Source organism: Centrocercus urophasianus, unplaced genomic scaffold, assembly GCF_019232065.1.
Source record: "Centrocercus urophasianus isolate 14NV4802_14NV808 unplaced genomic scaffold, USGS_Curo_1.0 seq_17, whole genome shotgun sequence".
Lineage (NCBI taxonomy): Eukaryota > Metazoa > Chordata > Aves > Galliformes > Phasianidae > Centrocercus > Centrocercus urophasianus.
Genome location: NW_024884722.1, coordinates 1,019,088 through 1,089,821, shown reverse-complemented (window position 1 = coordinate 1,089,821; position 70,734 = coordinate 1,019,088). Strand labels below are relative to the sequence as shown.

Below are 70,734 nucleotides of genomic sequence, written 5' to 3'. Positions count from 1 at the left end.
TAAACTGAAACTGAAACAGAAGTACAATTCACAGGGGAAGCACTACTACAGGTTTAATGTATTCCCATTAGGAATCATGAAAGTCTTTCAGGGTCTGATGTGTTTATTGCTCAAGTTGTGCAGTGCTGGGATGGCTGAGGGCACCGGTGTGATGGCCATGCTGTAGCGTGCAGCTGTTTGATTAGCAGGTGCTGAAGCAGCAAGCACTGCTTTGCTTTGACAAGCTCTGGGTTGAGAATGTCAGTGCTGATTTTTGGGCAGCTTCAGTGTGTTCTTGAGCATTTCTGGTGGCTGCAGCACTGATTTCTGTGGCAGGACGTGGCACTGCGCAGCAAGGATCCACTGCGTGAGGATGCAAGCAATGGCAAAAAGCCCATCCTGTGGTGTGAGAGGCTGCTTCCTCATGCACACTTTATGACACCAAACATTTATTTCAATATATCCATTACTTGGGATCTCTTTCTGAAGAATGAGCTGTGATTGACTCTCACCCTACATACAGTGGCTGTGGATATCAGCAGTGTGAGCACTCTGCCTTGGCTTTAAGATGCAACTACAGGTGTACCTGCTGGGACTCTCAAATCTTCCAATTCCTAAGGAGCTCTGCCTTGATTCTTCTTAATTTCTATTTGTTATCCTTCCATGCAGGAGGATCTGTGTGGAGTGGTGGTGGTTACCTTTGAACCAAGACATGGGAAAAGAGCAAAACACCTGAAAGCAATGGGTCAGTGACTGAGCTGAGCATGGAAGGAGGAGCAGGACAGGTCGAAGTGGGCAGCACTGACAGCACCACAGCAGGTACAGCCACCTGGGCCTGGTGCAGCACTGACCCTCCCGCTGCCACCCTTTGCCTGAGCTGAGTTTAATTGTTGTCTTGCACTGAAAATTTGTCACAGAGTCTGCAGAGGAAATACTTCAGTAATTGCCCGTATTAAATGGATCATTGACCTTCAACAGTGGAACTGTTGAGGCAACTGTCCATTTATCTGGAAAATTACCACATGGCAGGATTGCTTTAGGCATTTGTGCTTAGTCTCCTCCAGCAAGTGCCCGAGTGCTGTTGGCTGCAGGACCACAGAGCTCTGTGCTGGGTTGCTGCTGCAATGCAGTGTGTAGGCACAGGACTGCCTGCTTCCACCCCAGGGTGGTCTCCTGGCTGCATTTAATGAGGACATGAGTGATGAAAGGCGACAGAATGACAGGAACCAGCAGTGGCTTTGATCATCAGAGTTAAGCTCCAGCTTGGGTATGTGTGTCAGAGATACAGGTAGATGGGACAATGAGGAAAGCAACTGGAAGTGCATCACCACTGCATCAGTGACTTGAAAGCTCACATTCCGTGCTGGCAATGCTCAGAGCCCATGTGAGCGTGGCCCTGCTTGCCTTGGTGGCAGCTCTCAGCATTCTGCATGTGGTTTTGATATAGGAAATATCACCAGCATGGCTGTCAAGTGCTAAAGCTTGAGGTTCTCATCAGCACCGTCCCCTCATGCAGCAGTGAGGTGGCTGTGATGTGATCACTGGGTGGGTTTTGGACTATGTGAATGAGTTTGTGGGAGGAAAATGTGAGACCTGTCTATAGCTTGCTCAGATAAATGCACCTGTGTAACTTTACTTAAAGAGCTTCAGGTACAGAGGGGAATGAAACCAAACCCTTATCAGTGACTGTTTCATAAAGCCATGGCAAGTTTGCTAAAAGACATCACACTCAGTTGTAAATGAAAACCTATTATTTCCAAACACAGCTAGAGCTCTGTGAGTCAGCGTTAACCAGGCAAAACAAAGGGTAAAACTAAATGCTCATTAACTTCAGTTACGTTTGCCTTGACATTCACATACCTGTGAGGGTTAAGGTAAATAAAAAAGAAAACCAGACCACGTTTGGTGACAGGTGCCACGTGCTGTAGGTGCTCACAGGGCAGTGCATCGTTCTGCTCTGCACTGACATACTGATTGAGGGGAATATCCCTTAAATCAGCTGCCTTAAAAATGAAGTTTTGCTGGACCTTCCTCAAGCAGTGATGGTGATGTGATACTTAGAGCACTCTACCTTTGTAATGCATTAAGGTAAGTGCAGACTGCTGCTTCATTGAGAATCCTGCACAGCCTCAAGGCAGTTACCAGTACCCACTGCCCACCTGGGCTTCTCATTTTGTTTATCCTGCTGCTCCCAGCACCCACTAATGACCTCTCTCCACTACCTCTGAACTCTTTTGCTCCTATAGATATTTGTATCTCTGCTTGTATCATTTGCTTGTTTTGCTTTTTCTTCCTGGAGCATTTGGTTGTTTCCATTTTTTGTTTCCACTTTTATTCCCTTCCTGACTGAAATTTTATCCTGAAACTCAAATGTGTACCTCAGAACCCTTTGGTTGAAGATAAACTGCTCTGGAGGAATGCAGTGAGACCTCTCCTCGTTGTTGAGCAGCTCCTTGTGCCATCACTGTGCACTCCTGGCTGCACAGAGGCTCTTTTGGGTGAGGGCGTGGGGATTTGGGGTGTGCAACTGCAGACTCTCAAGCACAGCACAGGAACTCTCAAGATCTCATTCATAATCCCACACTTAAGCTTTGTGCTCGGTTTCCATCAAGGATTCATCTCTGCCTGTAGGAAATCTGTTCTTTAAAAGCTGAGTAGGAAGTTTCCAGTGAGTTGTTAACATTTAGTTGGAAATCAAGGTGTGTATTGGTCCAAGAAATAGGTTTGTGGCCAAAAAGAAGGCGATGAGATATGGGCAAACCTGCTGTTCCCAGGTTTGCATGGAGCTGTCCTGGCCATGACCTGACTTGTGTCTGATTCTGAGACCCACACAGGGATGTGTGGCTGTCATTCCCACTGTGCCCCATGGCTGCTGGGCTGTGGTTGGTAACACCTGAGGGAGCTGCCAAGCAGATTGTACTCTTAAGGACACCTATATTTGAGAATCCATGGAGCCCTGCAGTTTATATACACCACGCCATCTCTAAATACTTGCATTTTGGTCTGTGGCTGTATGTACAGAACGTGGTGAGAGCAGGATCAAGCCACTCTTTGTTCTATTGGTGAGAGGAGTTTTAATGGGCTTCATTTTCACTACATAAGCCACTCTGTGATCTTCCTTATGCATTTGCTTCCCCTTCATCTTGCTGTGTGAGTGACAGCTGCTTTGCACGAGCATTACCTGTCAAAACAGTATTTAGCTGGAATACCTTCTAGAACCAGTTTGTGTTATTATCAGAAGTAAAAATGCAGCGATAATTGAATCTCTTCATATTCCCCATGTAATGCAAGGAGTAAGATGTATTCACGCCAATGGGGAAAACACATCTGGATTCCCTCTCTGCCCCAAGACCGTGTGCTCTCCCTTACCCTGCAAGGGCTTTGATTCACTGTACCTTAGAGGGAGATGAAATTTGCAGCGCATGCATATCATCTAAGGAAAACAATAGCATACACACTCTTTTTTGCTATAGGATTCACATTAAATAAATATATAGCGAGCTGCGGTGTCACAACAAGTAGATGTACAATTACAAAGACAAAATACCCCAAGGAAATCAACACAAGGCTTATTAATATCCAGGCCTGCAGAAGACAACTGTCAGACAATTGGTCAACAAGGTACATGGTATCTGTTAGATACTGACTAACCCATTATGATCTTTATGAAGTGTCCTTTTGGGGGTCTAGATCTTCAAATATGAGTTGGAAGACCCTTTTCTTTTATTAGTTGCTAAGCTCTTTATACTTTTACCATATTGCGGCAGGTTAGAAGTCTGAGCTTTATTGTCTTATGTTATTGAAAATCCAGATTCCCGCTGCCTTCTCCCTCAGGTCAAGATTTGTCTGAGAATACATTCTCATTTCTCCATGTACAAAGGCTGTCTGGAGAGAGGCAGAAAAAGATTATGACTGTAATATACTTAAATCCAATTTATTTGCCTGACTAGAAACTTCCACACTTCACAATTGCTTCCTACCGAAGGTTTTGTATTTAATTCTTTCATGGCAGCGAGGAGTGATCTCAGGTACAGCCGGCTGCACACCTGAGCTGGATGGAGCACAGCAGAGGAGACAATGAAAATAGCAAATGCACATGCTTAGTTTCCATGTTTACAGTCTATTTCTGCTTCAGAATAATGAAATTGAGATGGATCTTTAATGCCAGCCACGCTTGGGGTATTCACACCCCCTGTGAGCAATAGGAGCCTGGGGCCGTGCAGCCATGGCCATGCATGGGGACTGCCCGCCTTCCTTGGGGCAGTGGGTGACGCTGCTGTGGGCACAGCCCTATAGCACTGCAGCCATCCCAAACTCAGTGGAAAGGGGTGTGGGACAGATTTCCTGCAGCCTCTCCATGGGCACCAGTGGCACCGAGTGCTTTGTGCTATGGCCAGGCAGGGGGTGAATGGGCACCGCTGCCATCTGATCAAAGAGCTCCTCAGCACTGAGATCCTTCATAGAAAGCAAAACGTATTGACAGGTGGGGAGCCTTGGAGGGGCTGCAGGGCCTGTAAAGCTGTTATCCCCAGCAAACGCCAAAGCTGAGGACGTGCTTTTGCGAAGAACCTGGGCACCAATTTGTTTGCTTCTGAACTTCTGCAGTGTGTAACCTTCAGGTGCACATGGGTGCTGTCTGTGAGAGCTGCAGCTGCCCACCTCCCAGCTGGAATCGTACAGTTCTTCTCCTGTGTGTCTGCAGCACTGTCCTTTAGCTGGGGCCCAGTGCATCCACAGAGCTGAATGTTCTCATTTTCCTTTCAGCCTTTTGGAACAAATTTCCCCTTTCCCACTTCTTCACCCAGTGGGGCTCTGAAATCGTAACAGTTAATGCTGGAAAAGACTCCTGAAGTCACCTAAGCCCATCCCTGCTGTCAAGGCCGGATTACTCGAGCACGTATGGAAATTAATGGGGAGAGGAGGTGCAGGAATGAAGAACTGACCCACTCTAAAGCTAAAACTGGTGGAGAAAGTGGAGATTGTTTGGAATAGGTGTTGTAGGTGAGGTGGCTTTGCCTTGGTGAGAGTCATGCTAAAAGTTGGATCAGAAGTTTGTTCCAGTTTTAGCTGTTATTTCAGTCATGCTTGCTTCATTTAAAACCCTTTTCTTTTTCCTCTTTTGCTAAAGCTGATCTCACAGCAACAAGGAGTAATCTGAAAGGCTTAAAATATTCAGTATTTACTGCCTATTTCAATCACTAAGCAGCTGTAATTGCATGTGAAACATCTTTGGTGGCTTCTTTGCCTGTTAAACAATGCGTTCTTCCTACGTTTCTAATTACCAGCAGGAAAAATAGGAGGAATTTGTTTCCCAGCTTCCTGCATGACACACAGACAGCTGGAGCTGTGGGGTCTGCAGGGCATTCCTGGGAGAGGGCAGAAGTGCTGAGGGCAATCAGACAACAGGGAGCTGCAGTAGAATGGGGCCGTGCCCAGGCACAGTGTGCAGCACTGGGCAGCCCCACGTGGCTCTCTGCTGCTGGTTCTGCTTGCCCATCTTGGGGACGTGGGTTTTGTCACCTCTGTACAACACGGGTGCTCGGGGCACCTCGTGGCTCTGTGCATCCTCAAGAGGAGCATCAGCCCTGTGCCCATCGCTCGGGTTGGAGAGGCTCCTCCAAAGGAAGAGGGATATCAGCTATAATTTGTGTAGAATGCATTACTTATGGCCATGTAGCTTAAGGATGTGCTTGAACCTAATTAGGGAGCACTAATTGGCAGCCCTCGGTACGCCCTGGCTGTGTGCACATTGCCTCTGCCCCGAAGGGCTCACAGCTCAGGGTCTGTGCTCTGTGGCTCCCCGTGGCTTGAGCCACTCCCTGGGAATCTCAGGATCAGAACATGAAAGATGGGCAAAAGCAGTCCCGAGGGGATGGCTTTCTCATCTGTGACACAGATGGGTTATTGATGACATTCTCTTCTCTTATTTAACTGCCTGAGATGATCTGAGAGAGATGGTGCGGATTGATTTAAATCAGTGAGTCAAGTAACTGCTTTTAATCATGGCTTAAATCACAAAGTGGGGAAGTGGGGAGCCTGGGCAAAAGACATGGGCAGCAATTGATTTTTGGCATTTGCTTTGTGTTTGTACTTCTTTAGTTTTCAAACAAAGGTTGGTTCTTTCTGGTAAGGTAGTGGAGCCAAAATTACCCTGCTAACAAATCCAGCGATATATATATATATTTTTTTGCATGGTACCTTCTTGTGTATTTTGAGAATAAACTTCTATTCATGTATTTATATTTAAAAATGCACCTATCTGCTTCCCAACAGCTGGGTGCAGAGCGGTGTTTCTTCTCAAGGGCAGTGCTTGGTATGCAGCCATTCCCACCCAAAGGCCCTGGATTGTCCAGACCAGAGCACAGGGCAGTGCTGGGGAAGGTCACTGGCTGTGCCTGCATGCACCAGGGCTGTGTTATGCACAGCTCTATGGGTCAGGGTGGCAGCAGTCAGCAGCTATGGGCCAAGCCTTCCCCCAGCTCCCCGTGGTTTATGGATCAGTAGATACTAGCCTTTTGCATACGGATATTGGGCTGAGCAAGAGAAAGTAGTGCTATTCTCTCTCTATACTAATTTTCTCCATTTCAGTAGTGAGGCTGAACCCTTTTGTGTTCCCAGCTGATCCCAAATCATAACGACTTGGCACAGCAGATTTCCAGTGCATTGAAGAGAAGCACACAAATTATAGAAACGTGGAGTCTGGAAATGAGTTCTAAGATCACCAAGTCCATACCCCAACCCATCCCCACCATGCCCCCTAAGTTCAGCCACATGTTGCGCTACTGGGGGCTCTGCGCCAGCAGCACTCACTGGTTTTACACAGGATTGGTCACTGGTTGAGCCCAACTGCTGCAGCTGGTGGGTAAATGTTGCAGTTTTCCTCTCAATACAATGGAACATGACATCTTCCTGGAGCCATGCATAGATCCATAGAACAGCCTGGGTTGCAAAGGGGCACAATGCTCATCCAGCTCCAACCCCTGCTGTGTGCAGGTCACCAACCAGCAGCCCAGGCTGCTCAGAGCCACATCCAGCCTGGCCTTGAATGCCTGCAGGGATGGGGCATCCACAGCCTCCTTGGGCAACCTGTGCCAGTGCCTCACCACCCTCTGCATGAAAAACTTCCTCCTCATATCCAACCTAAACTTCCCTGTCTGAGTTCAAAACCATTCCCCTTGTCCTATCACCATCCACCCTCACAAACAGCCGTCCCCTCTCCTATTTACACGCTCCCTTCAAGTATTGGAAGGAATGCATGCTGGAGGATGGATGCAGCACAGTGCTGTGGGAGCCTTGGGGTGGTTGGGAACTAGGTGTGCTTATGCCCAGACCCTCCAAAGAACAGAATTCAGCCCTTAATGCTCTTTTGATGTATCTCTTTGTGTGCCAAGAAGGTTTAATTTCTGAACTTTAAACAGTTTGTGGGTTAGTTTATTGGAGTGCTGGGCTGTTAAGCTGTATACTCGCAGGGTCCGAGCAGGGCGTTTGGAAACGTTGGTGAATGTTATTTGTGACGTTAAACAAAGTCAAGAACTTCAGACATCTGGTGTTCACCACAGAAGGAGGCAATCAAAGCAAAGACATATTTGTAATCATACTCAGTAGTCTTTTTATGGGAACTAATTACTAAAATAATCTAAAGATGTGGATCAGATTCTTAATGAAAATCATAGCCAGCAAGCTACTGTAATGTACATCCCTACCTTTCATAAAGCAGAAGGGAAACTGTATAATGTGCTGAATAGCCCTGGGCTTGTGTGGTGCCAGAATCCATACTCTGAAATCTGTTGTCTCAGCGGATTGAGCTCTAAGGGAAGTATTAGCAGACCTACTGCTGGTTGGGCTGGAGATGGTAATATTGAACTCCGTTCTTTCTGTCAGATTTTGCTATTTTGCAGTGGAGAAACTCAGTGTGAGTTATTAATGAGTTCCTTTTAATATGAGCATTTATGTGCAATGCAGCTGGACAACATCCCACATGAAGTAGATAGCCTCCAGCACTGGTTTTCTCATGTTGAAGGACGTGGTGCAGTGAGAACTGTTGGTGATGGGTGGACAGCTGGACTGGATGATCTTGTAGGTCTTCTCCAGCCTTCGTGATTCTATGATTCTGTGTTAACATGGGAACAGAGGGAAGCCAAAGTTGGGTGGCTACAGCATTGTATTGCAGGTGTTTGAAACATCCCAAGCATACCCCAGAAAGTCAATGGCCCTTTTCAGGCCCTGTGCAGCCTAATCCAGTGGGATGCAGCACTGCCTATGGCAGGGGGTTGGAACTAAAAGAACATCAGAGTCTCTTCCAACCGAAGACATTCTGTGGTTCTATGAGGACAGGTGGAGCACAAGGCCGGCTCTGGCTGTGCTGTGATGCTTATGTCAGGCTGGGAGCTGTGCTCACCTAAAGGCCCTGCACCCAGCTGCCTTGATGTGAGCAAAGCATTCGGGGGCAGCACACACTGATGCAGGAGTGGGATGTTCTGCTTTCTGCTGTTACTTTTCTCTTCTGAAAGCCACGTCGAGCCTCAGCCCTGTCACTTGTGTCCGCTTGCACAGCTGCTGCTGACTTCAAAGGAAGTCCTGCTGGCAAAACAGCTACAGAATTGTGTCAGTAGTTTATTTGCTCCCAAGATGGTGTCTGTTCAGAGAATTAATGAAGTTAGAATATTAAAATTCTGTTTACATAAAGCTAAGAGTACTCTTAAAACACTCCATTATCTTGTAAATGATCCAAAGTTTGTAACACTTACAGATGTGAATTGAGCAGCATGCAGGAGGCAAGTCCTTTCCAGTAAGGCAGCCTGGTCTGTAATCCCACTTACTTTCTTGTTTATTCATACTGGTGTTGAATCATAGAATGGCCTGGCTTGCAAAGGAGCACAATGCTCATCCAGCTCCAACCCCCTGCTGTGTGCAGGTCACCAACCAGCAGCCCAGGCTGCTCAGAGCCACATCCAGCCTGGCCTTGAATGCCTGCAGGGATGGGGCATCCACAGCCTCCTTGGGCAGCCTGTGCCAGTGCCTCACCACCCTTTGGCTGAAAAACTTCCTCCTCATATCCAACCTCAACCTGTCATCTGCTCTTTAAAACCTGTAAGTCCATGAGGCTTGGCTTTGCTGTTCATGCCCTTCTGAGACAAAGCAGATATGGCACATGGGGCTGTGGCACAGAGGGTTGTGGGCAGTGGGCATGGAGGGATGGGTTGGGGTTGGGCACGGGGACCTTGTAGGGATTCTCTAACCTCAAAGATTCTGGGATTCTAAAGCTAAACGTATCCTGTGCTTGAGTCTGCCCAGACTGAGACTGGTGAACTCCAAATGGATCACTTTGCTTTGTATTCATTACTCATAAATTCTATAAGACTTGAGCTGTTTGCTGTTCCCTTTGTGTTCAGATGTGTGCTATGCAGCATCTACTATGGGTTCTGAATTATTGAAGACTCAGTGATAGCAAAGCCCAGACATTTGCTGTTTTCAACATACAATCATGGAAAATATTGATTCTGCTCCACTCTAATACCATATCTATGATGGTATCCAGAGTGACTGCTATTAATACAGTGCATCATTTTGCTCATTTTGAAACAAGCATCTCTTACACATCAGAATAGTGTTTAAAGCAAATTCTCCCTTCCCAAGTTTTCCCAGCCCACAGTACTTCTGTCAGACAACAACTCATGTCTGCATGGTGCTGAGCAGGCACTGAGATGCAGGGCACCCACTGCAGAGAATGACATCTTTTGCCTCATGTATCTCAACAGCAGCAAGAAGGACCCCACATTCCCAGTCCTGCTGGCCAGCATCGATACTGAGCTGCCTGATGGTTTTTTGACACGTAAAGTGATTTCATTTAACAAATAAAAATTAAAAAAAAAAAGGACTGAAAAGTCATAGCCACTTTCCTGAAGTACCAGTGTTAGACTCCAGTCCAGGGAAGTGATTTACTGCACAATAAAGAGGGACTGAGAACACATCAGGATTCAAAGATCTGCATCCTGGAGTCAAGTGTCAGCAAAGGTGTGAAAATGCCAAATAGAGGCAACCCTGGCAGCTATGAGTAGGCAGAGAATGTGGAGTGTTGCTTACTAACTCATCTAAATTATCTCATACCTTTGCTAAATAAAACATTTCTGCTTTCCTTGTCTTTCAAACCACTTTAAATGTTGCTCTTCTGCACTGTTTTCTTCCTTAGCATTTGCTCAGCAGGCAACCCAGGACAGGGGATGGGCTCTGAGCACCTGATGAGCTGTGGGTGTCCTTGCTCACTGCAGGGGGTGGCACCAGGTGGCCTTTACAGGTCCCTTCCAACTCGAACCATTCCATGGCGATTCTGTGATGATGCAGGTGCAGCTGTGCATGCGTTGCTGCCCTGCCTGGGCAGGAAACTCTTTGAAAAGGTACGTAATGGCAGGACAAGGGGAAATGATTTTAAGTTGAAGGAGGGAAGATTTATGCTGGATGTCGGGGGGAAGCTCTTTGCTATGAGAGTGGTGAGGTGCTGGAGCAGCTGCCCAGAGAGGCTGTGATGCCCCGTCCATCCCTGGAGGTGTTCAAGGCCAGATTGGATGGGGCCCTGGGCAGCCTGGGCTGGCATGAAATGTGGAGGTTGGTGGCCCTGCCTGCAGCAAAGGGTTGGATCTTGATGATCCTTGAGGTCCCTTCCAAGCCATTCTATGACTCTATGATATGATTCCGTGATAGCAAGCAGGGCAAGTGGAGACTGGGAATGCAAAGAAGCATTTGGATGCCCCCTGTGCAGGTGCCTATGTTAATGCAATGAAGAGTTAAATATTAATAGCAGGATTTCACCTTGGAGGTGACCAGAAGCCCAGGGCTATGGGGAAGGGGAGGCACAGTGAGCTGTGTGCTGCTGCTTCACTGCTCAGCGGCTGCTCCCTGCAGTCTCTCATACCTCATAGTGACTCACAGGCACTCACAACCTGCAGTGCTGTGCTGCTGCCCTGAGGCTGGGTCCCCATGTGGGGCGGCTGCATCCCAGCATAGGAACTCTGCTCCATCCCACCTTGTGGGCACACAGGTGAGGAAACGCCTCCTGGCTTCTGCAGGCCTTCCTGGAACTTCACAGGCCTCTCACTGTGCAATTACAGGAGGGTTTTAGTCTGATTATACATGAAAAACTCCTCTCTGTAAAGAAATTCAAAGATCAGAGGCGTTTTCCTTCCAGTATTGCTCTGCAATTGGAACACTCCTGCTGCTTGGTACAAAACATTCCTGCAAGGCTCTACCAAACCCTTACTTTATATTTCCATTGTTAGGTTTTATTTCCACCCTTTCTCTGTTTAAACATTAAATTTGAGCAGTTCAGTTCTACCCATTTTTTCACTGAAATCCAGCACAGAAGTTTTAATTGCAGCCGGAGCAGAGTGCACAGTCACAAAGCCACAGCGATGGAGAGCCTTAGCAGGACTGCAGGCTTCAAAACCGAACACAAATAAATGACATTTTTGTCCTTCAGACCTGGGGAAACGCGAATGCAAATTCTATAGTCTTATTTTTTTCCTGATCCCCGCTATTCTCTAATCTTATCAAATGTATATTCCTGTATTCCAAGTCAGTCTGATCGAGCAGCTTGCTGTAAACAAGCAGCATTAGATTCTGCCGAGCGCATTTCCCTCACAAATCCAATTTCCCAATCTCTCGCTGGTGCCGCTTTAGCCGTTCCTCAGTACATAAAGTGCTCCCTGCACACTGCATTGGCCGTGCTTTACAGCAACGTGCAGCACAAGGCCGTCGCGCTGCGTGCTGCCTCTCTTTGGCAGCCATTCTCAACGCGCCCTGCTTTTGCCGTGTCCCTGTTTTCCCCATCCGAGAGAGGTGATGCTCTCAAGCACCTGCAAGAGAGGAGACTGCTCAGCACTGGCCCAGCACCCAGCACCTGCCCAGCCACAGCATGCCCAATCCCACTGCTTGGCTGTGAAAGGAGGTGCCTCGAGGTTCATAAATCTGTATGCAGCGCTATGGGTTCTCTAACAGCAATTCGTTTTAATTACGTGAGACATAAAAAGACCACCTACAGATGAGACAATACAGCCGTAAGATTCTCAAGGTTACTTTGGGGAATACTTCATAACTGAAGTATGTTTTCCCCGAGGAATTACGCTACCATTTGATTTAATTTTTAATTTTTACATTTTAATCAAAAATAGATCAAATGGCGGCGTTCCCTCCTGGGAAACATACATCAGATGCGAAGCAGTCCATGTTCCTTTTAAATATGTAAAGCTGCCATTTATGTATAACTCATGAATGACACCCTGTGTTGCAAGCAAATATCATGTGGTGATTTCTATATTGTTTCAGTAACAAGGCTGTAATCACACACAAATATCGCCGTGCCCCATCCTACCAAGCAGATGGCATTCAAAGGGGGGACTTCAGAAGCTCGCACGCTTCACTCCAAGAGCCAACAAAGAGCCACTGCATGGTGAGTGCGTGGGCACTGGCACAGCTGTGGCACTGCATGGAGCTGCCTGCTTGCAATCCTAAGGGCTGCTCCTTGGAAAGTCCCGCTCGGATGCACAGCGTGTTGTAGCACAGGAAGGGGCGTGGATGTGGTTTAGTGGGGGAAAAACTGATGGTAGGTAGATGGATGTCTTGAAGGCCTCGTGCAGCCTTGGTGTTTGCATGAATGGAGAGCAGTGCTTTCTGATCTGATTGCAGTGTGTCATAGTGTCATAGTGATGGAATGGTAAATCCGTCTTCTGAAGCTGGAAGCAGGACCTGTAATTTGACAGCAGGTGAGGTTCAGATAAATTAACATCTGTTGGATCTGCATGGGATTCTTCCCGTTGTTTTTCTGTTGAAAAAGAAAGCAAGAGGTCCCATGTTTTTTCTTGCTTGTTCCAATGTGGTTGCCTTGAATCACAGAATCATAGGATGGCCTGGGTTGAAAAGGACCACAACGATCATCTCATTTCAACCCCCTGCGATGTGCAGGGCTGCCAACCACCAGACCAGGCTGCCCAGAGCCACATCCAGCCTGGATGGGAGTTTGATGTGTGAGAGAATCTGGAGGTGTAACTCTTAATTTTATAATTACTGATGGCAATCAAAGCCAAATAGCATTCTTACTGTGTGACTTTTGCCTGCCAGTACAGGCTGCCACACTGAGCTCTCAGGAACCACCGTGTGATGATCTCAGGGGAGATGCCACAGTTTGAATACATATACAGCTTCCCCAATTAACTTTGACACGAACACCATTCATTCTAAATATCATTTTCAATGTATGTGTTGCATACATTTGTGTCTGTCCTAGTCCTGTGCAGACTGCCTGCAAGCTCCACACATACTAAACCAAAAGCTTTGGTTTCTTCCTCTTTGATGATGAAATCAATGTGTAGTTACCAGCAAACAAACAATTAAGTGAACGCTGAAGTCTAAAGCAACTGAACTCAGTGCATAAATTTTACATAGCAAGGATAACAAGTTTATTGTTTTCATCAATAATACATTCACCCTATCAACTTCACATTTGCTCTTGCACTTTCTTACGAGGCTTAATTCTCTCATCTTAAATGTTCCATCTGCTTATCTTTATACAAAATGTATCTACAGCCAAATCGTGTTCTTCTCCAGGCTGCTGAAGCCGTTTTCCTCTCAGTGCATGTAGACATTGGTGACAAAAATTAGGCAAAAAAGCAAAGGAGTTCTGCACTGTCCTCCCCTTTCTTACAGTGTCAGAGCTCCTGGTCACAGCTGTTACCTTCCCAGGAGTGTTGGGCTGTGCCGTGTGGCCAAGGTTACACTTTGGGCAGTCTCCAGACTGAAGCCAGGGAGGGTCAGGTTGGTATCACAGCAATGTCTGCTCCAGAGAGCGGCCAGGCGCTGGCACAGCTGCCCAGGGTGGGCAGTGCCCATCCATGGAGGCGTTCAGAGCTGCAGGGATGTGGCACTGAGGGACGTGGGCTGTGGGCATGGTGGGGTTGGGCTGGGGGCTCTCAGAGCTGCAGCAGTGCCCGGCGTGCAGCAGTGGCTGAGGGATTTGCTTTGGAACCACGCAGCTATGGAGCAGAGTGATAATCTACATAAAGCAATGAGATCCAAGGAGGGCAGAGCTTAGATTCACAAGGCAGCGTGACACCTCCATTTCTAGCTAGAGCTGCAGGAACGCAGGTCTGATGCGAAGGTGCTCCAATTAGGTGAGGAAAAGCAAACTCTGGAAAGGCAGGTGGAGACGAGTTGAGAAATGGGCACTTTTAACTCTCCATTAAGCCGAAGCTGCAGAGAGGAATTATGCTGTTTCAAAGTTTCTGTGTATCATTCATGTTTTTGGGCAGTGAGGGGAAGAACCAGGTGGGCTATGTTGTACAAATGAAGCTACATAGTATATAAACCCCAAAGCCTTTTATTTACCTTCGTGCCTCAGTGCCTGCAGAACACAGTTCAATTATCAACGGCAGAACAAAACCAGACAGTTCGTACTGTAGCCAAAGGTGGATTTAATGCTTCTGCTTTTGCAACAACTTATAAAATACAAAGTTAAAAATACTATATCATTTTCATCTGAATTAAAAACTGATTGTATGCTTTACTATATACACCTAAATAAAGTATATTTTAGGTTATTTTGTGTACAAACCACAGCATTAAGAAAGATAAAGAATCGTATTTATCAGTCAACCAAAATGGCATAGTTGTACAAGGTGAAGAAAAGTCCTACAAAAATAGTGCTGAGGTTCTGCTGCAGGTCTGACACCCATCTGCTATAAAGGAACATCCACCATCCCCAGGTGCACGGCCCTCAGCTGCACCTGATGCAGCACTCTGTGATTCTGGCTGAGCAAATCTTGAGGCAGATTACAGATAGAGCACATCTACTGAATCAAACAGCAAGTCTCCACTGTGCTGGACTATTTCAGCTGCAACTCATTTGTGTCATGGCTGATGTATAAATGCATCTGGCCTGTTAAGAGGCATGGGGCAAGCAGTCACATCCTTCCTAAGGATTCACTGTGAAGTTTGTGAAGAAGGAGGTTTCTTGTTTGTTTATGTTTTAACCCCAGACCAACTCAAGGACTACCAAAAAGGAGGGAGCTGCTATCAAAACTAGACAGAGTCTCTGCTAATCAAGCAGGAGCAAACGCACATCTGAACTGCAGTCTCACTGGAAATGCTTCTCAAACAGTGATGATGCCAACGTTTACTTAAGAAGAAAACTCAGGTATGACGCTCTCCTGATGCCCAATATGCTTTGGTATTAACAAATACGATGGCAAAAGTACTGCTTCAAACCATCAGTGTGTCAGTAATTGTGATCTGCGATGTTCGAGACTGAGCTGTGAGATCAAAAAGGGTTTCCCAGAACAAAACATGTTATCAAAAACCTGTTGTAAGAAGTGTTCCCATTCAATGCCTGTCCTTTTCTCAGCCTTTCCCCACCTGCTGTTGGGCACACAGATGCCGGCTGCTCCCAGCCCATCCAGCCCTCTTATGGCCACAGAACTGCTCTGACATACCCTGCATCGCGTTCCTGGGGAATGCAAAAGGCTGTAGTTGAACAAAGACCCAACCTGGGACAATTCTACTCCTGTTTCTACAGCATTTAGATCTTTGAAGTATACACACGAGTAACAGAACTACTGATCAATTAGATCTGAGATAAAACACAGCATTACATTTTGAACAGCACAAAGAAGGTTCCCATGTCCACACTGCAGGTTAAAAATAGCACAACGTTCTGTTTTCTTGAGCTGTAGAGATGCAGTAATCTGCAAGGACAGAGCTGAGAGTCACCGTGGACAGTGCCATAAAATACCTGCACAGGGCACAGTAACGATGAGAAGACTGATACGAGAAAATTACATTAAAATCGAACAGAGTATGACTTCATGGGGGCTCTGTAATGCAGCCAGGAGGAACTATGAGCAATCCTGTGAGTTATGCATGGTGGCACCTTACAAAAACCAAGTAATGGTTACTCTGAAAGGAGAAGGATTGGAAAGAGCGTGATAGGAGCCACAAGGATTGTGAAGAGTTCTCATTCTGACTGTATTCTGTTGACTAAAATACGCTCAGGTTTTTAGCTAACAGAAGAAATCTATGCACTGTTATCTATTTAAATGGAAAATCATCCTCTGAGTCTGACGGTTCATAGTGTATTGCCTGCGCATTAAAAGCAATATGGTGCTTCTTTGGTGCAATATATTCTAGCAGAAAACTTTGTGAACAAGTCCAAGTGCCATTTCTCTTCTTAAGACACCTTACATTTTGACTGCATACTGTTCTGCTAACAGCTGCTTTCCAGCATTGACACCCAACAGGTTCTGAGTCATTTTGCACTGACTAAACTTTTAGATACCTTTCAGCCTTCTACACTCAAAGTAACTATCTCAGTCTTTACAGCACAGAAACTGAAGCTCAGCCATCTTTTCTCTTGGCTGACATGGCTGAAAAACAATTGGAAAATCTTGTAAAAATGAACTGCCCACAAAATACAGCCTAGCTACCCAGTGACAAATATGCAGTTGCAGAGAAAACAATGTGTTTAGAAACCACTTTACTTTACTCTTCTGCACTCTATTATCAGGATATTGGGAATTCGCTCATGCACTACTATCATTTCAACTGAGCATATGTTCCTTTCCAGCTTGGATAGATACTATTGCTTGTATCAAGCTGTACTGGGAGCTGGAGAGCTCAAGATGAGTTTATAACCTTCAAGGTAACACAACCATTGTGATTCTCAGTGATCTGATCTCTGAGCAGCCTATATCATTGAAGGAAGCTGGGGGGTGTTTGAAACAACTGGCAGAACTACATGGGAACTGCTGAGTCACAGCCTGAACCTCTGATTGATCACCTGAGGCGAGCCATGAGCCAGCCAGAGGAGCACAGGTGAAGGCAATTCAGCTGTGCTGCCAGAAGCCAGGCTGCACCCCTCCTAGACCTATTGAAGAGCTGGCTACCAGTGGGGAAGGATCTCTGCTGGAGATCCCCTCTTCGGGTGCTTTCTATAGGTGAGCCTAGCGTATGGGTAAGCCTTCCATTTATTCTCTCCTATTATCCTAGTCTACTTTGCCTAACTCTCTTGTTCTTTTTGTGATTATAACATCTTAGTATCCATTGATTATACATCTTAATATCCATTGATTATACAACTACAGAATCACAGGGGTCAGGGGAACCTCTGGAGATCATCCAGCCCAATCCCACTTTGCAATGACCCGTTTCCAAGGGATGTAAAATTTGTGTGGGATTGGAGGACATCTATTCTTTCCTAACTAACCTTTCTGGGTGTCAGTTTAGTGCAGCTCTACTTAATAAACTTATCTCCCCACCTGTCGCTTAACCAAATTCAGTAATTATATGATATTCATCTACTTGGGAAGAGTATCTTGTTAATAAAAGCCAACTCAGTGCTCACACTACGGCTGCAGCTCCACACACAGTATGGGAAGTGTTCTAGGACTGCGATAAGACTTCTCTAAGAATTTTACATTGCGATAAACACCACTGGGATAGTGATCTTTAAAGACCTGTTAGTAGACTTCTGCTACTTCAGATTCTATACTGAGTACTGCCCTCAGAACAGGAGAGGCTGGAAGCTGTTCTGCCTGCCTTGCTGCTGGTGGGCTGAACCCTGCCCAAAGGCTGCACGGGAACAGGGGACACTTCTGACAGTGGAGATTGCTTTCTTCCTGAGCCTTGGCAGGTCGCAGAAATTTCCATCTAATGCAGAGGGTAAGCATGCTGCTATTCTGTTCTGAACAGCAGCCAGTTCCATTCCAGAGCAGCCACTGAAGTGTCACATCCAAATAACACAACTTGGATACCTTCAGAGTTTAAAACCTGCAGGTGTTTAAAAATTACACAGCATTGCAGACTGCCCAAATGCTGATTAAATTATTTGTGGCAAGCCAATAAGATCAAGCTGGGTAACAAGCTGAAACAGACTTGTTCTAGTATCACAACAGTTGGAAAGAAGGAATCCCAGAGCATCAGATGGTATCTTCAGCAATTTGAGAGGACTGTGTAGATCTGAAGCACCGCTCGCCTTTGCATCATAATGTTGTTCAAATAACACTGATTTTTTTTTTCTTTCAAGTAGTTATCTGTCACATTCACAAACTGTGCCTATTGTAAATCAAGTAAGAGTTTGGCATGTAGGAAAGATACCTGAAATGGATGCATATTCTGGATTTTAGAACAAAATAAGTTTCAGTAGGCTTTTTACTGGCCTTTGCATAGCTGTCAAGCTGATCAGCTCTCTATCTAGAACTGAAGAGTCCTCCCTTTCTGCCCGCTTCTATACAATTGAGGCAGAAGTGCAGGCCCACTACCAATGTGAACACAACGACAACCTTCATGAACATCAGAGAAAGTGCCTAAGTGAGACAGTGAAATACCCTGTATCAGCACAGCCTTTGGTCCAGGGCCAGGTGAAGACTGGGCCAAAGGCCGAATCAGCTTAACTGCTCCAAAAAGTTAAATGAGAAACATGTTTTTTCATACATATGAGATACCTTAAGTACAAAAGCATTTTTTCAAGTGTAAAAACGGTGGCATCAAACGGCGTTATGGAGGAGTGACACACAGAGCAGCATGCTGAACATCTGCCACGAGTGAACGTACTCCAGCTGTACGCTGCTCACAGGTGCATTTCTAGACCCCAGCAAGGGAAGCAGTGCTGCTTGTCTGCTGTCTGTCCATCTCTAGCAGCCCAGGATGTGACTGAAGTGTCCCTGAAATGACAAGATGGTATGTGACAAGATGATCAAAACCTGAAGCTTTTTCTCAGTATCCATTTTCAAATGTGACTGTAAAAGAAACAGACAGTTGTGCTGACAGCACCTCAAATGCTCCAAGCTTTCCCAAACAACTCGTGGACAAAGGTTAAAAACAGCTGCAACTTCAGTACTGCTCTCATCTCAAACTGTGGCTTGATGCACTTCTGCTGTCCCTTCTGAAACGTGTGGCAGTGATCATGCCTACAAAAACAAGCTTCAATGTTAAGAGAGCAAGTCAAGAAGTGATATTCCCTTTGAATACACTATGAAAATCATGGCATATTGTGTAGAAACAAAGACTTACATGCTTTCAGGAAAGCTGGTGTGAATGAGGTTCCTCATGCAAAGTACAATGCTGAGAAGACTATGCAAGACGAATCACCTCAGTCCTGTATGCCTGTATTCTGTTTGTCTTACTCCAGTGTGAGCTCTTATGCTTTTGAATTTCCCTCCCATCAGTAGCATACAGTTTCTCTAACATTATTACTATGAATAAGCATTGCAACATTATTTATTTTGCTACCTGGAGGCTCTTCCCTTAGGGACATTTCAGCTGTTCTGAAGGACTTCCATGATGCATATTCATTGTGACAAGCTCATTTTCCCAAGGTGAAATTTTAATTCTGAAGAAAATTATCAGCTTACTACACATTTTATGCTCAATGTAGGCTTTTTATTATTTTAAGAATGAACATATTACTAATATAAGTCCTACTAAATTTATCCAAGTGTAACCGTGTTACCCACCACGTCATGGCTGCAAATCACTGATGATCTGAAGGAAACACAACTGACAGATCTGTACAGTCAGTTCACCCACAGTTAGAGGAGTTGTGGATAAATTGTGCTGTAGATGCAAGGACACCCACATGAGCCAGATTCTATCAGGGTGGCTTTATGAGCTCAGCACAGCATGCATTCAGATGCACTACAACACAATCCCAGTTGCTCTAGCCCTGTCTTTGTGCCTGGCATTATGTCTAAACTAACAAACCCTGCTGACTGAAAGCCAGAGTCAAAAAGAATCCCTCCCCTCTGCAAAAGCACACCGTGGTGTGCAACCATGGGTGCAAAAGCAGTCACACATTTCTTTCATCCAGATTGTTCCAGGCCCATGACTCAAATAATGGAGAACTGAATATATACACTAACTTGATTATTCCATCACCAAACACTGCACCTTGCTCCTTGAACTCTGATTGGTATTTGACACCACGCAACAGACGTCGATCAACTTTGGCACTGCTACAGGGAACATCAGGGAAAGCAGAATCTGAGTCAGTCACATTTTAGATCAGCCAGCTTTGAGCAAAGCAGCTTCTATTTCAACTCATGGTATGAGTCTAATTCAGCAAGAAGTCTAGCAAGTAGCTATCCAAGGGCTCCAGATGTTTATGACACCAACTTGAGTCACTATATTGACAGCACAGGACAGTTAAATGGGAGATTCCAGCTCTTCATTACACCCAAATAAATGAATGCTTGTTGAAAAGGTGAATTACATATCCTAAGGCATCTGGGTTCCTAATTATGATTTGAAGATCGTTACACAGTAAATGCCTTCCCAGCTCCCATAGGCTTAACAGACTTCTGAAACTTTGGTTGGTCAAGGAGGGCAGATTGAGGTTGGATGTCAGGGGGAAGCTCTTTGCTATGAGAGTGGTGAGGTGCTGGAGCAGCTGCCCAGAGAGGCTGTGATGCCCCGTCCATCCCTGGAGGTGTTCAAGGCCAGGTTGGATGGGGCCCTGGGCAGCCTGGGCTGCTGTGAAATGTGGAGGTTGGTGGCCCTGCCTGTGGCAGGGGGAGTTGGAGCTTCATGATCCTTGAGGTCCCTTCCAACCCTGGCCGTTCTGTGGATCTATGAAAATCTGCACAACTGAAACTGGAGGAGCACCATAACGTCCTTCAGTGTTCTCAGCCGTTCTCTCTTGAGGTTTGGCCTTTAATGAATAGTAAAACAGAAAGTGCTTAAGATAACCATCACCTTTATGTGGGAGATTGCAGCACTACCACTGCAGTGTTCTTCCATACTATGCTGTGCCAAATCCCAGCTGTTGATTACAGCCTACACAAATAAAAAAGCTGTTTTTACCCAGCTTACTTTCCATATTGATGTGGCCCAGAAGACAGCAATACTCAGCTGTCCAAAGACTTGCACTGCTATTCTGAAATGTCAGGCTGCCTGAGCTGAACTTTGCTGGCTACTTGTTCCTTAGCCAACTTGTTTAAAGCTGGGTCTAGTATAAGTGTAGTGCAGTGTAAGATGGTGTGCTGTATATCTGCTCTTTGGAAAGGAACTATCGAGTTAGAGGAAACAGTAAGAAACAGAATGGGAATCCTGAGTATTTTGTTATGATTCCGTAAATCAAAGAAGACATAATAACAAGGTAGAGGAAGTTGTATGTTACTGTTTGCTTCAGTTACTTCCTAAACTCTGCTTTTTAGTGTGAATGTGAAAAATGTGTTTGCAGTCTCCATATTTTCCAACTGCTGCTGAAAACATATTAGTTTGTGCTCTGCTGGCATACCTCCGAAATGCTAAATCAATCTGCCTTCTTTTATTTACATGCTTTATTCCTGAGAAATGTAATTGTGGTTTTTATTAACTTTGTGTTTTATGGATCTAATACTTAAGAACAAGTCTATCTTTTATGCCACAGAACGAAGGTTAATATACTTACAGATTCTCCAGCAATGCATCTTGGGCAAGGCTGGGCAGTACCTCTGCTTCCTTGGTTTTCAAAAATCTAATTAATAAAAACATGTACAGAACCATAAAAAAAAAGAACAAAAAAAACAATTACTTGCAGTTTTATTACAAAACTGGCTTTAAATGCCCTCTAATAAATAGATATGTTGGCGGTGTAAACATACCATAGAGTTTTGCTTTGTCTTTGTAGCCCAAGGACCACAGCCAGAGGAGACTTTCTGTTTAGAATCCAGCTCCATAGCACAGTCAATGAGGTGAGCATCAACTTCATTTGGAATGGCTTCTAAGGGCTTGCACACTCGCTTCTAAAAGAATAAAAAGGAATATATGCGTGTCTTTAGAAGGCATAGGCCGTTGGGTACAAGCCTGCAGGATTTGCTTATGACTGACAGGGATCTTATATTCACTGGGATGAACAGTCAGTGCAGCGAGTTAGTAAATGCAGCCTGCAAGCACGGGGCCAGAGCACAAACACTGCATGGAGCACCGTGCCTGGCGCTGGGTGAGCAGGGACGTGTGCGGATCTCACTAAACGTCTCTGAGCCTCAGTTTCAGAACGTGGGGAGAGAAGGCCGGTGGGAAAAGAGGATACGTCACCCTCCATTAGCATCTAATTTCAGATGGGGCTTATCAAAGGAGCGGATCATGGGAAGTTCTTAGAAACGGCTAATTAAACCACGGAAACGGAAGGAAAACCCCGCAGCCAAGTCAGACAGCTATGAAGACATCTTTTGTAATGATTTATTTGTGTCTTTTTCTGCAAACTGTCCCCTTCTTACAGCTTTCCTCTGCTACCCAAACAATCAAGGCTTCCTGCTTCTCACCTGAACTGTTACCTGGTGTTGAAGGACTTCTGGATTTCCTGCAAATCGCTCCAACTCTGGAGCATGGGCTGTGCTAAGTGGGGATGCCTTTCCCACAGTTCTTGGCATCCCAGTGCAAGATTGGAGGTCTGCTGAGATAATGCCTCAGTGTGCAAAGCGTGTCATGAACCCAGAAGGGTGAGGGGCAGCTGTGGGGCAGCTGTGGGGCAGGCACCAATCGGGATCCCTAAGAAGGGAACTGCCCTTGGCCTGTGACTGCTCTTTGACACTAAGATGCTCTTTGAAACTGTAGCAGCACATTAATAATAATGAGAAATATCAGAACTGATGCAGACATTTCAGGGCCTGGCTCTGACCGAATCCCAAGGAGGTGCACATGCTTTTGAAACAACTTTCTGAACAAAGTTTGTTTTTAAGGAGCAACAACATTCCATCTCACTTAGGATCTCACAGGTGGGAGAGGCATTGCCACTGACAGACTACAGAAGCACGGAAACTAAATGAAAATGTGAATACATTATGTAAAAATAAAATGGATCAATACAACAGGAACCTCGGTGGAAAACAGTTGAAAGGAGCACGCTATCAAGGAATACAGGATATTTGGACGGGAAGTAAATCAAAAAGTGAAATATGTATTGTACTAAGAAAGTGAATAATGTAATAATAAAAAGTCTGAGGAGGTCCTCCAAAGGCAGATTGCCTTCCACTGGGAAAATGCTCTCCTCCCTTTGTTGCAGCAGAACTTGTCCTTTATTAAAAGCTAGAGCATGGTGCTACAGCAGCAGAGCCGGCACGGTGTGTGAGATGAAGGAACAGAGCAACAAATGACTCACTGCCATGTACCAGAGGAAATTTGGCTCATTAAAAATAAACTCAAAGCATTGTTTTGGGGGAGTTCAAGACATCTAGCACCAGTGACAGGAATTCAGCACACAGAGCAGCTGGCTGACAATCCTATCACAGTGATGCCAAGACGATCTGTGGGAACTGCTGGCAGAGCTGGCTGCAGGGAAGGGTTCACTCCTGGAATTCTCTCTTTGGAAAGAAACAATCGATACATCAATCCTGCCTGTGAACGGAACGCATTTAGCACAGGGCTCAAAGTGCCTGTGATGAGTAAGGATCAATGAGGGAGCCAGTCAAAAGGCAACCACGCACTGCGTCAAAATGACTAATTTTGTTAGGGAGAGACTGTGGTACATCTCCAGCTTGAAACGTAGTTGGAGACAAGCACCAGCAATTCACAGCGTGTCCCAGAACAGGCAGAAAACAGGGCTGCTCGCAGAGCAGATGTTCTGTCACTCTCTCTCCCAGCTGGCAAGTCCTGGGAAAACACGTGTGTTTGCTGAAAGGATGAAGGCCTCGCAGCGAGGCTGCTTCTTATGAAAAGTGAAACCAAGGTTGCAGAACGCGGCTGGGAGGGCTGTCCCGAGTGGGGAGGGTCCCCAGGGATCGCGACTCAGAGCGCCGCGCTCCACGCAGCGCCGCCTCCAAAGGCCTCCGCGTCCAAACACCGCAAACGCGCCAGCACGGAGCTCCATCCCGCAGGACGTCCCTGAAACGCGTGCAGATCGCCGCGCCGACGTGCAAAGATCAACCACGCGTCCCTCCGTACGACGCACAGCGGGAGCAGAAGAAGCAGCGGGGAATCTTTGCCATCGACAACAGCCTTCAGAACGACCTCTAGGCCGGGGCTCAAAACCCCGAAGGGCCGAACCCTTCCTCGTCGCCGCCAGAGGGCTCTGAGCCCGCCGCGTCCGCCCGGGGCCGCCATCCCCCGCCCGACCCCCGGCACTCACACGCTCCGGTTCTCCCGGCTCCGGCTCCCGCAGCCCCCGCCGCCCCCGAGCCATCGCCTCCATGGCGGCGGGGCGGCACACGCGGCTCGGGAAGCTCCCGAGCCCCGCCTGGACCCGCTGCCGCTCCGGGCACTGCCGACCTCCCGCACGGGGCGGGGCCGGGGACGGAGGGCAGCGTGCCCGGGCTTGGGGCGGTGAGCGGAGCTGCCCCGGGGGAGGTCGCTGAGCCGCCGTAGCTCGGAGTATTGCGGAAGGAGCAGAGCGCAGCAAGTTTTATCTGCTGTTATTTCTGCACGTCCTGAGCAATAACGGCGCTGTCGGGCTCCTCCCTACGTCGGGGTGACGGGGATGTGCGGGAGTGCAGCGCGGTGCTATGGGGAGTTGGGATGGGTCAGGCTGGAGAAGGAGGGAGCATGTAAACAGGAGGGGGAACGGCTGCTTAAGAGGATGGATAGTGGTAGGATAAGGGGAATGGTTTTAAACTGAGACAGGGGAGGTTGAGGTTGGATATAAGGAGGAAGTTTTTCAGCCAGAGGGTGGTGAGGCACTGGCACAGGTTGCCCAAGGAGGCTGTGGATGCCCCATCCCTGCAGGCATTCAAGGCCAGGCTGGATGTGGCTCTGGGCAGCCTGGGCTGCTGGTTGGTGACCTGCACACAGCAGGGGGTTGGAACTGGATGAGCACTGTGCTCCTTTGCAAGCCAGGCCGTTCTGTGTTTCTGTGATTCTATGATATGATTCTCCTGCACCAGCTATCTCCCACCAAAAGGGAGAAAACAAAATGCATGGGAGGAAGTGTGACCTAGCAGAATCCAACAGAGCTCGTCACTCCCTGTTGCTGCATGTCACAGATAATATTTGAGTCTTCCTTTTAGTTTTTTGGGTTTTTTTTTGTGGGTCTTGAGACCAGCACAGGCTTAACTCCTCTGTCGGGAACATCTAATACTCCGCTTGTCTGTTCTGCTCTGCTAAATCAAGCTATTTGCATTGTCAAGCTATCCCTGGCATTCCTTCCAGTGCTTATTCTGCACTAGGGATCCAGTTGTACTTACACAGTATGCTCTGTCACATTCTTTGAGCCTGCGGGTGCACCACAAAAAATTAATCCACAGATTCTTTTTTTGTTGTTGTTGTTTTTAATTTGGCAATTGACATGCCTGATAGGAAAAAAAAAAAAAAATAATAACCCTAAATCTGGGTAATCCAGTTTGCACAACATCTGAAGCATAACTCATTGCTGAGTTTGAACCAAGCCCAAATCCATTCACATCAAATCAGATTTATTTAATTATTTCAAACCACCTTCCAATTCCACCCCCAAGAGCCTGTTTATGTTCCTTGCCAGTAGAGCCAGTGCTGCAGACTGGCTTCCCATTTTACATTCACGTTCTTAGAACAATAGGATACACTACAGTCAAACAAGCATTTTGTGACACAGCCATCTAACTCTGCTAGAGTACAGCAGGTGAAAGGTTGGGAAATGTCAGCTGCATAGCCCCTTCCCACTGCTGTTACACCAAGAGCTGCCACATCTTAAGGCAAATTTCTGTCTTATTTAAATCACAGAATCAAAGAACGGCCTGGGTTGCAAAGGACCACAGTGATCATCTCATTTCAACTCCCCTGCTGTGTGCAGGTTGCCAACCAGCAGCCCAGGCTGCCCAGAGCCACATCCAGCCTGGCCTTGAATGCCTGCAGGGATGGGGCATCCACAACCTGAACCTATCTGAGAATACTTGCTCTTTATTTCATAGTGTTCACGCTACAAAATCTCTTAATCTCTCAAATCTACACAGTCTCTGATTCTGTGATTCTTCTAGACCAATTTTTTTAATCATGTCATGCATCTGGGAGTGCAAATATAGAATCACAGGATCACAAAATTGCCCAGCTTAGAAAAGACCCTCAAGATCATCAAACCCAACCACAACCTAACTATGCTCCCCTAACTCTAACAGCCCTCCACTAAATCACGTCCCTGAGCACCACATTCAAATGGTTTTTAAACACATCCAGGGACGGTGACTCAACCACTTCCCTGGGCAGCCTCTTCCAGTGCTTAACAACCCTTTCTGTAAAGAAGTTTTTCCTGATATCCATCCTAAACTTACCTTGCTGCAACTTAAGGCCACGTGATGTCGGGTCGTATTTTTGCTTATCATTATTTTTTTCAGACTCTATTATGAGATCCAATCTTACCACTTTCAGTGTCCTGTGCCTGGCTCCTATTTTATTTAATTTTACTTTACAGTGCACACACACCAATAAAGGCTATTTCTATACAGAAACACAGCTTATATATATTCTGAATACATCTCAGGGACTCTGAAATAAGATGATTAGCACATGTAAAGCCATTCTTTTGCAAACTAACATTCTCAGGCGGGGCCAGCAACGTGAGCAGCACCATCTCTCTCCTTTTTGTGCCTCCCAGACTTGCACATCTCTTCTGTTAACCAAGTCCTTTGCAACTGGAGGTGAGCAGTAGATCAACTGGGCACTGTGGGAGCCCTGCCAGATTAATTTGGCCTGCTGCCTGTTGTTCAATCTGGAGTCGTTGAAGCCCTGGGTTTCCCTGGGACCGTGCTGCCAAATACTCCATATGGGATGCCCAGAAATATAGCCTCGTGTTAGGGAGATTTAGGTCTCCGGCGTCTCAATGGGGCCATACATTTGTAACTGCAATCCTTGTTTCTACCTTCCAAATGAACCTTGAAAATGCCTCGCCAACCTTATTAAGGAGCGAGGCTTTAAATTATCTGACGTGGCTGTGGTTGATACAGGCTACAGAGGAAGTCGTTCATTTTGAAGGACCACGTTTCTTATCCATTTCTTCCTGGCAATGTGGCCCATGATGAGGACAGCACAGGCAGCTTTGCGAGCATCTTTTTAACAGCATCGGGATAAAGGTGTATGAGACTTTTCAGTGACCCCAACCTCAGGACCACTTCATAAGCAAAGACCACTTATAGACATTGATCATTTCCACATTTAGGCACACCGCCGGCTGAAAGCGCAGCTTCGGCTTTAAAGCCTCTCAGAGGGAGGCAGCGCTCAGCTCCGCCCCGCGGCTCTGACTGACGGCTCTGACTGACGGCCGCCCTTCCCGCCACCGCCTTCTCAGCCTCACGGCGCATGCGCAGAGGGGCGGGCAGCACCTGCGCGAGAGGCGCGGCCCTGTCTGCGCCTGCGCGGCCGTCGCTCCCACGTGACCCCGCTCCGCTCCTCCTTCCTGCGGCGAGGCCATGGCGGCGGGGGAGGTGGTGACGGCGGGATCCGCAGAGGATTTCCAGCGGCTGCTGCAGCAGAAGGAGCGGTGAGGCCCAGCTGGGCTGCGGGGCGGCGTTCTGCCGGCTGAGGGAGCGGGAGGCTTGGCGGATAGGGAGGGTGGAACGGCGGGTGCTGAGGTGCGACCCCGGAGGCGGGGAGAGACGTGAGGCCTCGATAGGCCTCGGGCTGGGCGTGCTGGCAGGGTGCTGTGTGAGCCATCCTTCTTAAGTGTGTGTCCGGGTGGGGGCTGCGAGAAAGGATGGGACGGGCACTTCTTCGGGGTCTGTTGTGGTAGGACGTGGGGAAATGGTTTAAAGTGTAAAGGGGGGATGTTTAGGATGGGTGTAAGGAAAAAGCCTCGCTTGTGGGAGGTGAAATGCAGAAGCTGTGCTCTGTCATGGAGTGGCACAAAGGTGCTGGAGGAGCTGGTGGCCAGGGCAGGCAGCACAGCTGCTCCCAAGCTCGCCTTTCAGCTTGCAGGGCTGGTAGGATGTATCCTATTATGTATCCTATTGTACTGCTACCAAGGTTTCCTAGAATTGCTTTGGAAAAGGAGGTCTTTGAAGTCAGTGGTTCTGCATGTGAGTTGCTCTTAGCTCTGTATGCGGAGTATGTGCTCAGGTGACATGGCTTCTGTTCCTGTACCAGTGTTGTGCTCATGCAAGGCCATGGAAATTTGGAGTGAGCTTCCATTGTTTGGTGGTGGAAGATACAAAATGACTTCTTGTGTCCAGGTAGATTAACAATAGTGCATATTTGTCTTCTTTACCTCCTGTTATCTGGGGTATTTGACTTAGGGAAAGCAAGTTGAAACCAGCAGAGTTGTGAATGAAATGCAAATATGTTGTCACACTCATCAGAGCCTGCAGGGTTAAGCTTGTGAGAAGTAGCACGTGGTACCTGATTTGATGGGGTGTCTGTTCATGCAGCTGACTAATGTTTAAATGCTGTGCTTGATTAATACCAAACAGTGGATGGGAAGCTGCGTGTGAGCCAGCACTGTGCCCTCCCGGCCCAGGAAGCCAATTATGTCCTGGGCAGCATCAAAAGAAGAGTGATCAGTAGTTCAGGGAGGTGATCCTACCCTTCTGCTGTGTGCTGGTGGGGCCTCACATGGAGCTCTGTGTCCATATGTGGAGCTGTGATGCAGCTGTGGGTGTCCCTGTGCATTGCAGGGGATCAGACCAGGTGGCCTTTGGAGGTTCCTGCCAACTCAAACCACTCAGTGGCAGTTCTGAATTAGAAGACCTAGGTGCTCATCTTTCATACAGTGTGTTGGCTTTGGCAGGGAGGAGCTGCAGTCTGACAGTGGGAAAGACAAAAAGGGCTTTGGGAGCCTTCCTGAATGGCAGGTTTGGTGATGTTCTTCACTTGTTCTGGGGAGTCAGAGGTGTGGTGGCAGTTGTAACATCTTTAATTCATAACCTGTCTGTGTCTAAGTGGATTTGGTGTGGTGTGTTAATAGAAGTTGCTTTGGCAATGACATTTCTATGCCATTTAGCTGCTGAGTTATCAGCAGCCTTTGAACATGGAAGGAGAGAAAACTGAAGAAATTGCTGGTGTGGGATAATGAAATTACCAGCCTCAGGTTCTTAATGACAGCTTAAAGAAACATTGAGAAGCTTTGATTATTTTAGGAGGAAGTTTTTCCCCCAGAGGGTGGTGAGGCACTGGCACAGGTTGCCCAAGGAGGCTGTGGATGCCCCATCCCTGCAGGCATTCAAGGCCAGGCTGGATGTGGCTCTGGGCAGCCTGGGCTGCTGGTTGGTGACCTGCACACAGCAGGGGGTTGGAGCTGGATGAGCACTGTGGTCCTTTTCAACCCAGGCCAATCTAGGATTATTGGAGGAAGAGTCTTGATGAGCAACTTTTAATTCTTTCTGGAATTTCCCTTCTGCAAAGGGGCTGAATGGGGATGTGGAAGGAATTCCACTCTCACACACACACACACACACACACACACACACACACACACACACTTCTATGCGTGTACACAGGCTGAAATGAAAGTATTTTCAGGAGCAAATTCAACATTTTGAAGTTATTCTCAGCAGCCAAAAAAAAAAAAAGAAAAAAAAAGAAAAAAAACAAACAAACAAACAACAAACCCACAAAACAAAACCCACAAAACAAAACCCACCAGTAGTTCTTCATTCACCCCAGAACTTAGGTCAGTTTTCTCTTTAATAGTTTTAATTATTTGACGTGTACTTTTTTTTGGCTCTTCACTGAGTCGATAGTACTGACAGTTATATTCCTCTGTTTGATTTGAAATATTTGGCTTTTTTTTGTTACTGCTAAGAAACCACAAACCCAAACTTTTGTGAACGACGTAATGTGGTGATGGAGTGATGGTTGGACTTAGTGATCAGTCATAGAATTTTTTTTTTTTTAATCATATCATGTCTGGATGATATCAGAAGTTATATATCAATGTACTTTTTACATTTAGATGATCAAAATGAAATTGAGAGTTAATGATGTCACTGTATGTTAAAATATTCACTTAAATTATGAAGCAGGAAAGCAAAAGTTTCTTAAAGGAAGTACGAAGTGATACAGGAAGAGAAGCTTCTGGAGAAGCTATCAGTATTTGTTACCATCCTCTTTTTCTTGATAGTGGTAATTTCTTACAGAATATCCTGGTTGGACCTAGGAAATGCTTTGTTCAGAACTACTGATGTGCTTCATTAACTCTTGATTTTCTTCCTTGCTTACTATTGTGAATTACTCCTGCATTTTTTTTCAAGCTTTGTTTATGAAGCCCTGGCACTGAGAGGGCAGTGTAATTCAATACAGAATGAATTTATCAGCAAAAGAAAGCTGCCTGCAGTGTGTGCTGTGCAGTTTAGGCTCCGTTGGCTCAGTTCTCACCAAAGTGTGGCTGTAGAGGTTTTGGAGGAACTCTGCTCTGCGGAGAGAGAACTGCTGCACGAGCTGCCTGTGCTGTCCCTTGCTGTCCCCTGCTGCTGCTTTTGCTCTCTAGGCAGACTCCATCCAAAAGAACGTTACAAGTTTCCATGCTGAAACAGAGTTTCAGAATTAATGAGTTTCAGAATTACCTTTGAGCAGTGACACGTGATCTGAGTGTTTTTTTTTTTCTTTTTTAGAGAAGGAACCTCTGTCAAATCCCGTTTATAAGTAAAGAGTAAGTCATTAAAACGAGCCTTTACTGGGATTTCAGTGCTGGAAATCAGTTGTGGGAGGTGGAATGCAGAAGCTGTGCTCTGTCATGGAGTGGCACAAAGGTGCTGGAGGAGCTGGTGGCCAGGGCAGGCAGCACAGCTGCTCCCAAGCTCGCCTTTCAGCTTGCAGGGCTGGTGGGATGTATCCTATTATGTATCCTATCGTACTGCTACCAAGGTTTCCTAGAATTGCTTTGGAAAAGGAGGTCTTTGAAGTCAGTGGTTCTGCATGTGAGTTGCTCTTAGCTCTGTATTTGGAGTATGTGCTCAGGTGACATGGCTTCTGTTTCTGTACCAGTGTTGTGCTGCATGCAAGGCCATGGAAATTTGGAGTGAGCTTCCATTGTTTGGTGGTGGAAGATACAAAATGGCTTGTAGGGCATCAATCTGCCGATTCTTGTGTCCAGGTAGATTAACAGTAGTACGTTTGTCTTCTTTATCTCCTGTTATCTGGGGTATTTGACTTAGGGAAAGCGAGTTGAAACCTGCAGAGTTGAGAATGAAATGCAAATATGTTGTCACAGTCATCAGAGCCTGAAGGGGAGCTACAGGAAAGAAGAGGACAGACTCTTTGTCAGGGTCTGTGGTGATAGAACAAGGGGCAATGGCTTCAAGCTCAGAGAGGGCAGATTTAGGTTTGATACAAGGGAAAAGTCTTTTACAGGGAGGGCAGTGAGGCACTGGAACAGGCTGCCTGGAGATGTGGTGGATGCTCCATCTCTGGAGACTTTCAAGGTCAGGCTGGATCAGGCCTTGGTGTCCTGATTCACTGCAGGGGAGTTGGACTGGATGGCCCTCAGAGGTCTCTTCCGACTCTAAGGATTCTGTGATTCAAGAAAACCTTGGAGAAGAATAAGAAGTTGAAGAAATAAATGGCATTTCAGCATAAGAATTTTTAGCGAAGTCCCAGTTGACTTTAATAAAAGTAGTCATTTTTCTCTGATGGGAAATCAAAGAGGCAGCACAGCAGTGGCACTGCGAGGAGAGGGCTATGGTGAAGGTGCTGAGCTGGGGCTCAGGGCTGAGGGGTGATGTGCATGGTTGGAGGTGCAGGGTAGAGGGGTGGTGTGCCTGGCTGGAGCTGTGGGGAAGTTGCAGCTCTAGGATGGATTCTGAGTGCTTGGCCTTCGTGTGTTTCAGGAGCAGCTTCCTGTAGCTTCACTCCATCTCCAGTCTTGCTGCTCGTTCTTTTTCCTGTCTGACATTCCTATAGCATGATTCTTTCCCATCAAAGTACACGACTAGTGGTTGGCAGCCCTGCACACAGCAGAGAGTTGACACTAGATGATCATGGTGCTCCTTTTTCAACCCAGGCCTTTCTGTGACTCTGACATTTTTTCTTTCTACTGTGTTGCCTTAACAGAAGTGTTAGGTGTTGGTCTGTTCCCTGAGGAAGCAGTGAAGTTATTCTCTCTGTAAGTCATAGAAAAATGTTCCCAGTTTCACTTACTCAGTTTTCTTCCCAGGAAGACGTGGGTTTGTGTAAGTGTGTCTGTGAATGAAGCCTGTATAGCGCATAATTGTTACTTAAAAGTAAATGCTGTTATTTTTTTTTTCCTTTTAATAGAGCACTTGTAGTTGTCCACTTCTGGGCACCATGGGCTCCCCAGTGTGCACAGATGAATGAGGTTATGGCCACTCTAGCGAAGGAACACACGCAGGTTACGTTTGTGCAGGTAAGTCCTCAAGGCCGGGCAGCCAAGGGTGTTGGGAACAGAGGAGAGCTGCTGTTTGATGTGTGAGTGGCATGTCACAGAGAGTGAGTGCAGCTGGCTTTGAAGATCTGCTTTGACTTGTTTGAAAACAGAGTTGAATATATGAAAAAGACGCATCAAAAAATGTGTGGGATAAAAGTTTTAAGTTCTTCTTTCCAAACTGGATACTCTATAGACAGCACCTTCATTTATCTTAGTACTTAAAGGAGGAAAAAAAAAAAGTAAGTTTACTAAAATACGATGAAGAGATGTCTTCTGTTAGCTGCTTATCTAACAAATAAGCTTTTAAGTTTGTGCCTGCAGCTTCTCAGTCCTTCCCTTCTGTGTACAGTGTGTTTATTTTTCATCTGTGGATTTCAGGTTAATTTAGAAACAGTGTCCTTTTAAACATGCTATAGATTTTGTTTGTTCTAATGATAATAGTTAGCCATGTAGATCTACAATTTGTATAGATACTTTTCTTAGTTTTCTGTGTGGTGCTTCAGAAGAAAAGAACAGCAGTCTTCTTAATGTTTAAAGGAGAGATAGTTCATGTTTCTGCAACACTGTCACTCTGATATGAGGATAGTGTTAGCACCAAGTGGTTGAGACATCAATGAGCTGCTGTATGTTTGTGACATCTTCTGCACATCCTAGAGAAGCAATGTGGAAGGGAAAACGAATGAACTTCAACAGCGTGCTGTTTATTTTAAAACAACTTTTTCTTGTTAATGAAATGCTTGTATGATTATGGAGGCAGGGAGTAATGGAACAGCCAGCTCTGTGCAATTTCTGTGTTCCAGAGTAGCCAGGATTGGACTTTTCCCAGGCAGGAGCCTGTTAGCTCAGCAGATGGTTCAGGATGGCTGACCAAGAGCAGGGCAGTGCCCTGCCAGTCAGAACCCAGGGTGTTCTAGAGTAGAGCAAGTCATGAGGAAATGATCTTCAGAACTGACAGTAATTGCTGAAATGTTTTCAGATGTAATTCCTCAGTTTAGTTGCTGCCTATCCTCATTCTAAGATCCTTGCCTTGGTTAAGTTGTTTTGTATTAAGAAACTGTTAGAAAAAGTCTTTTGAGAAGAGATACCAAGATGAGCAAGTTATTGAAATGTGAAATCTGTGTGTGTGTGACTCGAGCAGAGTGGAAAACAAATAGCTGGGTAAGTAGGCAACTTTACTGAAAAAGAAAATTACAGTTATGGATGTGGCTTTTAATCATGTGCCACTTAAAAGACAAAAGCTAATTAGAATATTTACAGTTTTCAGCTCACAGTTCTGTGTTACTGCATTGAGTTGCTTCTGTGTTGAGGAAGTTCCTTGAGAGCCTGCTGAGCTAGTGAACCAAAATGTGTTGTAATGCTCAAATGCTGAGATGTTTGCTGCCTTCAGTTGCAATAACTGGCAGGTCTCACTCTAAAACAGCTCAGTGAGGACAGATGTGTGGGCAGCTGTGAGCTGTTTGCTTGTGCTTGTTCCTGAATTGTCACTGTATGGATTGTGGAATAACACTGAAAGGCTTTTTCTTCTAGGTGCTGGATCACAGGTTTCTCCTTGAAAAATATCTAGCAACACTTGTTTTCTTTACCATTAACTCTGCAGTTGCTGTAGAGCAAGTGTCTTACACAGTCCTGTACTGTAAAACTTGTCACTCCAGTAAGCTTTTAGCCCATGCATAGCAAATCATCAATTTAAGTCAATTAAAAGGTATGTTTGTACAGTGAATTGCTACCTTGTGTAATTTCAAGGCATGTTTCTGAAGGCTGAATAAAATCAGAACCAATAATCTGAGCAAGCTTTGCACTCAGTGCTCAGTAGCATCGTAGGAGTTAAAAACAAAATTTAGCAGGCATCAGGAGCTTATTGAAGAAACGCTCCTTTTTGCTTCGTAATTTGCAGAAGGCTGCAAAAGTCACTCGTGATGTACTGCCCCTTGAAATTAGTCAATAGAGCAAACAGCAAGAATTGCTGTGGGCAGAAAATAAGCACTGTAATCATGACATAACTGGGGTCAATGATTTATGGATTTCAATATAGTAGTAGCTGCATATGATTGAAAATTTACTAGGTCACCAGTGCACCAAAAATTTTCCTCACAGCCTCCAGGCATCTTTTGAAATGTGCAACAGAATAAAAACCTCTGAACCTGTTTTGACACTGTAGGCTCAGTGGATGACACGCCAGCGAGTCTCATTTAAATGCAAATATGTCACAAACTTGTGCGTCAAATTCCTTTTTAAATGTATAAAGCATCTCTGAGAACATCTTAGACAGGTTTGACATCCACAATCAAACTTGAAAGAAGATTATGAAAATAAAACTATTTTTCTTCTCTCTCTTTGTTGCTGTTTTCCAGCTGGAAGCTGAAGCTGTGCCAGAAGTGTCTGAGAAATACGAAATTAGTTCTGTTCCAACGTTCTTATTCTTTAAGGTAAGAGAAGACAAGTTTAGAAGAAAAGGAGCTTTTAATATGTATATTTTTTTATGCTGCTAGGAGGGCAGAAACTTGGTGAAAACTCAGTGGAGAAACATTTGTGTGTCTGATCTAACCTATCCAGAGGAATCTAAGAATCATTTCTGTATGCATTATTTTTGTGTAATTTTTCAGGGATTTCTTAATTGCTTTGGAGTTCTTAACAAGTTTTTATGTTAGCTGTCATACTTTTTTAGTAATGTTCTCTAGCTGTGGTGCTACAGCATGACATAAAAGAAGAAAACTCAACTGTCTTTTGGTAGAAATGACAAGCCTTTATGGGGTGCATTTACCTGTGATGATAAAATTCTTAATACTTCCTCTATCATTCTTTCAGTGTAAGCTTTGCTAGCGTTGAGTAGCTAGCTAACAGAATGGTATGGGTCTTGAGTGTGCTGCTGCTAAAGATTGGCTACAAGATCAATGCACTAATGCAAAAACCTGTGTTTTATCTGGTGGTTTCACTGTTTTTTGGGACGGTACACGTTCTGAATGCAGTCCTTTCACATAGCCTGTATTTTGGCTTCCTCAGAACTCCCAGAAAGTTGACAGATTAGATGGTGCTCATGCCCCAGAGCTGACCAAAAAAGTCCAGCGCCATGCGTCCAGCGCTTCTGTTCCTGCTGGCTCTAATGACAGTGCAAAAGAAGATCTTAATGTTCGTCTGAAGAAACTCATCAATGCTGCCCCTTGCATGCTGTTTATGAAAGGGTCTCCAAAAGAACCTCGCTGTGGTAAGGATTTTCTGAAGGTCATGTTCAATGTGGCAATGCTGTTTTTAGGCTACTTTAAGATTTGGAGTTACATCCCGGTGGTATCTTGCATGCTTAGAAGCATTAATAGAGGTCCTTGCTTACCTACAGCTAAAGAATTGTTGTGTGTTTGCTTCAGTTTTGGAAATGGCATCACAAATACTAGGTACTGTCTGAAGAATATGTGCAGTGCTATCCTTAAACATTCCTCATGTTCAGTCACTGTGTATTTTGTGCATCACTTCACCTGTAAAAATGTCAAATAGTCTGAAGAGTATGATTCCATTCGGGGAATAACAAGAATTAACTAACAGAATCACTGTTGCCATGTTGGATAAAGAAACCAAAGCTACACTAGCTAGTAAAACTGAAAGACAGTAGCATGACTGCTACAGTGGAAAGGCTTTTACTTAAGCCTAGTTCTATAAACAGTGAGCACGAATTAAGAGGACTTGATTCCCAGCTGACTTGAAGTGTTTATCTGTAGAAAAGCAGGTAAACAAATATTAAAAAGCAAGGTTAGGTGCTGTGAAGCTGCTACCTTTCTACTCAGGTGGTCTCAACAAGTTGCTGCACAGTACTGATGCTTTGCTTGGCCTGCCTTGTAGGGACAGGTCTCAAGATAACAGCTTCAGTTTGTTTTCAGTTGTCAGTCAGCTTCTAACCCACCAGTGTTTTTCTTTCATACCTTAGTGAATTTTCAGCTTCTAGTTTTTGTGCTGTTATTTTCATGTATATAACTGCTCTCTAACCCCTATATCTCATCTTGGATTTTTTTTTTCTCCCCCAACAACCCCCTCCCAAAAAAACAAAACAAAACAAAACAAAAAAAAAAAACCCAACAAACAACACCAAAGAGCAAAATGCAGTGTGGGAAAATAACCATTCCTCATCATTTATCTCCCAGATGTTTACTTGAAGTTTGAAGACTGTCTTGTTCAGGGAATGGTGGCAATATGTTATAATTATAAAATTATAAAACCAAAAGGTTAGAACAACTGGAGGGGGGAAGCTTGCAATGATTTGTCTCCATTCTCTCACCATATTGGTCTGGAGATTAAATATTTCAGTGTCTACAGTTCCTTTTGTGAAGCAGCTGATGCTGAGATGTCTAAGATTAGATTCCTTTGCTATGTGTGCATGCCTCCTGTAAGGCAAGTTGTGCTAACTATATTGCAGGGCCAAAAAGATGAAGGAATTTACAAGTGTAACAGGAAAATCAGGAAAGAACTAGAAACAGTAACTCCTTACAGGCTGAGCTGCTGGCAATGAGCAAATATTTACAGAACCAATAAAGAGACAAGTGCTTAAATTGTTACATGAGACTCTCCACCCCTGTTGTGGTCCTAAGTGTTCAAGACGTGCTGCCCAGAGGCACATCAGTGCTTCTCCTATCCAGTCAGGAGCCCACAGATTGATCTGAGCTGGTGGCATGGTGTGGTGAGTTAGGGATGTGCTATCAGCTGCCAAACATCCTTGTGCTGTGCTAATGCTGCTTATCCTCCACACATGGAAGATCTCATAATGGTTTAAGTATTAGATTTAGCTAACAAGTTTCAAATGCAGATGTGCCTCTGTAGCATCTCTTGCATGTTCCATTGGACTGTGTCCAGAAACTGAATGGAAGAGCTGTGATAGTACCTAAAAGTACCTGATTCTGTGATAGTACCTGAAAGAAACCACATACACTGTTTACTTACGTGTGGAAAGATGCAAATTGGAGCACACTGATTTGGTGAAGATAATACAGACGTGGCTATGTCACTCTCAAAACAGTTTCTGCTATTTTACATTGTGTCTGTGCAGGCAGGATGTTACAGGATAGCTATTTGTATTTCAGGAATTGTGTCTGTAGCAGTGCTTATTGAAATTGAGGATTGGGTCCACAGGGTAAATGAGAGTCTTTTCATTAAGTTCAGGTGGCTTTAGGTCACGACCTGTGCTTGACAGACGGGGGAGTTGAGCAGAGTGGAGGTGACAGTGGATCTACTGCTTGGGCCTACTGGGATGGAATTACAGGGAGAAGCTGACTCTGCGTGCGTTGGGCAGGAGAACTGTCTGCCTGTCAAATGCTGGTAATTGGAGGGAGTTTAGTACAGGGCTTGGTGCCTTTTTCTGAGAAGGAAAACTTGCTTTTAAAGAGACGATATTTGAAAGAGAAGTAGTGACACATCAGGTGTGTGTCAGCCTGGGCTGCGTGCTGCAGAGATGGGTGCTGCTGGGCAGGGCAGGGGGAGCCTGGCAGCTCAGCCCAGCACTTGTCTGGCCTGTTTTCCTGCCTCTTTTCCTACTGCCCCTGCACTCAGTGCCTACACAGCATTCCAGCTGCTCTTAAATGTTTGCGTGCCGCTTTACCGTTGGTTGCTGTCAGAAGGTTGTAGAGGAACAAGTGCATGAAAGAGGCATCCCAAACTGCATCAGGCTTCTGCTATGTTAGTGTTTACACAGTCTGTTTTTCTTCTTTATCCCTTTCAAATTTCAAGCCTGTTGTTTCTTTTCACTGCATTAACAAAGTGCCAGTATTGCTTCAGCAGGAACAGTTTGAGGAATAACCCCAGATCTCAGAGCTTCCACGTGCGTTGTGCTGTTGTGTGTTTGGGGTTACAGGAGTTGTGTGCCTGAGCTGGTGAAGTTGCATCTATGTATCTGTAGTTTTGTGCTGCGTAACAGTGTAGCTACAGGTGCTTGCAAGTTGATGTGGTCATAGGAATTGTAGATTGTTTTCTTTAGGAATTGGAATTTTGGCTTATTCTGAAGTAGATCTGTGAAATGCAACTATTGGTACCTCCCATAATAACTACATAATAGGGCAGTGCTCTGATGAGCTCCATATATTTGTGCCTACATCAGGGCTTCCTGCAGCCTCGGTTATTCAGATGCGTGCTTTGGATTGAGCTGTGTTGGGTGCAGATGTAGCAGTGCTGCAGGTGGACCTGCTGTGCTGGTGTTGCTGAATGAAGAACTGGTTTCCCAGAGGGCAGTGAGCAGAATGCCAGGCAGATCTGTTGGGCAGGGAGAAGGAAGGCCCTGTGTGTATTTTTGTGTGTTAAAGTTACTGATGGAAGAGTTGCAAGGCTAAATAAAAAACATGGAAGCACAAACCAAAAAGGCATTTCTAGACATCAAAGCTAAGGAGTGCTACTTTGGGGTAAACCCAGTATGGAAAGCAGATTAATGGCACAGCACAGGCTCACTTGCCTTGCATTAACATGATAAAGTAGGTGTTTCTTCAAACCTGAAAAATGCACAGGAGGTCCTTGCCTAAATAAATGTATGTATTAAAATGTAATGCAATAGAAAATAACCTGAGCTTACGGCTCTTAATTTTGTAATTAAATATTATACTTGCTTTAGAATGCTTTGGCAGCTCCTGGCAGTAGCTGGGAGATGTCAGTAAGTTGGCTTTCACATCCTGCAGTAGACAGAGCCTTTTTCAAGGTGAGATAATGTAACACTTTGTCAAAGATAATTCAGATCTACTCTAAGAGCAGTAGGAATAATATAAATATAATTGAATAAAGAGCCTTGCCTGTTGAAAGAAGACATTTGCAACGTGAATCAATTTGGTGCAAAGAATAGACCAGATGTATTCCGTGCAGTTGGTGAGCAGTTGGGATCCCTATCTGTCAGTGGATTTTAAGGTCTTCTGTAGCTTGTGATTTCCTTGCTGGAAAAGCCAGCTAAGCACAGTGTAAAGCAAGGCTGAGTGCTTATTGGCAGCTGTGTGTGATTGCTGTGTTGTTTCATCAGGTTCTTCTGGCCTGTGCAAGTATTTGTTTGCTTCATTGATGAAGCCGTTTATTCAGGCTGTTTTTATCTCTGCAGTAGCTGGAGTGGCACTTGTGATTTTTCCAGATAATTGCTTAAAGTGTTTGTTTGCAGTTTAATTATTACTCGCGATGCTCGTGTTGTATTTCTTCAGAAACTCGGCCTCAATCTTTTCTTACAAAACTAAAGCTGCTCTGACACTTTGTCCCCAAGCATAACACTTGCAGGCTGCTACCATAACCCTTCAAAATGAAACGCAACCAATCAATCTTTCTAGTTTGCATGCAATTGCCTACAGCTAAAATAAAGCTTCCCCCCGCCCCGTCTCTTACAGTAGAAATGAGTTAATGCATTGGTGATGGAATAACCATCAGCAGTCGGCCTTTAGCTGTTTACTAATGAACTCCCAGATGGATGGAAGGGAAAAAAAATAATATCAGAATCTGTGTTTTACTTCAGGCTGTACATGAACTTAACACTTCAGTTGTAGAAAGAAAAGCAACTTAGATGCCATACATATAAACACTGCTATTTCATATCTCAATAAATTCTAGATGGTGAAAACTGCAGAAAGCTATAGTAAAAAATCCATATTTCAAAAACTAATAGGTGGCCGTGTGAGCTGAAATCAAAGGTTACTTTTGTATGGCCCTCTGATTCTTTTTTCCCATTTAAGGCTCTTTATTTCTCTTTTTCCCTTATTAAAGCCTTTAAGCGTGGTCTTTTATTTAACACTTGTGTAGAGGTTTTCATTTGTGTTTGTTGGAGTTGTTTTAGGGAATTGGTGGGATTGCAAGGGCATTTGACTCTGAAGCAGAAAGAGTTGGCACAGATATAAAACATACATTATCATCATAGTGTTCTGTGGGCAAATTCTCATGGATCACTTTAGCAAGCCCTACAAGTGATGTAGGAGGCTGTACATCATTAGAAGGGATGAGCATGGGAGCAACTGCAGGAGGTGTTGGAATACTTAGGATAAAGATCATGCCTCAGAAAGGAAGCAGAGCTGCAGAGCATTTCAGTGTTGTTCTTCTGTATTTAACAGTTTTCGTAGCAGGACAAGAAGAGAAACAGTGGGGTTGTGAATGGAGTTTTGATCATCAGCCCTAACGATCGAGTGCTGGGCATCCTTGTGCTGTAATTACTGCAGTTGTCTTCTTATCCATTTTCTTTATGGAGTAAATATCCACAGAATGAATCACAGGACTGTAGAATGGCCTGGGTTGCAAAGGACCACGATGTTCATCTACTTCCAACCCCCTGCTGTGTGCAGGTCACCAGCCAGCAGCCCAGGCTGCCCAGAGCCACATCCAGCCTGGCCTTGAATGCCTGCAGGGATGGGGGAAACATCTGCTGGGCTGCTATCTTCTGCAGGGCAACCTGTGCTCTGCATAGTGGCAGTGTTAAGTGGATGATGATGGCTTTGAGCATCCAGTTCTAAGTTGTTGTTTTTTTCAGATTAACCTGTAAAGAATGGACCTGTTGATGTGAAGGATACAGCCTGGGTAGTGTGACCCTGTTTCGTTTTAAAGTAACTTTGAAGGATTTTAATGGAGAGCAGCTTTAAAAAGAATCTTTTAAAAACATCAATGTAGTGTTTCATTTTAATAGGAGAATTACTTGCAAAATGAATTTTTTTTGTTAATTTTTCTTCAAGCTTAAGAAGATTTGGATGAGTTTTCGAATGCTAGAACTGTCATGCATGTGAGATTTTCTACATATAAAGTGATTTTCTTAGGAAAAATATTGTTAGGTACAAAAGGGAGAGATCTTTTTTCCTCTCTGGTTGGCTGCAAATATTTGTTATATCTGAATGTTTGCACTGTAATGGCCAGTGCCTAATGTTGTTCTGAAAAGATGCTATCAGAGCTATGGCTTCGTGTCCTGAGAAGAAAACAAAGCACATTATACACATGTCACAGGGATAATAAAGTAATATAATGTGCTCATGAATGTAGGGTTTAAAAAGGCCAGAAGGAAGGGAAGGATATACTCTCAAAGCAAAACTATTAAGAACAAAATAATAGCCAAGTTTCTAGTTTAAATTAGTGAAATACAATCAGGTTTGAATCCTGAATCCTGCTTGGTTTGTCAACCTCATCTCCTTTCAGTGTAGGAGATAAGTAACTGGAGGAAGAAACAGCAATTAAAGCAGAGGGATAAAATGAAGGCTGCTGAAGGTGCTCTTCTAGTAACTGAGCAGCTTTTCTTTGGGAGCTGAAGGGAGAAGGACTGGAGGAGGCAGAATAGGAAATCTGTTTAGTATTGCTTTGGTTGCATGCTGGAACAACAGGCATGTATACAAAGGCCATCGGGTGGCTCTGCATGTAGTGAAGTTCCTGACTTGGCAAGCTGTCCATGTACTTAGGCTTTGTAATCCCAGTAATAAATATGCTTTTTCCTCCTTTGTAACATCTGAGGTTTTTAATAGAGAATTGTGTATTTTTGTTGAATAAAGTTTAGTGTGGATGTGGGAGTACCGTGCTTAAAATTCTGTATAATTCCTCTTTTTTGCAGGTTTCAGCAAACAGATGGTGGAGATACTGAACAAACATGGTATTTCATTTAGCAGTTTTGATATTTTTTCTGATGAAGAAGTTCGTCAGGGGCTGAAAACATACTCTAATTGGCCAACTTATCCACAGTTGTATGTAGCTGGAGAGCTAATAGGTGGACTTGATATTATCAAGGTTAGAAACTGAGAAATTTCTAGTTCTGGTAATTGTGAGAAGCGTCTGGTTTTGGGTTCTTTTGGTTTTACGTCTGGTTTTTCTCCTCCCCTGTCTCCTTAGGAACTTGAAGCTTCTGGAGAACTGGACACAGTCTGTCCCAAGGCACAGAAGTTAGAGGACAGGTATGATGTATTCTGTCATTATTTTCAGGGGGTCAATTTTTGAGGTGTCCTTCTCAGTTTTACAAGTGAACACTCTTATATACATTCTATACAAATTGGTACTTTATTTTATCAGATGATAATCATAGGATCTTAGAATAGTTTAAATTTGGAAGACTGAAGCTCATCTTTAAAGGCCATCTAGTTCCAAACTCCTTAATGTGGACAGGAACAGCTTCCATGAGATCAAACTGCTCAAGAACCCCAAGTTTTCTTCTAATGAGAGCATTCCTACTGTCTTCAAGTTGTTTAGTATGTTCTATTTTCTGTGTAGTAAGCATCATTTCTATATAAAAGTATGAAGCTGTGCTGTTCTTATAGACTTTGCTTGCAATTATATTTGTACTGTTTTATGATAGTAGGCGATGATGTAAGAGTTTATGAAGATAACTACAGAAATCCTCCTCTGAGCACACTAATAACTGAGGCTATCTTTATTTGGCATAAAGTTCATGATGTTAATGTAAGGAAAAAACCTCAGGTTTCTCTCCTCGTTTTTCTTGATTGCTCATGTCCTTCAGTTCATGTTTTCTCTCACCTTGGCCACATGAACATATGCTACATCAGTAGGAAATGCAGCATCCTGAATCACATGTAATATCTGGAAACCAATCTGTCCTCCTTTAACCTTCCCATTTGAAGGTTTGCACCTGTTTGAAATTCTGACATGCCCCAGGCAGTGCAGCTCCAGACATCCGAGGGGTCCTTGTGTTGGATGCTAGGATGTGTGGCTTTTTTTTTCCTAGTTTGTGTTGATAGTGCTGTTAAAACATGCAAACTGAGGGTGATTTACCAGGAGGACAGCCTGTGCCTTGAAGGCAAATGTGTAAGCATAGATTTCCCACTTGTTGTCTGAAGACGATAAGAAATAAGAGCTTTGCAAACCACCAGATAAGACTGCTGCTGCTCCTCTCCCCTTCTCATCCCAGCAGAGAGCTAACTTAATGCAACCCGTTTTGTTGCATGAATGAGGTGCACTTGGACAGTTGTATACTTTTGAATTCCCTTTTCAATTGAAATGTGGTAGAGGTTCAGTATGGTTCAGTAGGGTAATTTGTAAATTGCCTCACCGATACCACAGAAAACTTCTGCAGCTTGAGACTAAATTATGACTAGAAGTTACACTGCTTCAGTGTTGTTTTTAAAAATTGATTCTAGGAAACTTCCTCTGGTCTCTTAATTCTTTCTGCAAGCTTGGATAGCTTGCAGCTTCATCAAATTCATACCTGACTTTTGCTTTGCTCAGTCTTGAGGCAGATAAGCTGATTTGCAGTGTCCTGCACTTATCTAATGTGTTTTAATGCATCAGTGTCACTGGTATGGCAAATATCTCCATAAAGGAGCAGCATCAGCTTTTGAACAGCTGTGTGAAGCTGTTCTCAGTTTTATCAAATGTTGATGTAGAAATGACCTGAAGGCAACCTGGCTAAAAAAGTACCACATGAGTTGCATCTGATCCTCATTGCCTGGTTTGCTCTTCATCATTTAGTAGGTGTTTGTTTTTTAGCAGTGTCATGCAGTGTTTTTCTGAGCTGTGTTTTTGTGTGATGGCTGGGAAGTTCAGTACTGTGACATGCATTTATTACTCTTTGTAGCAAACCTCATAGTTAGTTTTGGGACACTTCACATCTCTTTCAGACTACATTCATGCTATCAGTCGCTCATAAGAAAAACCCTGTGAGCTACCTGGTCAAACACTAAGACTTAATAAAACGAAGGAAATTGGTAGTAAAATCTATTTAATACTCAATTATATTCCTTTACTCAGTGCTTGATCTCTTCCCGTTGCTGAACTGCATCTTCTTTTGAAGTCAGCCTGGAAAATGGACTCTGGAAATTACTGCTTTCTCTGAGCAGATCTGTTGCTAGGGGAAGTTGCTCTAGCAGTTAATGTACCTGTTGTTCCTTATGCTGGAGGCCATTTGGATGGCAAAGTTGTTGATTTTAGCTTTGTATGCAAACATGCAATTTGTTGGTTTTTTTTATTATTATTTCAGGGAGATCCTGGATTCTGTGGTCTGGGATCATTTTGCATGAGCAGTGCGAAGTGACATTTTAGAGAAAATAACCACCTGCCACGTGTGCTATAGAGGATAATACCCTGTTAGCAGGAAGCAGCAGGACAGGAGGTTTAGCTAGCTCTTCCCATCAACTGTCACAGAGCACAGTTCCTACAGGGAGAAGGAAAGACTTGAGGCTGTCTGATGAGGGTGAACCAGAAGCAGCCAGGGCACAGTGGGGCAAAATGGACCCATCCCTGAATTTCAGTGGTGGTTTGTCTTTGGTGATTGTGTGGCTTACAGACACTGTGTATGGCTCTTGCTCTACAGAACTGTCTTACGTGGAGAGTAAGAAGCATTATATTGCATTCAGTGTGTGCAAGTCAATAGATTACAAAAGGAAGATACTGTGTTAGGAGTATCCTGTGTTTTTCCTAATTTTGTTACTTAATACCTAAAGAGCAACCTAGAAGTGTAAATTATTGCCTAAATGTAACAAGATTGTTCAGTCTTATTGACTAAAGTTACTGTAAACAATATAAATGGAAGTGCTCAGAGCACTGCTTCAAATGCATTTGATAAAGCTATAAGTTGCTATCTTTCCACCTGGATAATAACTGAGCTGTTTTGTCTTCCTGTTCCCTCCTTCCTGTAGGCTTAAAAGCTTGATAAACAAAGCTCCTGTAATGCTTTTTATGAAGGGAAACAAACAGGTAAGATTACAAAAGTATTTTGCAACACTTAAGCAGCTTCTTTCCCTTGTTCCTTTGCTTAATAAAAATCAGTGGTTCTGGGAAGTTATTTGTCCTCTTTGTATTTGGTGCTTCTGTACGAAAGAGCGGTCAGAGTTTTATCAGATTGAAATATTTATTGCTGAAATGCTGGTTGCATTTATACAGACCAGGCATGAAATTCCCTGACTGTAGTGACATCTGTCAATTGATCTGCAACACAGGAATGAATGGAAGAAGTGTGTGTGTCGTTTTGGTCTGGGCTTATTGATTGCGTTCACAGCTAATGGGTTTTCTTCTGCTGTTCAGAATGCTGTGGCTAGTATCTGTCCTAGTTGGAGCATACACTTCTACTGTTACTTGACACTTCAGCTTTGACTATATGTTCTTAGGAGTTTCCCTCTCTTCACCTGTTGCATTGGATTCCCAATCCTTTTCAATTTCTGATTTTTTTTATGATGCATTTGAAACAACTGCGTTTGGAGGAGAAAAAAAAAAGCTGCCAGATGTTTTTTTTGAGACTAAAATATAGTGCCACATACTACAAAAGATCACTCCCAACACATGGAATGATGTATGCCTGGTGACTTTGAGCTGAGATTAATTACCTTTCTCAATGGAAATAAAGGTAGTGATCAAAGAGAGAACTGTGAACAATTAGGTGTGAAGTAGCAGCAAATAACTGTCAACTAAAAGTTCAGTCTGTTTCTTTGTGTTGCATCCTCAAAATAACTGTGGGATAAATTGTTCCCTATTGAACAGGAAGATGCTGCAGTTCTTCCTGTCAAAATGACTTACTGGCACCTAGCTTAAACTCTTCATTGGAGTATTGGGATGTACTCTCTGTACTGTAAGCAATAATTATAGTTGCTGGTTGTATACAGGTGTTTTATTTAGAAGTGATAAAGATGGGGGACTGATTTTATTCATGTGATTTCTTTCCATTTTATTTTCACATTTGCTCCCTAAACCTGCTAGATCTATAGAGAAAATATACTTGTGAGAGTGTTTGTCTAAGCAGTTTCATAGCCACTGGAACCCTGGAGGTTGTGCTGACTCACTGAAGCAGTGGTGGTGATGCCATCCAGAGAAACTTAGGACTCCTTTGGGTCCAAGAGAATCTCATGAGGTTCAGCAGAGCCAAGTGCAGGATCTTGCACATGGGTCACAGCGATCCCACTATCAATAGAAGCTGGGCAATGTAAGGACAGAGCACAGCCCTGCCAAAAAGGACCTGGGGGTGCTGTTGGATGGTGCCTGGACATGAGCCAGCAGTGTGTCCTCACAGCCCTGAAGCCAGCTGTGACCTGGGCTGCACACGAAGAAGCATGGCCAGCAGGTCAGCCTGGATGGCACTAATCTAAGGGATCAGTACTGCTTATTCAGTAAGGTCTCATTAGCAACAAATTTATAGCAGTTACAGTGTAACTTGAGCTGGAATTTGGAGGATCAAACACAGCAGAAATGTTTTAATGTGTTTTTTTTTTTTTTTTTTGTCTTCTAGTCTGCAAAATGTGGATTCAGCAAGCAAATTATAGAAATCATAAACAATACTGGGTATGTAAGTTTTGATTTAATTTACCCCTTCTGTTTTAAGGGGAAAAACGGTAGTGGGAAACTTCCCAGGATGTTGCTATTTTGTTCAGAAGTATCTAAGTATCCCTGTGTGAAACCCACAGCATGAATCCCTACTACATTCATTTGACACAGTGTCAGTTGTGGTCGGATATTACACTGCTTCAGCACTGCTTCATAGTGATTGTCTTGTTCTGATTAAACAGGTTATTGCAACAGTGGATAATTTTTTTTTTTTTTTTGCTGTTGACATTAAAGAAATGCTTCCATCCTGATAAGCAGCTCCTATTAGAAATCCCTCATCATCAGTTTTCTTAATCTTGGAGCTTCTCACATGGTCTCAATTTCCTCCTTCAAAGCAGTTCCTTCTGTAGTGAGAGATGAGTATGATCTTTCTTTGCATAAACTCATCTTTTGGGTGCACTGCTAGTTTGAGGTTAAACAGTTGTCTTGATAACTAGATCTTAGCATGAGGTTTTTCTTTTTAGATAACTAGAAAACTGTATATATCAATGCACAGCATGGAAATAAGTTGTTATTCAAACTGCTATTCCTCATCATTGACCCTATCCACTAGCAGGAAGCTGCATGCTTCCTAGTTATTGAAGAATGACACCTCGGAGTACAAAGCAGCCAGAACTCAGATTTACACTGACTTTTTGTGCAAGTAATACATGAAGTAAACTGTAGCTGGATGACTCCTCAGTGAAAACTTGCAAAGCATGGAAGTTTTTTGAAGCTAATGCCGAACAGAATTGCTTTGATCAGTTAGAGCATCGACCACACAGCTTAATTTTGTGGCACATTATGCTGTTATCTGTGCACTGGGAAGCTGGCCATGGAACTAGGCTTGATGTTAGTTCTTCATGCCTAAGGAGCTGACTTTCTTCCCTCCTTTTACCATCTTTTTTTTTTCCTCTCTCTTTCTAGTGTTGATTATGAGACATTTGACATACTGGAGGACGAAGAGGTAATCAAGTATTTCCATCACTGTGGAATTCACTGGTACTTTCACTGAAGTTGAAGCTCACACTTACAGTTGTTTTTCTTAGGTGCGGCAAGGACTGAAAACCTATTCAAACTGGCCAACATACCCTCAGCTGTACGTGAAAGGTGAACTCGTTGGAGGGTTGGATATTGTTAAGGTAAGAGTGGGAGAACCTTGAAATGTAAATTTACCACTTGTTTAACACTGTAAAAATGTTTTCTGCCCATAACATACTGAAGTTCCTGGTAGTGGCCCATGATCTTGGAACTGAATGCCCTGGTTGCTTTTACTGTGCCTCCCATTAGCTCAACGTATGCTTGAAAGGAGCTCTAAATCTCTAGCATTCTCATATGCCAAGATTTAGCAGTGAAATGTATTTTCTTGACAGCAGTCAATTACTGTTACTGTAAAGACCATTTTTACCCTGTAGGTGTATTTTTACAGGGTTCTCTTCTTTGTTTTACTTCTGACATTGCTTTCCTCAAATAAGGTGGGTGAGACATTTTTTCCCGAGCAAACAGTCTCATTCCTAGGAAAAAGCAAAGTTTATTGTAGCTGTTTGAACAGAGCCTGAAGCAACAAAAATAGATCTGCATCTGTTACTGTGGTTTTTGATTTCTGTAACAGCAGCCACAGTGTTCTAAACCCCAAATACTCCTGAGCCCATTCTTGTCTGAATGTTTTATAGCCAATTCCTCAGACGCTGCAACTCTTGGGAAGATGCAATCAATAAATCTCATTTAGTTCTAAAAATACTGGTATTACTTAAATTATATAGATTACTTTAATTTTATTTATTTAACAAGTGTGTGGGTGATTTCGGTGATCAGTAAGTATAGTCTTGGGCATTGCAGAGATGCTGCAGAAGTCTTGTCTCACTGGCATTTGAATTTAAGTTGTCTGTTTGCATTGCTGGTTCACAGTAAATTGTATGGGTAGATGAATGTTGTCAGCCCTTTAAAATGCATTCTATTATGTAGCATAATATGGAATAAAGCTGAGATAGAACTGTTTCTCTTGAGGTTTGGGAAAAGAATATGTACTCCACAGTATGTGTTACTTTCAAGGCATCTCATGGTTTTTTTGTTCTGATAAGTTAGCCTTAGAACTTGAGTTAAACCACACAGATAATATGGGCAAGTACCTCTCAGTTATGGCTCACAGATTTCTCTGTCTTGTTAGTCACTGGCACACACTGTAACAAGGGCTGTCAGTGCATGGTAGTTGTTTTTTCACTTTGTGGGAAGCATTTTGGGTGTAAAATTCTGTGTATGCTCACATCTATCTAGGAGGGCACATGCCAGAGGATTTACCTGGTAAAGTTGATAACAATTATTTTGAGGACTTATCTTCTGCCTAAGGAAGTTTCCTCTTTGGCTTGGAAGGTACCAAATAGAATTTAAAGGCAACCTTACGAAGAACCTTGGTCTAGAGGGACCTCTAGTGGGTCATCAGCTTCATCCCCCTAATGCTCACTGAACTGAGCTGTAAACTGCTCCTACTGAAATGGTGTGAATGTGACACAAGGTGCATGTAGTGACTAATTGTTGGGTCTGTGTCTTTACAGGAACTAAAAGAAAGCGGCGAGTTGTTGCCTATTCTGAAGGGAGAAAATTAATGTCCAAGGTCAGCAGTGGGAACTGAAGTTCTTTGAACAATTACTCATTGGTAGATTATGCTGGAGCAATATAATGTGACTTAACCCTGTGGAACCAATCAGAAGTAAATAAAGGCTTCTTATGTACTCTGTCACAAGACCCTGCTGCATCTGAAAGTGTGTTTCCACTGAAGATAGAAACGTGTCAAGATCTTCAAATTCAATTAAAACATAATGTTAGAGGAGTTTGGGGTGTTTCTTGCACTTCCTAATGTATTCATTGTATCTAGATGTTTAAGAATCAAGTAATGACAGCGCTCTGTTGTACTTTATATAGGGCTAAATTGATCTATCATTAGGAAAATATTAATGGGAATGCCTCTGGTATGGAACTTAATAACTTTCTGTCCCTGCTAATAATTGTTTTCACGTCTAGTGAGTGAGAAAAATGCTGTTGAAGCTTTAATCCAGTGCATCATTAGGAAGTTGTTATTAATGGGTTTCAGCTGCGTACATGCATCTTCATTATCTGAGCAGGTACAGGGGCTGTTAATCGCAGATACTAGACCAATTTGAACATAGCTTTTGGACATGATTAAATTTCAGTGGAAGTGAGCCAATAAACCCATGGTTAGGCCAGTCTTCTGGTGTATTGTCACTGTTACAGCTGTTCAGAGGCCTGCTTTCTGGGCTACAACTGCTGCAGTTGAACTGATTGTGTTAGCACGTAAATCCTTTGGTATTCAGAGGTTTAGATTTGTTGTTAATCTTTCTTTCAGTATCTGTAACAAATATGAAGAGCTCATACGGCGCGTTGACCTTCACCAGCTACAGCACGAGTGTGCTTTCAGGTCTGCCTTTGGAAAAACAAAGCACAGCAGCACCGAAAATCAAAATACAACATTCCTCGTTGCTGCTGCTGCTGATGGAGGGTATTTCTCTTCCTTGTGCTTGCATTCTGAGATCCTCGCCCCTGTACTGAGGCTATTGAGCTGTTTGTTTCAAAGGATGGTTTTGTCTGTGAAATAATGATAAGTTTCTAGTTAGCTACATGCAGACTGCTCTGTGTGACAGCAATAGCAGCTGCTGCCGACTTCTAGCTGTGAAATATTGAAGTGAGCTGTTCTGAGTGCGTTGGCTGTGCACAGTAAAGACAAGGAAACTGTATTCTTTGAGAGCTCTGGGATGTGAAGAAGAGCAAGCTAAGCTCTGATTATAAAACCCAGCAGTGAAATACTGGTGAGCAGGGGTGTGCCTGAACCTCCTCAGGTGTGAGCTTTGAGTGGAGAGGCATTGCTAGGAGCCTGTTCCTCACTGTTTTTTGTGCTGGCTGTGCTTGCTGAGAAACACCTGTGTACTTGGTGCTTGTGGCCAACTAAAGCAAGACTCAATCCAAAATGCTGATCCTTCTGTAGTAAAAACAACGACCAACTAAACCCTTTCCCTTCCAGATTACTCCTAGTGCAGTCTAACTGCTGAAGGTTCGCAGTGTCTTCGCAGGTTGATACAAGTGTGAAGGACCACCCGTGGTTTTTCTGAATGTTTTTGTATTCCATGTGCTCCTGTACTGCACCTTGTTTACCCAAATTGTCTATTCTTGAAGTGAAACTGCTGTGCTGCTTCAGGGACCTGGGGTTAACATTTCATGTGCAGCAACTGCTAGGTTCTCACAGTGCTAAATTGTGAGCCTGAACTTTGGTAGCTAGCAGTATTTTGAGTAGATGGTGTTGTTTGTGACGAGGACTACTTGCATTTTAACTTGGCAAAAGTTAAATGATCACTTTGGTGTTTTTTAGGACTGAATTTTACCCTGTGCCATCTGAATGCTTTTGAAAGCAGCTGTGTTTCTGCACAGGACTTTGTGGTGTTGACCTACTGTGCGAGTTAAGAATTGATAGCAAGTACATTTATGGGCCCTGCTGTCCCACAGCTGCAATTCTGGTTGGGTTTGCTTGGAGGAGGAGCTGCAGTGCTGCTGGTGCCTGCGGTGTGTGGGCACAGGCTGCCTCTCGGTGGTGGGAAGGAGCTCACTGCAGGATGCTGACTGCAGGGCACAGCTGCTTGTGCTCCCTCCTGGCTCAGGGGAGCATGAGAAATCCTGATGAGATGTGCTGGAGAACAACTCCAGCCGTGTGGTCAAAGCCTTGATTTCTGTGCTGCTGGGGAGCGTGGCTCATGCCCTGCTGCTGCCTTGCAGGGCCAACAGGTGTCTGATCCAACCCAAGTCCATCTGTGGTTTTAAATGACACAGTAGTGAAGCGTTAGTGAAAAGTGTCAGTGGATGGAGCATGGAGCAGGACTTGTCTTGCTTTGAGTGTCCAAAATGAGAATCCTGCAGCAACAGTTAACTGCTGTGTTCTGTTAACTACACAGAACAAGTTCACCCAACCGGGTAACTGGTTAGGAAATAAATCAGAAAGACCTTGAAATACTGACTTTTAGAGGTGCCACTTAGCTGAGACGGTCCAATGCTGTTTCTAAATTAAACATGAAGTTGGAAATATACAAGCATTACTTAAAAACCTTCAGACAATCCAAGGGGAAATTTGATGTACTTAATGGTTTTAATCTGGAGAGTATTAAGTGATCAGGAAGTATCTCATTTTGTAGTGCTAAAGCAGAAGTTGAGGAGACCAGGGATGTTCTTTAAGCTTTAAGTTCCATCCCCTGGTTTGGGCTGTGTGCGGGCTGCTGTGCTTCTTTTGGTTGTAGCTGCTCCTCCTTTGGGTGCACAGAGTTTTAGAAGGCCCAGCAGAGCTGCCTTTGGTGCTGCTGAGGATATGAGAGCCACCCCTGGGCAGCTGTGCCAGCGCCTGGCCGCTCTCTGAAGAACAAATTGCTCTGAGACCCAACCTGAGGACAGAATTAAAACCCTGAGTAAGGCAGGTGGGATGGGCTGACGAGCCCTGTCCCTACAAGGGCTCTTTGAGCAGCCCACGGTCAGGTTGGCTCCCAAAGTGGGGATTTTAGCACTCGATGCTCCCATCAGTGCTGCTGCTGAGAGGTGAGCAGAGGGAGCAGGACGTGGTCACGGTCCATCAGAGCAGGTAAGTGGGTTGTTGTGCTTTGTGGCCTTTGGCTCTTTCGAAATGCCTCTCCCTCTGAGCTGTTTCCCATCTTATTTCCTATCTTAAATTGAGATCTGCTTTTGCTCCGATCATCCTTTTCAAAGAACTGAAGGGATGGCAAAGGATGGATTGCAGTCTCGGCCTTTGCAATCTGTAAAGGCTTCTTGTAAAAGCGTGACAAGCCGGTGCAGCCTGAGTGCATGTGGTGAAAGGCTGTGGGCTGCTTGTTTTCATGCTTGGGGTCTCCTGCATCGAAGAACGTGTGTTTCTTGAGACCACTTCTCCAAAAGGCCACTGCCTTTTGCCTCTTCACTGCACCTCCGCAGCTCTTTATAGGTTCAGGCTGAGTGCTGGGGCTGTGCGGCTGGGGAGGGGGACAGGAGGCACTGCATGGGCTGCCCGGCGAGGTGGGGGTGGTCCCTGCAGACAGCCCAGGGCTGGGGGTGGGCTCTGAGCACTGATGGAGCTATGGGTGTCCCTGTGCATTGCAGGGCGGCTTTTAGAGGTCCCTTCCTACTCAAACCATTCTGTGGTTCGATGAAACGGTAAAACTGCGGGGCGAGCGAGACAGCTGGGGGGCCGCGCCTGCAGGCCGGCACTGCGGCGGCCGTCCGCCAGAGGGCGCAGCTGCGCCGTGTTTCTGCGGTTCCTTTTTAACGGCGCTCCCATGGGTCCGCGAAGGGGAATTCGGACTTTTTTCGGCTTTTTTTTCTTTTTTAAAACTTGCCCATTGAGTAATAAGAACCCTCTGTGGTTACTGCGGTTGGGACCGTGGGATCCCAACCCTCACAGCCCCTCTTCCTGTGATCTGGGTACTCTCTCACCCCTCCCCCAGCTCAGGCTCCCAGAGCCCAGCTGTGTCCATGGGCACCTCCGGGATGGGGCAGCACAGCTCTGGGTGATGCCAGGGCTGCACTGCCTCTGGGTGAATGATTTCCTCCTGACACCCAACCTGCATCTCCCCTCTGTTAGTTTAAAGCCATTCCTCCTGTGCCTGTTGCTGTCAGATAACTGTTGCTCTCCCCCTCCCTGCATCCCCCTTGGATGCCCCGTCCATCCCTGGAGGTGTTCAAGGCCAGGTTGGATGGGACCCTGGGCAGCCTGGGCTGATATGAAATGTGGAGGTTGGTGGCCCTGTGTGTGGTGGGGAGGCTGGGGATTCATGATCCTTGAGGTCCCTTCCAACCCTGGCCATTCTGTGTGCAGGGGGAGCTGAACCAGGGGCAGCTGCAGGGCTGGGGGAGATAGGAGGGAAATGGAGGGAGGGGTTGGGAGTGGGGTCCTCTGTTGAGCCCCTGAGTGGGGTTCCCTGCATCCCCAGCACAGCTTGGATGAGAATTAATGGTGCTATGTGGGAGCAGGGGTGGCAGGGCCTGAACTGCAGCAGTTTGGTTGGTAAATTGATTCTTCCCTTTCTTTCAGATTTATTTATTTGTTACTGAACCCTCATTCATTAGGAAATGCTGTGTTGTATTTTAATGATGTGGCATCCGGGTTCAAGGTACAGAATCCAATGCTTGCCATCTCTGGATGGGGATGTGACCCCCAACACACTGCAAGCACTGAGCGAAGTGGGGGAGAGGAGGGGAGGGGGAAGGAAGGACTCAGTCTCTGGCATCTCTGTGCTTCCCCAACCTGCTGCTCCTGGCACTGCTCCCACCTGGGAAAGAGCTGAGGTTTGCTCAGCTGTTGTGTTAACCCAGAGTGATAGTTTCTGTTTGTGCACGGGGGGGCTTGTGCACAGCAGGGGCCTAAGCAGCTCCGTGTAGTGAAGTCCACTCCATAGCAAGTATGTAAAAGTGCGGGCAGAAAGCTCTGTTACTTTGCTTGGACAGCCTGCACACCTACAGCAGTTGCTATCACCAGTTTCTCGTCCCCTCTTTCCTTCCCGTCCTTTCCTCATCCCTGCTTTCTCCTTTCCCCCCGCGCACCACCAGGCGGAGCCATCCGCGCACCGGAGGAGCTGCTGGAGCTGCGCTCTGAGAGACGCATTAACGCGAGCGCTGCCGGCATCGAGGGCATCGTTTAATGAGAAAACACTGGGAAGTTCCTCTGTACACCGACGGAAAGCCAAAACTATGCGGTGTTCCTTTTGCGTGAAGGATGCGCCGCAGAGATAGGATGGCTGTGGCCAGCAAGGTTGTGTGCAGCTCGGGTTCAGGAGGGCCGTGTTGGGCACTGAGGGGGGTGTGTGCAAAATTGCTTCTGGCCTGCACGTGGCTGGGGCTTTCCATGACGCTTTGCAGCTCTCCTCTGGTGGGTGGATTGCAGGAGATGAGTTTCCAAGAAGACAAAATTGCAGCATCGCTCTGGAGCTCTTAATTATTCGCTGTGAGTTTTGGATGCCTATAAACAACGGGCGCGTCTTAATGACAGCCAGAATGATCACAGGAAATACAAGCATAGAACATTTTAGGCAAACTGCGTATGTTTGTGCTGAGAATGTTTGTGGGGATTCCTGCAGAGAGCTCGCAGATGGACGGAGGGAGCCCTGCAGGGCCTGCATCCTTGGGACAGGAAGATTGCCTGCAATTTTCAGACCTTGCAGGCAGGGATCCTTGGGGGGGTTAATGCCCACTTCAGCAAATATACACTGCAGTGCTTCTGCCTTCTGCTCAGCAGATCAGTTCCCTGTGAATTTCCTGGATTAATTTCATTATAGCCAGGTTGGTAGAAAAATATTGACAGATGATTTAAACCAGCCTATCCCTGTGTGTAAGGACAGATGTTTCATTCTTCTACGTGAGCACGCAGGAATATGCTTCTTTGTTGTTTAGAAAAAGGAAAATCAATCATTGAGAATCGAAGTTCTTCTCTTCCTAGCCCTGCAGCATGGGAGGGGCAGAAGAGGCTGCCACTTCATTTCCAGCCCACCACACATCAATGGGCTGATGGCCTTTGTGGTACAGGGAAGCCCTGCTCACAGCCTACCCTGAGACTCCAGGGTGATGGGTTCAATTGGGCAAAGTAGTAACTGAGTTGCAAACAACAAAATCACCCTCAGAACATCCTTTTCATAGGATGGCCTGGGTTGCAAAGGCCCACATTGCTCATCCAGGTCCAACCCCCTGCTATGTGCAGGGTTGCCAACCAGCAGCCCAGGCTGCCCAGAGCCACATCCAGCCTGGCCTTGAATGCTTCCAGGGAGGCATTCTTTTTTTCTTTCATCTTCCACATTAATGATTCCCAGCAGGATGTTACGTTTCCAGTATGTTTCATCAGTAACCACAGCTTTGCTCCCTACCCACCTGTGCTGTGCAGCACTGCAGCTCTCAGCCCCATTGGGAAGCATCTCCCCTCCTTTCCAGGTGAGAACTGCTTTCCTGTGCTGCTCCTTTAGTCAGTGCCCTTTGAAAAGATTACCGCTGCCAATGGAAGAAGTAATCTGTCAGAGCTGACATTCATCCTGTCTCCTCTAAATTGCTATCTCGTCCTGCTCTGGCTGTGTCTGTAGAGAGGTAAGGAGGTATTAGTGGTGTCAGCACTGGGTTTTCTTGATCTTTTTTTATTAAAGCCACCATTCCCTGTGATTCTGATAGCGATAGGGGGTGTGTTAATAAAGAAAATATTGATGTCTACATCTCGATACTGTTAATGCCCTGGGGCATGGTGAAGGCACGTGTGTAATTGTGGAGCTGATGTAGGGCTGCTCTCAGGGGGAGATGCTGTGAGCCACCTGTGAGCCCCACGCTGGCAGAGTCCTGAGGCACCTGAGTTTGTCATTGGGGACCTTTGCTGGAAGTCCTGTGTTGTCCCCATCCCTGGAGGTGCCCAAGGCACAGCCTGAGCTGTTGGGGGCGCTCAGCACCACTGTGTGCATGTTGCTGCCCGCAGCAAGCTGCAGCAATGCTGCTAGGTTCTCTTGTTGCCCTGCCAGCCCCTGCCTCTCCAGACTGTTAATGATCACACTGAAAAACAGAAGCCCGAAGACTGATCCCCGGGGCACTACACCATTAACCTTTCTCTATGCTGGGAATTGGCCATTTATTTCTATTCTCTTTCCTATCTCTTAACTTGTTTTAATCCGCGACAAGACGTGATCGTTCACCCGGTGCTAACTGTGTTTCCTTTACAGCCTCCAGGTAGGTTGGGACTTTATCAAATGCCTTTGAGAACACGAACAAATCGTGCCTCCCTGCCCCCGTCTGTTATGTCTCTTTCATCCCAAGAAATGCTCCTGGTAGCCAAAGGAGGTGCACATCACCATCGCTGCCATTCGGGGTATCGGTGGAGGACTCTTCATGCTGGAAGTGCCACAGGTGCTGGCTTTAAAGCACTGATGAGGAAAAGTCACGTTCTCTCTCTTGTTGTTTTGCATGACTGTGGTTAAACTGTCTTGTGGCTTTGTGGCTGCCTTGTGTGCAGTTCAAGCAGAGCAACAGCAGCCTGAGCTTGCAGCGTTGCTCCAGGAGCAGCAAGCTTTGTCCCTGGGCACTGATTTAAGTTGCGACCTCAACGACCTGAAAGGAGGATGCAGTAACATGTGGCACTGAGGGTTGGTGGGCATGGTGGGATGGATTGAGCCTGGGGGCCTTAGAGTGCTTTTCCAACCTGAATGCTCTCTGGTTCTATGCAGGAGCACTGTGGGCAATGAGGGTTCTGGGTTGCCCCAACAGGTGCAAGAACGTGGCCAAGCTCTCCCATCCCTGAGAATTTGGGGTGGTGTCACCTGGATTCCATCTTTTCCACTCCAAAGCTCTGTTTGCTCACAGGTAAGCAGCTTACAGAAAGGCTTCTGCTGCAGCTCGTGCCAGGGTGGGAGGTGTAAAGGTGTGTTGTGCTTCCATAGCTCCCCTTGGGCACAGCTGAGAGATGCTGCAGTTACACTGACATGTGGTGACATGAATATCCATCCTGTGTGTGGTGCAGGGGGAGCAGATGTGACAGTGAATGGTTCACATGCTGAAAACTGCAGAGGTGAGCATATCAATGTGATGGTTTTATGGCTTTTCTTCTGAAACCTAGAGATCCTGTGGAGTTTATGATACTGAATTTATTTGGCTTTAAGTTTAAACAGGATGAAAAACCCAATTTATTGGCTGTTTGCTGAATTTAATCTTAAATGTTATAGAGAATCAAAATAGAGAATTTAATGAAAACCCCATTATAGATCATAGAATCACAGCATGGCCTGGGTTGCAAAGGAGCACAGTGATCATCTGGTTCCAACCCCCTGCTGTGTGCAGGTCACCAACCAGCAGCCCAGGCTGCCCAGAGCCACATCCAGCCTGGCCTTGAATGCCTGCAGGGATGGGGCATCCACAGCCTCCTTGGGCAACCTGTGCCAGTGCCTCACTGCCCTCTGGCTCAAAAACTTCCTCCTAAATGGGGGCACCAGTGACAGCCCAGCCCCACCAGCACAATGGTCATCAAATCATGGTCTGCCACAGCCAGGTGAGGCACTGCACAGCTGCTGAGGACTTCCCAGTTTAAGGGATGCTCAGGAATATTCCAGAGAAACAGAAGCAGATTTAACTAATGAAAGAGCATAATTATGTGCTACATAGCATTCCTTTTCCAGGAGGTGGTGATTGAAACTGCTTTAGTTTAATAGCGTTTACTGTGAAATCAAGCAGGAAAAATAAGCCTCTGGGGTTTGGTACCAAACTTGGAATTACATATAATCAATTTGCACACATTACTTATAACTGACGGCAGTTGCTTTGGTCCTAGCTGGTATCTTTTCTATATTATATCTACACAGTATGGACTGCATGCTGCCCACTTCAGTGTAATGAATTATACAGCCTGCTGGAAGGAACAGCAGCACCTTCTTACTGAGGAAAACATCCATTCAGTCTTACACAGAGCACGTCAGCATGGAAGCCTGGCTTTGTCTGCTGGGGCAGGTGGGGCATTAGGAGCAATGTCTATTAGGAGCAATGCACAGCTGCCCAGGGGTGGGCAGTCCCCATCCATGGAGGTGTTCAGAGCCACAGGGATGTGGCACTGAGGGACGTGGGCTGTGGGCACGGTGGGTTTGGGGGTCTCAGAAGGCTTTTCCAGCCTGAATGGTTCTGTGATTGCATGGCAGGTGGCTGATGGGGCAGTGATGCTGGAAGGAATGTGGACGAAATGCAACACAAATCCTATTGAGGAAAGTGCAGGGCTTCCAAAAATTATCGACTTAAAGCACAGAGCAAAGGCTAACAAACAAAGTGAAGCACAGAGATGATCACATGCTGTAACACAAACACAGGGCACAAAGGAGCTGAATTCAGAAAGAGCCAACAGCTGATGAGGATCCTCTGCCCAAGGTGGACAAATAGTGTACGTCAGCTGGCACTAAAAAGCTGAAGCAGAAGATGAAAGTCTCTGAAGATGAGCATTAGTGAGGCAGCCATCAGGATTTGCTTTTAGGCAATTTCAGACTGATTCACTGGCGGAGATGCACATAAAAAGCTCTGAGAAGATGACTGATGTAAAGAGCCCAATAACATTTTATAATCCAGAGGAAGCTGATCAATTAAAATCCCATATAAAAGTGGATGACAACTGTTTGAAAGCGTTGCCATTAGTGTGAGTAGCACAGAGGGCTGCTCTCTTGGGCTGGGGGAGCTCGGGCGGTGTGGGTGAGGAGGTGACATTGACTGAGGGTGAGAAGATGCCCTTTTCATTACTTAGCTCCCAGGGAGCCACGTGGAGCACTTCCCAAAGGAAAGGAATAGTAAGGGAGGGTGCAGAATGGAGGGGGGCCTCCTGTATTGAGGTATCAGTGGCCCTACAGCACCTGGTAGCAAAGACAACTGTCTGTGCTTTTGTTGACTTTGTTGACAGGAGACACAAAGAGGCCCTCAGGTCCAAAGAAATTACCTTCTTGTTCTCCCAAAGATCAGCCTGGCCTGACAACTTGATTTTGTCGCATCCCATTTGAGATAACTGAAGGGCCAGAAGTCTTATAACAGAGATAACAAGGAGGATTTTGCAAAGCTGCTGGGAAGAAAAAGGCTACTAAGTGCTGTAACTTAAAATACTGCTCATAAGAGGGGAAAAAGGTCTTTTGTGACAAAAGGAGGCATCCTAATAACAGCATAGAGTCTACCCTTACCTTAAGAGCTGGCTGTAATTAGCAACTCCTGATCGTGGAACAGGAGATCCATCTGAGAAGAGCAGTCAGGAGCAGCTCAGGAGTTTCATGCTCCTCCAAAGCACCTGGAAACCACTGCTGGGCAAAGTGAATGACTGAAGCTCATCAGCCTAGTTTTGTTACTATTCTTATAGCTTTTATTAGTTTTACTGGGTTAGATATGAGGAGGAAGTTTTTGAGCCAGAGGGTGGTGAGGCACTGGCACAGGTTGCCCAAGGAGGCTGTGGATGCCCCATCCCTGCAGGCATTCAAGGCCAGGCTGGATGTGGCTCTGGGCAGCCTGGGCTGCTGGTTGGCGACCTGCACACAGCAGGGGGTTGGAGCTGGATGAGCACTGTGCTCCTTTGCAACCCAGGCCATTCAATTTTTCTGTGACACTGCTGGTGGGGCTGGGCTGTCACTGACAGTGGCACCATGCACTGTGCTGGTGGCGTTGGGCTCTCACTCATTGTCCTTTCTGAGCTCACAGCCATCAGCCCTCTGTGCAGAGAATAGAGTTGAGTGCTTGCAGATAATTGGAAAATAAATAACGGGAGCAATTAGTTCATTATTTGCAAAATTGTTGTCAACATGTTAATAATTAAGCAGCATCTATATTGCATAGTGTGCCTTTGGTTAATGTGGCAGTGGTTATTAAAATACATTAATGATTCCCAGAAAGTTCGTGTAGATACTGCAAATGCCACCACTCAGTTCAGCACATCCCTTTTGTACTCACAGCATCCGCATGCTTTGCAGAAAGGTGCATGCAGGTCATTCTTCTCCAAGCTACATATTTAATGTGTCACTTAATGTGTGTCTTCCTAAAGCCATTTTGTGGTACTGAGGATGCCTGGCAGCCAAATTGTTTGGGATTGGACTCTGCTATGGAAGGACTGATTCAGCCCATAGGTAACTCCAGGAGAACCAGAACATTGGGTGCATCCATGAACCAAACAGCCCGCTCCTATGGGAGCTCTTTACTGTATCTAAAAGTTAAAGAACAAAACCAGGGCTGATAATTTAAATGTACTTTTGTTCCATCTGTAATCATTCCTTTAGTATTCAGTTGCAATTTGTATGATCTTTTTTGTTGTATTGGTTAATTTCCACTTGCTGGTGAGCACTGCTTGCTGGCTTGCGTGCAGCTGAGCAGCATGGTTTGCCTTCCCAGCCCACCAGGGATTTATTTTAGCACTGGCTAATTAGGTTTGTTTCCTTGAGCAGGAAGATTACAGAGTGTTGCAGGGGAAATCCTGGCCGGGTTCTCATCTCACCTGGTTGCTTTTTGCTGGGCTCCTGCTGCTGACTGCTCTCTTTTACAGGCAGCTGCTCTGTGTCCCCTCGGTGCTGGCAGGAGGGAAACCTTGGGTTTCCCTGCTTGAGTCTGCCCTGCTTCTGCTGCCCCAGCAGTGAGGGTGCACCCACTGGCAGGTAAAGGTGCTTTTATTCTGCTTGCTGAGGGTGATCTTGTTTTTCATTCCCTTCCTAACTCACAGCTTGCTTCTGGGGCGGGTGCAGAGGGGATGTGGAGCTTTTGCTGTTGTCTTTGACCACAGGCAGCACTAGTTGGGCTGCTCAGGTGAGTTACACCTCATACTTCTTTTCATAGAACCATAGAATGGCCTGGGTTGCACAGGAGCACAATGCTCATCCAGCTCCAACCCCTGCTGTGTGCAGGTCGCCAACCAGCAGCCCAGGCTGCCCAGAGCCACATCCAGCCTGGCCTTGAATGCCTGCAGGGATGGGGCATCCACAGCCTCCTTGGGCAACCTGTGCCAGTGCCTCACCACCCTCTAGGTGGAAAAACTTCCTCCTCATATCCAACCTCAACCTCCCCCTGTCCTATCGATATCCAATCTTGTAAACAGTCATTCCCCCTCCTGTTTATACACACCCTTCAAGTATTGGAAGGCCACAATGAAGTGTCCCTGGAGTCTTCCTCCTAATATCCAACCTAAACCTCCCCTGTCTCATTTAAAACCATTCCCCCTCGTCCTATCGCTATCCACCCTTGTAAACAGCCATGCCCCCTCCTATTTATACGCTCCTTTCAAGGCCACAATGATGTCTCCCTGGAGCCTTCTCTTCTCCGAGCTAAACAATCCCAGTTCCCTCAACCTTTCCTCATAGGCGAGGTGCTCCAGCCCCTCTGATCATCTTAGTTACCCTCCTGTGTACTCATTCCAAGAGCTCCACATCCAGCTGTTCCCTTATTCTCTCCTGGAAACAGAAACTGGTTGTGGTGTGGTGTTTCTCTCCCCCATAGGAACATGACACGGGCGTTCTGTTGTGACACAGAGCAGCCTTGCCTTGTTGGTACCCAATCCTGGCCCACAAAGCACCCGGGCTCAGACTGCAGCAGGCTTTAACCATAAAGCCCCGATGCATCATCAGAGGATTACTATGAAGCACGCAAGTAATATCATTAAATATGTCATAATACCTGATTAGACTATGGATTTAGAGATGGAGCAGCATTATGCAAAGATACAATGTAACTGGGTTAATAACAATCAACTGATTAATGTAGTACATCTCGTTCGGGCCTAAAGGAGAATAGGCTGGGATGATTAGCACAGGAGGGATACACAGAAGTGCACAAAGCAGAATGCATGTGGCATGGCTGAGTAAAGGAGGGGAGGTTGTATCAGTGTACAAAATACAGAGCTGTTTAAAGGAGAAGCAGTGCAGCGAGGCACCTGGTTGGAAGCAGCCTGGCAGATGCTGTGATTCGAGGTGTTTGTTTTACCTGTGCTTACAGCTGCACTGAGTGAGCATTCATTGTGGATGTAAACAGTAAAACAAAGCCAGAAAAGGAAAAAAAAAAAAAAAAAGCCAACCAACCTGCAGGTGCCAAAAGCTGAGGGTGTGAGCACTGTTTTTGGCTGTGCTAAGCCATGGTGAGCAAGGAGGAGCTGGGAGCCCTTGCAATAATAAATGAAAAGCAAAGTGCAGTAAATAGAAGCTAGAAATGTTGAACAGTCTCCTTTCTAACGTAAATAGAACTTGAGATCTTAGATTGCTTTAAAGAAGAGAGCCACACTGGTGTATTTAGGACGAAAGGAGTGCCTGCGTGTGTATGCACTGGGGGGGAAGGGACAGAGACAGGCAGGCAGGTACAGCCCAAAAGTAGGAGCACTTTTATAGGGGAAAGTGGAAATAAACTTCATCTGAGATGTGAAATAAAATATTACAGGTTGGGATCGGGTCACCTCTGCAGGTCCCCTCCAGCGCCGTCCGCTCTGCGGTTTGAGCACGGACAGCCTGAGTCCCCATCTCTGCTGTCAGTTCCTATCTTTAAAGGCATTAGAAAGAAAATTGAGCCAGCTATATTTAGCCAGGCTTGAAAACCACCTGTTTTCTTTTTCTTTTTTTTTTTCCTCTCCATTCTACGCTGCATTTTTAGCCCGCTCTGGTCAGATGCTTGAGGGGCAGCACTGGCTGTTTCCTTTTATTTTTGCTCTTAATTGTTGCTCTGTAGGAATGCAGCCTTGCTTTGCCTGGTTGTGTTCTGCTTGTGCCTCCCCTGTGCAGAGGGCCCTAACCAATGGCTGTGTGTTTTTCCTGCAGGCAGGGGCTCAAACCCCTTCGCCTTGCAGGAGTGGGCACGGAAAACAGCTTGTTAACAGTTGCAAGCAAAGCATCAGACAAAGGACAATCCTGATCTCTTCATGGCTGGGCCTGGTACAGATGCAAAGTAATTGAATCCTGTGTCAGAATAGTTACCAAAGGAGTAGTTCTACCACTGACTGTGGAAGGGCTTTGAGTTTTCTCTGTGACTGCAGAGTCTTATGAGAATAAAGGCAGTGGTGGGAGCATAGCCTGCTGTGTGCCACGTCTGCTCCCAGGGCTGGGTGTTCTCCTCTCACCCCTGCCTGACATCCATCTCTGTTTTATATTTTCTTCCCATCTTCTTTTCTTAGATGGAGGGATGTGCCACCTGTGGCCTTCCAGTATTTGAAGGGAGTGCATAAACAGGAGGGGGAATGACTGTTTACAAGGATGGATGGTGATAGGACAAGGGGGAATGGTTTTAAACTGAGACAGGGGAGGTTGAGGTTGGATGTGAGGAGGAAGTTTTTCAGCCAGAGGGTGGTGAGGCAATGGCACAGGTTGCCCAAGGAGGCTGTGGATGCCCCATCCCTGCAGGCATTCAAGGCCAGGCTGGATGTGGCTCTGGGCAGCCTGGGCTGCTGGTTGGTGACCTGCACACAGCAGGGGGTTGGAGCTGGGTGAGCACTGTGCTCCTTTGCAACCCAGGCCATTCTGTGATTCTAAGACTCTTTTCTGTATTGCTCCCAGTTATTAGAAGACAGGGCGATTTAATTAAATTTATCCTAACTGGATGGATCTTCTTTTCACAGCTTAACTTGGTCCTTTTGCCTCACACTCCTATCATTTTACAAATCGTGAAGCCTCTCTGTAATTCTTTTCAACTTAGTGAGCTCACTCCACATATTCTTTGGTTCCATATAATTCTGCTCATTTCGCATCTCCCGGGGCTTTTGTAGCAGAATACAAGGCACCATTAGGGGTAATCTGTCTTCTTTTTCCAACACAAAGCAAAGCAGATCTGATTTTAGAGGTAGAGTGATGCTCAGTTTCTTATTTAGAAGAAAGCTGTATTGTGGGAACAAAACGGATTATCTATGGTGGCTGTGATTCATAGAGCTGACAAATGCATAATTTATCACTGGGGCTGAGGATGTGTGACCAGACCTGCGCTCGAGGTGAGGTCAGAGCTGCTGGCAGCAAAGGGAAGACTTTCATTTGTCTGATAGCTGGAGTGATTTAATTTGGGCTGTATTTATTCTTCCTTTCTGCTCACAGGCACTAAAACCTCTAATGCCAAGAAAATACGAAAATAGCTGACGGACTGCTGCCCCCTAATTGATGTGAGGGATTGAGTGGCTTCCAAGCTGAGGGAAAGGGACACACAGCTACTGTAGATCCTGAGGTTCACACACAGCTGTGCTTAATTCCTGACACAGGACGTGCAATGGATCTGCAAAGAACGGAATGGTACAAATGATGAACTAATAACATCACGGTGAAGTTCAGGGCGTTCTGGTGTTTGCTCCTTGCTCCTCTTGTCGCTGGTTTGTGTGCACCCCTTGGAGGTTGATGGAGATCATAGAATCGTATCTTCCAGTCATCAGCTGGTTGGAAAAGCCCTCTGAGATCCCTGAGACCCCCACCCACCCCGCAGTTGCAGTGCCCACATCCCTCAGTGCCACATCCCCATGGCTCTGAACGCCTCCATGGATGGGGACTGCCCACCCCTGGGCAGCTGTGCCAGCACCTGGCTGCTCTCTGGAGCAGACATTGCTCCTAATGCCCCTCCAGCAGCATTGGATCACTGTGGGGCCAAGTGCATGTTAGGATGCAGATGAATGATGTTTCAATGCGTGGCCACTGATTATCATCGGAGATGCTGACATTCTGGTGATGTAGGTGCCCTTTCGCCCCCTCCCCCATGATTGGATTTTATGAGCTTTGAGTAGGAGTAGAATTATTGCCAAACAGACGTGCGATCCACGTGCATCGCCAAGGGCCACAGGGAGTCACTCTGGATGCACTGTAAATCACAGCACAGGCATCGTCTTCTGGAAGAAATGCTGTGTGAGAGGGGGGAGATTCAGCACCCGTTGGTTGTGATGGGTGGAGAGAGCTCTGTGGGAGCAGTGCACGTAATGAGGTTTCCCGCAGAGCACAGAGCGCACCTCTAATGGTGTGATTTTTCCCTCTGAAGGGCAGGTTGATCAAAAGTGCAGGCAGTCTGGTTGATCCTTTGTACAACGCTGTCTTTCCTTCACAAAATTACTACAAAGGAAATGGATCAGTCTCTCATTTCTCTTTCTGTCATGCGGCCTTCAATCTTCTCTCACTTCTTTTGCTTTTCTTGCTTCTCTTAGTTTCTCTTTATTTTTTTTCTTTGCAAATACGTACTGCACAGCAGCCAGAGATGAGAGCACCCAAGGAGCAGTGCTGTGGGAAAGAAGAAGAAAATCTTTCCAGTTCCTGATTATTTTTTTTCATTATCGGTGATGTTTTTGAGCGTCTTCCCCTGAAACCTTAATGCTGCCCAAATCAGAGGAGCTGCCTTTGCTGTGTGTGCATCCTGCACTACGCAGTGTCCTACTTAACAGCACGCTCACCTTCATCAAAGGGGTTGGCAAGTGATGTCCTGATTTGGCGCATGCATTGAATATTCAGCTTCCTGCTTTGAGAACACAGTGAGTAATTCTGGGAAATACTGTAATAATCAGGATGGCTTTGAGCACGTGGCCGAGCACCCCCTGGGATAACCAGTGCGTGGTACAGCGTCTGCCACAGCGCTGAGCAGTGCGATGCCCCAGCAGAAGTTGCCTCTCTCAACACTGTGGTGCCCTAGGAGCACTCTGATGTACGGTAGAAAAAGGAATTGGAAAAGCAAGAAGATGAAAAATGAGTGGATCCTATCAATTATTTACCCCTCTCAGGGCCTGGGATATGTTGCATTATGCAGATGTGAATGTGCTTGTGTGAGAATTTGGTCTGCAGCAAGATCACTTGGTACTGGGAATTTACACAGTGGCATAATTCCTAAGCATGTAATCATTCACGGGGGGCCATGGAGCAGTATGTTGAAAAGCACCCATTCCTTCTTGGAATAAAAGCATATTAAGTTGGATTTGTGGGTCTATGGGTGGTGTCAAGATGTGTGCAGCAAAGAATTTTAGTAACCTGGCGATGGCAGATGAGGTGTGAGATCTTTTGTATTCTTGAAAAAGGGGGTTACATATTCATATAAAATATTCCAGAGGCTTGTTTAAGGAAAGAAAAGAACCCAGAGGAAGGCTGGGGGAGCTGAGTGCAATATTTGGCAGCTGGGCCCTGACCCAGCTCAATGTCCTCAGAATGCAATGGGATGTGTGAAGCTGCTGTGGCTGAGACCACGTGCTCGTCCCCATGCTGTCACTCTAATACACTGATCATGTTGACACAAAGCACACCTTCAGCTCTTTGAGCTTGTTTGCATTTGCTTTAGACTTTGTAGGTGTGGGTCACCACCAGGGACATGTCACTCAGCAGGACGAATTCGCCCAAGAAGGAAGGCTTGAATCAAGGAGTTAAGTTGGAGCTGACAGTGTTCCTGGCCAGAAGCTTTGCTTGAATCTCTGGGGAGAAAAGCAATTTGTAGAGAAAGCAGCAATGGAATCAATCTGCAACAAATGAGGGGACTGGGATTCAAAGACTCTTCTACTGGTAGGTGTGAGCAAGGGGCTAAAATTTTGTTACTGGTGCTGGGGACACCTCCTGTGTTGGCAAACACTGAAGGTTGACCTTGGTAGGGTAGGGTTGGTCAGGGCTTTGGATGTGTTTAGGTTGCCCAGGCTCCTTCTAATGGCTTGACTTGAGAAATGAAAGGCTACTGATGTGCAGGGAATTTCTTGCTGCCCAATGCACTCGAGGTCGACAGGACACATGCAGTGGTCAGGAATACTTGTCAGTAATGTGAATAAGTCACAGAGAATGGAGGTTTATAGTGAGTACTTTCTGTGAAAGAGATGCATGTAGGGTGCTACCTTCTGTAGGGTGCTGGCATGGAGGAACACCTCGAGCTGCAGCATTCACTGCCCATATTGACACCCCACAACAATGCCAGCTGAACCAGTACAGAAATGAGTCCTAGCCTAAAAGAAGGGGGGGTGACCTTGGGGAATCTCCATTAGGAATTTCCTCTGGACATTTTTCTCCTTTAAGAGTCAAGCAAAAGTGTTCTTTAACGTGTAATCGTTGCTGATTGTGCAGTTCTTGCTAAAACTGGGAGTGCTTAAATAAGTATTCAGCTAATGATCATTGTTTCTTAATTGCTAAGAAGGCTTACTGAAGGGATATTTAAATATTGTAGTAATTCATTCTTTAATTTAGTTAGTCAGGCATTTGTAAAACCAAGTCGTATATCACTGGGGGTTATGATAATATAGGCAATGTGATAAAAAGGAATGAAAAAGTACAAAAGACGAGCAGGAAGATGAAAATGCCCACAGAATGAACAGATCTGGAGGCTGCTTTGGGTCATTGTGCATTCTGTTGTTGCATCAGTAATTAAACATTTCCTTCCCGTCCAGTCCATTTCATGTAATGCTCTTTCTTCCCTTTCATCTCCTTAAATATTTTATAGGTGTTCATTAAATATGATTTTCTCCAAACCGTTTCAAAAGCACAGCATCATTTCATAAAGGTATTTAACCTACAGTGTTCCCTGAGTCCTGGGACCTTCATAGAGTCACAGAACCATAGAATGGCCTGGGTTGCACAGGAGCACAGTGCTCATCCAGCTCCAACCCCCTGCTGTGTGCAGGTCGCCAACCAGCAGCCCAGGCTGCCCAGAGCCACATCCAGCCTGGCCTTGAATGCCTGCAGGGATGGGGCATCCACAGCCTCCTTGGCCACCTCAGCTGCCTTTGCAATCCTTATCTTTTTCCCTTCAAAACCTGGCTTTGGAATATGCTGTTGGCTGTAGCAAAGCTCTTTGGCCTTCTGACATATATATATTTTTTTCCTAACGTTTGCCTTCACCATTGAGTTTTGTGGAAACACATTGCATCACGAGCATGGATATGGATGAAAAGGCATCAGTGAGCAGTGTGTTGACTTAGCTGTGTACAAATGAAGTACCTCTAGCAGTAGCAAAATGGAAAATAGGTTTTCACGTTGTACAAAAAGTTACATTTTTTTAAAGCTTTTAATTTTCTTCTTAATTGCAGAGGTGTGCAAAAGTAGTTCTCTGCTCTACCCCAGGGCCAAGCACTTTGAAGCTGATAACATATACTATTTGAGCTGCCAGTGCTAGAGATATGGTTTCTGAGCTTCAAGATCTTACAAGTTACTAAAGATGCTGTCAGGAGGGATCCTCTTTGCACATACAGAAGCATGCTTGGGGAATCCTTCATTTGAACGAGTCTTTGGAAAGTGGATTAGATGGAAGTAGCACTAAGGAAGTTCCTTTTGGAGGAGAGCATTTACTTGAGCTGACAACTGTTAGAGATGGACTTGCCTTCAAATGCAAATATTAATAATCAGTCACCTCTCTCTTGCATACTGCTAAGCTATTTAGCAAATAAAGTGATCTTTGTTCCGTGCTGTTGGCCTGGCCCTGCATGAGTGCAGCTGACCAGAAGAGTCAACACAGCTTTGGATTTTCACCATCCCCTTGATATCCTGTATCTTGTAGCTATTCGAATCAAACATATGAGAATACCTGATGAAGCATTTTGAGCAGCCAGAGGGCCGTTCTGAACATCCACTCCACCATATCTGTTTTTCCTGGTTGCAAACTTAAATTGCTGCTATTGATTTTTTTCCATTTCTGGTTAGCATATTAAAGTACAATTCCTTCTTAACCATATGTATTTTTTATCACAGTGTGTCCTTTGAGAGACTTTTCTGCATAATACTGAAATGCTTTCCTCCTGGTCGAGTACTGTGTTTTGCATTGATATCTCTGTTATTTCCCCAGCTGAGGTACTGGTGTTGCTAGAGAATGAAAACATTAATTTCAAGACTAGCAGGAGTTTTTTGCTTGGCGCTGGAACAGTTTTGGGGTGCTGAAGCCGAAGTTTGTTCTTCTTTGAAAGCTGTTGATGTGGAGGAAGAAAATAAATTGCAGCTGATATTTCTCACTCTGTTGGCAGCCACACAGGCTGTAACATCAGCCATCCTACAGGACGTGGGGCTGGTGGCTCTGGGGAGCAACAGCTCAGCCAAAGTCTTCCACGAGCAGCCTACCTGGATATCATGTGGATTATCTGCCCAGCTAATTAGGAAAGTACATAAGTAACCACTATTACTTGCTACAGAGTGACCTAAAAAATACAAATCGAGTCCAAGAAGTAGATGTGCTTTTTAAAGTCATCACGTCTTTGGCAGCAACTGTTAGTAAAGTTGAAGTAGTCTCCGCTAGGATTCATTTACTGAAAGATTTGGCTGCATTTGAGGAATCTTGGAGAAGATCTGGATGGGACAGGAGAATCTCACATGCATCTGTTTTGGAGGTCATGACCACACTGTGTCTTGTGCCTGGAAAAGGAACCAGGTGGGTGTTGATGGGGATGGGACCCTGGGATGCATTTGGCTACAATCAAAATAAATCACGGTTTGATATTCTTAAATGTTAGTTAATGAAAGGTGCTGTCCTCGGTAGGAAGAGGTTTGAGGACGCTTTGGTACAACCAAGGAGTTGGGTCAGACCAGATAATCTCCCTTCCAACCCCAACCAACGTGTGAAGGGTGACAGCCCTTTGTGAGATGGGTGCTGTGTTCTCAAGTGGTGACTTGGCCACGTGGTTGCAGCTTTCTGGCTTGCCCCAATGGCTTGCAGAGGGAAGAGGGAAACCAACTACTTCATGCTTGGCTAACAGACTGCAGGTTCAGAAAGCAGAGTTGGTGGTGAGCAGTTCCCCTCTGCCAGGGCACGCAGAGGGCTGATGCATGGGAGTGGGAATGCTTTTCAGTGAGAGGGTTCATTTGGGAGGTTTGCCCATTCCACCTCCTGCAACTGGTGTGACAGGAGATGCAAGTTCTTACCCAGCTGTTATTCTGAAGAATGGGAAGCAGGGCCTAGAATTACTGGAAAATCATAAATAGAAAACAGAACCAGGATGTGGGCAGGAGGAGATCTCACCTGGGGCTGTCCTTCCCAAAGCCATTTTCTCTTCAGAATACTGATGTAAAAGATTATACTGTACTTCATTTTAGTTTTCCTTTTTGATCCTTTGGCCAAATTCTTGCACCTCTCATACTGCATTTTGCACAGGGAGCTGAGTGCTTCCTTCCATAACTCTGGGCATGGGAAAGCAGAGAAATATGGGCTGAACTTGCTGTCATCTCTCCTAAAAGCTTTTCATTGTAGCTAAAATGTGTGATAATGGCACCCAGAACTATCATTATGGTTAATTAAAGGTCTGTTACATTTTATAAAAGGAGGGTTTTATTTTCTGGAGTTGATAACATGGCAATAAAACCTTGCTTTGGGCAAAATCCTGGTATTCAAGGTCACAAATTAGAAGTAAATTTAAAATTGAAGAGAAACCCCCAAACCAGTGCACAGTTCCTGTTATTTCTGTGTTGAGGAAATACAGAGGGAATGATTTAGATTAAAAAAGAAAAGAAAAGAAAAGAAAAGAAAAAGGAACAGCAGAGCCTGTGTGCTGCTGGAATGCTGAGTGCTGGATCTGTGGAGAGAGATGCCTTCAGCTCCATGAGGATGGATCTATCAAGGAAAATCTGAGCTTCCTTTGTGCCAAAGATGGTTTTTTGTTGAGAAAGCATGGGATGGTTGGTGTGAAAGCATGAATGAATGATGGATGACTGCTTAAGTTGCAATGCCTTTTGGCACCCTCATGCCATTTGCTTTCAAGCATGGAAAGTGTACGTCATGGTTGGACACCCTTGGCAAAAATGCTCTGTGTGTTTGTCAGAGGGGCTGGAATGGGTTAATTGGCCCCAAATCCACGTACCCCATCCTGTCTGCATCTCATGGGTGTGGGGAGAGGAGGCAAAACTGCTGCTCACCAGCTGGGGCTGCTCCTTGCCATGGGCGCTGCTGGTGGGATGTGGGCACAT

General features: G+C 45.4%; 2 protein-coding genes across 2 annotated transcripts; one reads left to right on the top strand and one right to left on the bottom strand.

Moving 5' to 3' along the window:
• Positions 1-18,423: 18,423 nt before the first annotated feature.
• On the bottom strand, positions 18,424-24,155 carry CUNH10orf143 (chromosome unknown C10orf143 homolog). Its single transcript, XM_042818881.1, has 4 exons — positions 24,062-24,155; positions 21,600-21,740; positions 21,407-21,472; positions 18,424-18,680 (listed from the first exon to the last, which is right to left on the bottom strand). The coding sequence occupies exons 1-4, from the start codon at positions 24,122-24,124 to the stop codon at positions 18,651-18,653; spliced, it is 300 nt and encodes a 99-aa protein (XP_042674815.1). The 5' UTR covers positions 24,125-24,155; the 3' UTR covers positions 18,424-18,650.
• Positions 24,156-27,271: 3,116 nt separating this feature from the next.
• Positions 27,272-49,232, top strand: GLRX3 (glutaredoxin 3). Its single transcript, XM_042818455.1, has 11 exons — positions 27,272-27,376; positions 32,083-32,191; positions 34,564-34,638; positions 35,213-35,414; positions 41,721-41,893; positions 41,996-42,057; positions 44,752-44,809; positions 46,332-46,384; positions 47,333-47,372; positions 47,455-47,547; positions 48,958-49,232. The coding sequence occupies exons 1-11, from the start codon at positions 27,306-27,308 to the stop codon at positions 49,006-49,008; spliced, it is 987 nt and encodes a 328-aa protein (XP_042674389.1). The 5' UTR covers positions 27,272-27,305; the 3' UTR covers positions 49,009-49,232.
• The last annotated feature ends 21,502 nt before the right edge of the window (positions 49,233-70,734 follow it).

What these genes read in the sequence shown, in the direction of transcription:
- CUNH10orf143 (XM_042818881.1), bottom strand. Translation starts at nt 24,124, where the DNA reads ATGGAGGCGATGGCTCGGGGGCGGCGGGGGCTGCGGGAGCCGGAGCCG. An exon ending in AGCCGGGAGAACCGGAGCGT is followed by an intron (nt 21,741 to 24,061) that starts GTGAGTGCCGGG and finishes TTATTCTTTTAG; the next exon opens with AAGCGAGTGTGCAAGCCCTT. An exon ending in GATGCATTGCTGGAGAATCT is followed by an intron (nt 18,681 to 21,406) that starts GTAAGTATATTA and finishes TTGTCATTTCAG; the next exon opens with GGACACTTCAGTCACATCCT.
- GLRX3 (XM_042818455.1), top strand. Translation starts at nt 27,306, where the DNA reads ATGGCGGCGGGGGAGGTGGTGACGGCGGGATCCGCAGAGGATTTCCAG. An exon ending in CAACGTTCTTATTCTTTAAG is followed by an intron (nt 34,639 to 35,212) that starts GTAAGAGAAGAC and finishes TGGCTTCCTCAG; the next exon opens with AACTCCCAGAAAGTTGACAG. An exon ending in GAAATCATAAACAATACTGG is followed by an intron (nt 46,385 to 47,332) that starts GTATGTAAGTTT and finishes CTCTCTTTCTAG; the next exon opens with TGTTGATTATGAGACATTTG.